The 68,049-nt window shown below is 60.6% G+C and overlaps 2 protein-coding genes across 2 annotated transcripts; one reads left to right on the forward strand and one right to left on the reverse strand.

Moving 5' to 3' along the window:
• Positions 1 to 995: 995 nt before the first annotated feature.
• On the forward strand, positions 996 to 35,852 carry DOK7 (docking protein 7). The gene is made up of 10 exons (XM_089911452.1): positions 996 to 1,706; positions 1,815 to 1,860; positions 11,887 to 12,117; positions 14,170 to 14,370; positions 24,465 to 24,584; positions 26,325 to 26,441; positions 27,264 to 27,961; positions 31,799 to 31,841; positions 32,858 to 32,866; positions 35,415 to 35,852. The coding sequence occupies exons 1-10, from the start codon at positions 1,653 to 1,655 to the stop codon at positions 35,819 to 35,821; spliced, it is 1,926 nt and encodes a 641-aa protein (XP_089767578.1). The 5' UTR covers positions 996 to 1,652; the 3' UTR covers positions 35,822 to 35,852.
• A 6,413-nt stretch (positions 35,853 to 42,265) lies between these two features.
• On the reverse strand, positions 42,266 to 55,769 carry LRPAP1 (LDL receptor related protein associated protein 1). The gene is made up of 8 exons (XM_022554850.3): positions 55,514 to 55,769; positions 51,060 to 51,204; positions 49,300 to 49,424; positions 48,870 to 48,990; positions 48,390 to 48,548; positions 47,036 to 47,118; positions 45,686 to 45,862; positions 42,266 to 42,733 (listed from the first exon to the last, which is right to left on the reverse strand). Exons 1-8 carry the CDS (start codon positions 55,721 to 55,723, stop codon positions 42,671 to 42,673), a joined length of 1,083 nt encoding a protein of 360 aa, XP_022410558.1. The 5' UTR covers positions 55,724 to 55,769; the 3' UTR covers positions 42,266 to 42,670.
• Positions 55,770 to 68,049: the final 12,280 nt, after the last annotated feature.

Genomic DNA, 68,049 nt, shown 5'->3' on the forward strand with positions numbered 1-68,049 from the left:
TTGGTGGCCACAGCCCCCAGCGCCACCGGACTCCACACCGGCTGTCCTGGGCCAGCTCCTGGGGGCCTGAGATGTGTGGGGAGCGTGAATGGGGCTCTGTAGTCGGGCAACTGCTCTGCAGAAGGCGGCTGGTGGCTGCACAGGTGCCGCTGGAGGTGGTGCTGGAGGAGGGGACACAGGAGACACAGAGCTGCTTCCTGGGCCTGGCGTGACGCTGCTCTGCATTACGCCCTGGCAGGACATCCCCAGGGCATCTGAATGAGGGTGGTGCCCACCAGGGACCTGCCTTCTCAGCTCCCCAGAGACAGTGAGAAGGGGGAGTGGGTGCCCAGAGAGGAAGGACATGGCCCTCTATGTGCCCAGCATGGTGGCTGCTGAGCTGGGACTCCAGCCCAGGGCTCTGCCTGCCCCCACGGATCCTGTGCCCCGCTTGGGGCTCAGCCAACGTGGGTCAGTCCTGGAGGCGCCCGCAGCTCTGAGCGTTAGTTCCTCCTCCGTGAGAGGCAAGACCTGGATGGGATGAAGATGCACACACTTGTTCCCACCCAGGCAGATTTCAGGGTAACAGGACACCACTGAGCCCTCCCCTCTCCTCCCGGCGGGATATCAGCTCCCTTAGGGTGGGACCTCGAGTAGGGTACATTGCTTCTCCTAGCTCTTCTAGGGAGCTGCCCCATCTCTGCCACTGGCCCCTCGCCTTGTTGGTTGCTCCTGAAGGGGTGAATGTCAGAGGTTGTCTTAGCGATAGATGGGGGCTGAAGTCTGAGATGTCGACCTGCCAGGTCCCTCAACCACCTGGGTTCCCAAAGAACAGCAGGCAGCTGGACTGGAGCTACAGGGTGGAGGAGGGGAAATCCGGAAGGTCAGAGTTCCCCCACTGCAAAGGGGACTCTCGGGGGCCTTCATAGAGCAGCAGAGAACCTCTGTGCCATCCTTGCCCGGAGGGATAGCTCTCAACCCCAGGGCGGGGGCGGGGGAAGGGGGAACCAGACATGGAGACCGCGGCACTGTGGTCCCACTCACTACTGGGCAGCAACCTGCCCTGGGATTCCTGCTGCCAGGGGACGTGAATGAACCCCCCTCCATCACCCTGCCTGGGGAGTGGGGGTGGTCTGGGGGGAGCAGAGAGGGGGCTTGGAGGGCTGGGGGGCAGGGCAATGTCTCGGCCAGGGTCGACCCACGGTCATTCTGTGGTCAGCGGTGTCTGGTGACAGCTCGGGGTGGTGGGAGGGACAGGTGCCAGAGGGCGAAGCCAGCTCCGTTGAGGCGCACTTTAAAATTGGGCCAAGCGCTTGGACGCGCGGACGCCCCCTTCCCGTCGGGCGTTTCCTTTGCTTTTGGAGGGGAGCCCGCTCCCCCCGCCCCCCGCCCCGGGGTGAGCAGTGCCGGAGCGCCAGCGGCCGAGCCCCGCAATGTGCCTGGCTCCGGAGGGCGCTCAGGTGGCCTCAGGTGCCGCGGGGCGCAGCGCCGGGGCGGGGCGCGGGTAGGGCAGGGCCGGCTGGGCGCGCACCTCGCCCCGCCCGCGCGCCGCCCCGCCCGCCCCGCCGGCCGGCGCAGGGCCCTCCCGGAGCTATTTTGAAAGTGACCCTGGGCTGGGCGGCCGCGGGGCGGCGGGCAGAGGCGCGGCGGGCGCGCGGGAACCATGACAGAAGATGACCGAGGCGGCGCTGGTGGAGGGCCACGTCAAGCTGCGGGACGGCAAGAAGGTCGGGGCGCGCGGCGGGCGCGGGGCGCGGGGCGCGGGGCGCGGGGCTCGGGGCGGGCGGCGGGCGCGGGGCGCGGGGCTGGCGCTCACGCTCCCTCTGTCCCCGCAGTGGAAGAGTAGGTGGCTGGTGCTGCGCAAGCCGTCGCCGGTGGCAGGTGAGCGGGCGCGGGGCGCGGGCACGGGGCGCGGGGCGCGGGGCGCGGGGCGGGCGGCGGCGGCCTCCTGCGCCCGGCTGGCCCGGAGCGCGGCCAGCTCGCCCGAAATAGCCGGCGGCGCCGGGGCCGAGGACTGTAACCGGAGAGCGCTCCGGCCTCGCCTCGGCCTGCGCCTGCCGTGGACGCCGGGACGCGGGACCCTTCCGCGACCGCACCGGGCCCGGGAGCCGTCATCTCAGACTCCAGGCCCGGGGCGGGGACCCCCTTGGCAGAAGGGCGGATTGAGGCTCGGAGGGGCCTGCGGGAGCCGGTGGAGGCCCGAGGGGCGAAAGGGCAGGAGCCTGTCCGGGCCCCCTCCCCCATCACGCGGCAGGGAGCATCCCAGAAAGTTCTGCCTCAGTTGGGGATTGAGTCGTGTCTTTGAATCCAAACGCGAATGGGTGTTCCGGGCAGCGCTGACCCCAGGTGGCCCTTCCACCCTCCCCAGGTGGAGCCGAGGCTGGGCCGCCAGGTAGGAACGGAGAAGAGTGAAATCTACCTTGTGTGTGGGATCCGTCCCGGGATGAGAGGACGGCCCCCTCCCAGCCCCCTGAGCGGAGCCGGCACCCCAGCCGGGAGGAGCCGGCTGGGAGCCCTGGAGCCGGGCATCTCCAGCTCAGCGGCCGGAGGCTCTGAGCTGTGCAGCTGCAGCTGTTTCCGGAGACAGGTGCCTTGGAGCCGGCCCAGGCTCCCGGGGGTCTGTGTGGGATGCTGGGGGTGTGAGCGCACGCTGCCTCACACGTGCCAGGCTGCCCGAGAGTCTTCCGGGATGCCTGGGGTGTCTGCCATTTCCCAGGCAGGGTGTGGAGGGCCCCCTCCCTGTGCCCCTCCCGGGTCCCTTCCTCCATCCCTTCTGCTGAGCTGGCTCTGGGAGCCTCGTGGTTGCGGTAGAAGGGTCTGCTTTCGGCCGCGGACACACTCACCTCCTGCCTGGGCCTCAGCTTCCCCTCCAAGGGGGCCTGGGCGCCGTGCACCCTTCGTTCAGCCGATCAGTCTTTCATGCCCAGCCCCTGCATCTGGAGCTGTGGGATCCTAGTCCTGGGGAGCTCAGGGACGCCTGGTAGGGGTGGGGGAGGGTCAGAGCTGGGGAGAGGGGGGCCCCAGCCGGCAGGGAATGGAGGCACCGGCCCCTGAGGGTGGCAGAGGCGGGGGTGAAGGCCCTGCTGATCCAGGAGGCTATGGCCCGAGGCAGGGGCTGGCTGCTGGTTGGGGGTTGCTTGCCGGGACGGTGGTGAGCCAGGGCCTGTGCGGCCTCTGGGACAGGTGGCCCACCCGAAGAGCAGTCCCGGGGTGGGCCTTGTCCCTCTTGGTAGGGGGCATAGTGATCTGCAGCCCCTGGTGGTGGATTTTATGCCAGTATCCGAGAGCGCTAGTTGAGAGGTGAGCTCTGGCCGGCCCTGGAGGACACCTGTGGAGGGGGCCCTCGTGCACTGTAGGGGAGTCTGCAGTGGGTCCTCAACACCGTAGACTCTGAGCCTGTAAGTGGGCTTGTGGTCATCGGGCCTTTCCTGGGTCTCACCACGTGCAGCCCAGCGGTAGAGAGCGGGGGCGTCGGGGAAGAGCCTCCTCTGCTGAGGCGCCAGGGCTGGACTGGAGGGGAGTCGCGGAGAAGAGGGGGAAGGCGCTCGGGCAGGACTCGGCCGGGGACTGGGGGCGGGGAGGGGATTAGGGGTGGTGGAAGGTACACGCGGCCCCTCTGGGCTGCTGTCCACTCTGAGCCCTGCATCTCACGTCCTGGTCCCCAGGGTCTCAGAACCCCCGCTGTCGATGCCGGTTATCTTAGCAGCGCCCCCTTTATCCTCACACTGCACGAGGGCTGCGGTCATCCTCTTGCGGGTGCTTGGCCTGAGGCGGAGTTGCCAAGCAGACCCCGCAGGGCCACTGCCCGGCTCTCGCCAGCCCTTCGCCTCTCTCCCTCCCGATCAGTGCCAGTGGCCATGGTTCCCCACGGGTCAGAGGCTCCGGACCCTCCTCGCTCTCCCCTCCCTGGCCCCTAGCTGATGAGCTGGCCCCTCTCTAGTGTGTTGGGGGGCCTGGCTGTGAGGGGTGCAGCCGCCTGGCCCCCCTTATCCTGAAGACCAGCTCCCTCAGGTGGCCTTGGGTGTTGGGGGCAGGTCCTCGTACTTGGGGTCCCCACAGCTAAGACTCCCCAGATCCTGGCTGCAGCCAAGGGGGAGCCTGGGAAGGAGAGAGGAGGGGCCGCCCTGCCTTCTCGTCATGGAAACCCAGGGCTCTTGTTTTTGAAAAGTATTTCCTTCCTAGGAGGGCCCACGAGGAGAGGTTAGGAGGGAATCAAGGGCTGCAGGCGGGCGGGGGTAGGAGGGCCCCTCTCCGCTTTGGGTCTTTTCTCCTGTTTTTGCTTTTCTTAACCAGGACCACTTGTTCTTCTTACAATAAAGTTTAGTTAGTGGAAGGAAGGAAAAGCTCTGATTTTTTTTTTTTTTGCAGTACGCGGGTCTGTCACCGCTGTGGCCTCTCCCGTTGCGGAGCACAGGCTCCAGACGCGCAGGCTCAGCGGCCATGGCTCACGGGCCCAGCCGCTCCGCGGCATGTGGGATCCTCCCGGACCGGGGCACGAACCCGCGTCCCCTGCATCGGCAGGCGGACTCCCAACCACTGCGCCACCAGGGAAGCCCTGATTTTTTTTTTTTTAATAGATTTTTATTGGAGTGTAATTGCTTCACAATACTGGGTTAGTTTCTGCTGTACAGCAAAGTGAATCAGCTATACCTATACGTATATCCCCATATCCCCTCCCTCTTGCGTCTCCCTCCCCCCCTCCCTATCCCACCCCTCTAGGTGGTCACAGAGCACCGAGCTGGTCTCCCTGTGCTGTGGGGCTGCGTCCCACTAGCTGTCTGTTTTACATTCGGTAGTGTATATATGTCCACGCCACTCTCTCACTTCGTCCCAGCGTCCCCCTGCCCCCGCCCCCGTGTCCTCACTTAAAGTGATGAAAGGGAAAACCTCTTATTGACAGAAGTAACAATCGTTATAAAAGGCAGTAATACTTCAGCGGGATTGTGCTCCTCGGGGTCTCGACCTCTGTCCTGGCCAGAGAATTCATGCCTGGATCCTTTCCCTTGAGAGGAGGGTGGTCTGGGCGCCCCCCGGTGGCCCTGGGCAGCCCCTCTCTTCCCCCCCGGGTTGAGGCTTAGGATGGCGGGAGGGGTGTCTCTCGTGTGGCTGCCCTGTGGAGGGGGCGGCCCACCCACGGGTGCGGCACCCAGAGGGTTCCTGAGCAGCCAGGGCAGCTCCCCTGCCCTCCGCTCCGAGGGCCCTCAGAGCTCCGAGGGCTTCACCAATTCCTGTGCAAGCTGCTGGGGCTTTATTCAGCCCAGAAAAGCCCCCGGGAGGGACCCTGACTCCTGGAGTTGGCAGGGCCTTTGGGGGGTCATTATAGGCACAGGGGCTGAGACTTGCTGACCCAAGGGGTCTGGCCCACAAATGACTGGGTGCCGCCTCCTGCCCGCAGCCCCTTGGCCGGCTGGGAGGTCAGCACCTGCTCCTGCCACTGAAGGTGAGGTATTAGTTCAGTACCCCCTTCCTATCCCTGCCCTGAGACAGGTGCTGAGTTCCCGGAGGGCAGGGTCCCTGACTCAGCGTCACCCCTCACAGGCAGCCTGGCGGGGGCTGGGGCCTGCCAGGTGAGGTGCCGTGAGCCCAGCCACTCTCGGCAACATCTGGCCCTGCAAACTTGCCCAGGAACCGCGGCCTCGGGACACCTGCCCCTTAAGCCGCCTGAGCTGTCCCACTGGCCTGTACCCGTGCCTCTCCTGTGCAGTGGCAGCTCTGCTAACTGAGCTGGGCGCATTCCGAGAGGTTGGGCGTCCCAGGTGGTGATGGTGGGGAGGGTCCCTTCTCCGGTCCCACCTTCTGGCCTTGGATCTGCCGTGTCCCCCAGGAATGGGCGTGACTCCTCAGTCCTGGGCTGGGCAGGCACTCAAGGACAGGGTGTGGGTGGTGGCCAGCCATTCCGTCCCCACGGAGACCTCGAGAAGGGGGCCAGGGCTTCCTGCAGCCCCTGGTTCCGGACCGGGAATCGGAGCACCTGGGCTCAGGTCTCGCCTCTGCTCGGACCAACTGTGTGCCCTGGACGAGTCCTAGCCGGTCCCTGCGGAGGGTGGACGGGTGGTGGGCGTGCATTGGGCCTGGGGCACCGTCCGTTCCCGCTGCTGCCGGCGAGGTCGGGGTAGCCTGCCTGTGGGAGCCCGTGAAGCCCCCTTGCGCCCTGCGTACACGGTGAACGTGCTTCCCCCGGAACTGGATCGGGAACAGGCCTGGACCAGTGGGTCAGAGGGAGCCCTCTGGGCTTCAGCCTCAGGCTCCGGCTGGCGGCCCAGTCAGCAGCCCCCATCCCCAGTGCTCGGCTGCCCCTAGCCCGCTGCCCAGCTGCTCTGCTGAAGGCGCTGCCCAAGGTCACTGTGACCTCTGAGGGCTAAAGCCAACAGCCGCTCCTCCGGCTGTGTCCCGTGGGTGGGCGTCAACCTCTGTCTCCTCTCCCAGCTCCCCCTGCCCCCCACAAGGCCCGGAGGTTTGCGTCTTCCCGGCCACCCGCCCTCCCCAGGCTCTCGGCCCCGGGCTGTAAACGCCTCTGTGTGCCCATGACTGACTCCATGGTTATTTTTACATCTTCAGACGCGTGTGTCCAGCTGCCTGTGTGCACGCCGCCTGGCGTCTGATGGGCCTCTCAGGCTCACGTGTCCGGGACTGAACCTCAACCCCGCCCCCTGCCCCCGGCCCCGCACCCCCTCCCCAGGTGCCCCCCTCCCCAATCCAGCATCGCCCTCCTCTTCCTTCCCCTCACCCCATCATCCACCCACCAAGAGGTCCCATGAGTTAGCGCTGCCTCCGCAGAGGGAAGGCCCCTCCCGCTGTCACCATGGTTACTGCAGAGCCTAGCTTTGGGCCCCCTTTCCTCTGCTCGGCCTAGGCCAGCAGCTTCTCTGGCCTGGACAGCTGCAGGGGCCTGGAGCTTTGCTGTCACCCTGTGTCCCTTCGCCACACGCAGCCAGGCTGGGCCCTCTTTGCTCACAGCTCTCGGGGCCCCTGGTGTGCTGGGATGTGGCCTTGGCCTGGCTCAGCAGGCCCACCTGGCTGGAGCCCGCCTACACCTTGGACCACTCTTCCCCTCCCTTCATGCCAGCCCTGCCCATGGGGTCCCTGCCTCTGGGCTTCTGCACTGGCTGTTCCCTCTAGCACAGTGCTGTTCCCTGAGGTGCTGCCGGGCTGGCGCCTTATATCCCTTGGGAATCCGTTGTCCCTTTGGGAGAGGCTCTGACCCCCGTGCTCAGGCCCCATGACGGCCGCTGCCATCAAATGCCGTCCACCCCCACATGCCGTCCACCCCTGCCATCACATGCCGGTCCCCTGAACAGCTCTTCCTCAGAGTTTTCTTCTTTATCGACCTTTTTCAGCGTTTGACCGTCTCCCCTCTTGGGTTTCAGCTCCGCAGAAGCCGGGCTGTGTTCCCTGGGTCCCCGGGCTGCTCGTGAGCAGAATGAACTGTGCTGAGGGCTATGGGGGAGGCTGCCCTGCTGAGGGACGGAAAAGGAGGTGGGGTGGGCTCCGAGGGGCCCCACTGGGGGTCTTTCAGTGGCCCTTGTGGTTAGCAGGGCCCACTATGGGCAGAAGAGGGCAGGGGTGGGCTGACCCCAGAGGCTGGCACGCTCCCCTGGGTGTCATGGTGATGGGGAAGGTCCCAGGCCCCAGGCTGAGGCCCCTGCTCATCCCGCTCTGTGCTTGCTGGCGTGTGGCATTCACCGAGGGCCTCTGTGTGCCAGGCTGGGGCTGTGCTGGTGCCTTGGCTCCGCAGGGTGAGTGGCGTCCGTTGCTCAGATGGAAAATAGAGGCTCTAAGAGCTGAGGGACGGGTTCCCAAACACGGATGTGGGACGTGAACTGGGTCAGCTGGTCCCCACTGTGGCGCCCATGCACAGTGGTGGAGTGTGTGCGTGTGTATGTGCAAGCGTGCAGGTATGCATGTGTAAGCACATGTGTGTGAGCACGCAATGACCCCAGCCCCCTCCACCCCTGGCCGAGAGCTGCCCCGGCAGCGAGCCGCCCAGGCCCTGTGGCGGCTTCATCTCCTGCCCCTGGAGTCCGGGCGCCCAGGGCTAGGTTGCAGCCTGGTTGTGCCCCTGCAGCTCCGCGCTTCAGCTGGTTGGGTGCTGCCGTGAGCGGGGTCCTCAGGCCCTCGCGGCCCGGCGTGGAGAGAAAGCGGCCACGTGAGTGGGTGGCCCGGAGCGCGGGGTGGGAAGGCCAGTGAGCTTCCTCGGCAGCTGACCGGGACACCTCGCCGAGTGACCAGCCTCACTGGGCTTCTTGCGAGGGGCGCAGCCCTGGGTGCTCCCAGCGAGGGTCCCCTGTGGAGCTGGCCAGTCGGTGCAGGCTCCCGTGTCCCTTCGTGTGGCGCGTCTGCGGGAAGGGCTGGTGGTATCACTGCTCCCTGGGGGCACTGGTGCTGTGTCTCCTGGACACGAGCTGCTTTGTCTCAGGCCCAGACCCGAGAATTTCTGTTTCTCCGGTGCCTGGTACTGAAAAGCTTTCCACTAAACAGCGCTCCTCACAGAATAGGTTTTAAAAATAGGATCAATTCGCGGCCCGAAGTGATGGGGAGGGAAGGGGGTGGAGCAGCTGCCCATCAAAGGGCCCCACCCACGCCCCTCCCAGGAGCGGAGCTCCGCCTCAGCTAAAGGAGCCCAGTGCGGGGGTGCTGGAGGGTGCCGGCTGAGGGGCTGGATGGCAGCTGTGCCAGCCGTGGCCCGGCTGTGATTCTGGGCAGCTTCCACCAGGCAGAAGGTGGGGCTGTCACACAGCCCTGACCCTCACCCTGTTCTGTTCATATGTAAAATGAAATCAGTGACGCTGACGGTGTGTTAACTTCCTGGGGCTGCAGTAATGAATTGCCACAAACTGGGGGGCTTAAAACAACAGAAATGTGCTGTGGAGGCTGGAAGCCCAAAATCCAGTAGCGTTCTCCCGCTGAAGGCGCTGGGGAGCGCGCTTCCCACCTCCTCCGGCTCGGGCGACTCCAGGCCTCCTGGGCTTGTGGGCACGTCACTCTGTGACTTGGTTTCTCGTGGCCTCGCCTCTGTGCATCCATGTTTCCTTTTTTGGCTCTTATAAAGACACTCGTCTTTGTTTTTTTAAAATATATTTATTTATTTTTGGCTGCGTTGGGTCTTCGTTGCTGCGTGTGGGCTTCTCTCTAGTGGCGGCAAGCGGGGGCTACTCTTCGTTGTGGTTGGCGGGCTTCTCACTGCGGTGGCTTCTCTTGTTGCGGAGCATGGGCTCTAGATGCGCGGGCTTCAGTAGTTGTGGCACGCGGGCACAGTAGTTGTGGCTCGCGGGCTCAGTAGCTGTGGCTCACGGGCTCTAGAGCGCAGGCTCAGTAGTTGTGGCACACGGGCTTCGTTGCTCCGCGGCATGTGGGATCCTCCCGAACCAGGGCTCAAACCCGTGTCCCCTGCATTGGCAGGCGGATTCTTAACCACTGCGCCACCAGGGAAGTCCCAAGACACTCGTCTTTAGATTTAGGGCCACGCGGATAATCCTGGGTGACTCATTTTGAGATCCTTACCTTATTCACATCTGCAAAGACCCTTTCTCCAAATAAGGTCATGTTTGCAGATTTGGGGGGGTCAGGATGTGGAAATGTCTTTTGGGGGCCCCCACTCACCCCAGTGCAGGCGGGCGAGGGTACGCATTGATTCTCAGATCTCTGTAAGGAGTAGGATGTGAGCTGCATTTCAGTTAGAGCCAGGATCCAGAAAGATTGCACCGGCCCAGGGAAAAGGGTCTCGGGGACACACGCTGGCTCTTGCATGTAGGTCCCCAAGCCAGCCTCGCAAGTGCAGGCGTCCAGGACGGCAAGACCTGCTTGGCAGCAGGAGGCGTCTGAGGAGCGTGACGTATGGGGCGACACAGGGGCTCGTAGCAAACGAGGCTCTAGACCACGAGTCGGCAAACCAGGGCCCTGAGCCAAATCCGGCCCGCTGCTTGTTTCTGTTATAAAGTTTTATTGGAACACAGCCATTCACTTATGTGTGGTCTGTGGCTACTCTCGCAGTTCAGTAGTTGTGACAGAGACTGCGTGGTCCACGTAGCCGAAAACAGTTACTGTGTGACTCTTCACAGAAAGGGTTATGGACTTTGCTCTTGGCTATATCACTGGGAGCATAACTCCTAGAACAAAGGGGTGACAGTCTGGCCCTGCCTTGCTGTGAAGGCCACAACTAAAGTGAATGGTGTTTCCTGTGACAGAAGGCCCTCACCCTCACCTGTGCCAGGTGATGGGGCTGTCACTGCTCCAGCAGAAGAGGGCCTGCCTTCGAGAGCTCACCTTCCAGGGTGGGGAGTGGGGAGACTGGAAATAGGGGACAGACAGCTACCTAGAAAAGCCACCGAGAGAGATGCCGGCCTTCCCTGGGGAGAGGAGTGGCAGGAGGGGTCGGCGTGTCTGGGGATGGGGCAGCCCGTGTGGCTGGCAGGGCTGTCCTCATGCCCGTGGTCCCTTCCCTAGCTGCCTCGGTGGCTTCCCTTTGTCCACACACATTTTTACTGGGAGTCTTTCTGTGCTCACCGCCTCCCCAAGCTTTTACCTCTTGGGCCTCTTGTGACACATCAGGGAACACTTCCATAACAACACATGCCCTTCATGCCACGTGTGTGACTAATTTCTCTCCGGGCCGGGCCACGAGTTTCCTAAGGGAGCCATGCTCGGGAGAGAACACGCTGGAACCCTTGGGTGGGCAGATGGGTTTTTGTGGGTTCTGGGGTTTTGTTTGTTTCCCTCAAAATGAGAACATCTTTGCTTTTTTCTGACATAAGCATTTCAAACACTACAAACAGGGTGTCAGATAGGAAGTGGAGCTCCCCCATCACAATCCCCGGATTTTGAAATACAGGCGTGTTGGAGCCCAGTCACCCAGGCTGGTCTATGTACTGCCTGGGGCTGCTTTCACACCCGGCGGCAGAGATGGACGGCCGGGACAGACTGTCCACCCTCTGCCTTCATAAGGAAGGGGCTGTGACTGTGGTTTGATGGCAAACAGGCAGGAAGCACCACCCTTGTTCTCCGCTGGTGGCAAAGATGAGTCTTGAGTCAAGCTCATCGGGATCTGGTTGTCACTTGGGTCTGTGGGGCTGCTTTTCCAGGGTTCGGGGGTTGGGCTGGGGGAAGCAGTTCATCGCTTCATCCCGCGCCCGCCCCTCCATCCCCTCCTGCCCGGACGAGGGGGCTTGATCGTCGAGCGTGCGGGGCTCAGGGCTGTCCTGCACTTCAGTGTTCAGGTGTTCACATTAGGCCCCGGACCCCTCACCTTCATCAGAGACCGGGCGGCGGCCGCGCTGGGCGCGCTTAGGAGGGTCACTCGTGCTCTGATCTAGGGCGGTTCTCCAGGGCCACACAGGCGGCCAGGAGTGGCGGGGATACTAGCACAGCGATTAGGGTGTTGAGGGAGATGGGAACTTGAGACAGACTCCGGCGCGTCTCCTGCAGGCTCTCGGGGGCGGCTCGTGCCGCGTCTGGCAGAGGGACCCAAGCCCAGTGGCCCTCCTGCCCTCCCCGGCGCTGGAGTCCGGCTCACACCCTGGAAACGGAAAAATCCAGGAGGTGAAGTGGCTCTGGGTATGGCAGGAAGCCACCCTTGCAGGGCAGAGGCGGGAGGCCTGAGTCCCCGGGCAGGTTCCGGGCAGGCTCCGTGCTGTCCTGCCAGCAGCCTGAGTGTGGCCCCCGTGGCCCCAGGGTCTGGGGCAGGCTGGAGGCCCTGGCTGGGGGCCAGGGTCAGGTGGGCAGGCCAGCCAGGGGGTGTTCTGAACCCACTTCCGCTGTGTGGCCGGGGCCGTGTGGGTGGGGTCACCCACTTGCACACGAGGTGGAGGTGCAGGGTGGCCGGGGCCCAGACTCTCGGGCGAGCGGGTGCCGGGGCCGGGGCGGTAGCTGCACTGGGCCTGCGTGCCTGACGGCCCCCCGCGCCCTCCGCAGACTGCCTACTGATGCTGGCCTACAAGGACAGGTCAGAGCGAGCCCGAGGGATGCGGGAGCGCAGCAGCCTCGCGCTGGAGGACATCTGCGGCCTAGAGCCCGGCCTGCCCTACGAGGGCCTGGCCCACACGCTGGCCATCGTCTGCCTGTCGCAGGCCGTCATGCTGGGCTTCGACAGCCGGGAGGCCATGTGCGCCTGGGACGCCCGGATCCGCCACGCGCTGGGTGAGGGTGAGTGACACCGGTGCGGGGCTCCGGGGGCCCAGCCTCTGTCCTGAAGCGTCCCGCGGGCCCCGCCGACGGGCTGCAGAGGCCAGGACGCGACTCCAGGCCACGGAGCCCAGTGCTTGCTGAGCGCCCTCCGCTCGGCCGCAATTGGGGCGGGGGGCTGGGGGGCTGGCCCCTCTTGAGCTCCCTAACTTTTGACCCCATTCATCTGAACTAGAGCTTTTAGCCCCAGCGGGCGGCTGGCTGAGCAGAGTGATCCGCAAGTGCTACCCTTGGCTTCTAACGGGGCCGCCTGAGCCCAGAGCCGGGGCGGCAGGAGCCGCGCGGTGTCGGGAGCGCCGTCCCCCGCGTGTCCCTCAAGGGGAGTAGCGGGGTGCGGGGAGTGCTCTCGGGAGATGGGGGGACCCAGCCCACCTCTCAGCCCCGCTGCCCACCCGGCTGTGTGAGCAGAGGCGGGCGGGCCCCCAGCTGAGCCATCAGAACCCATGATATTTTTTTAAAAATTAAAAAAAATTGAAGTAGACTTAATTTACAATGTTGTGTTAGTTTCAGGTGTCCAGCAAAGTGGTCCATTTATACACATATACGTATATTCTTTTTCATGTTCTTTTCCATGATAATTTCTTACAAATAAAGAGTAGAGTTCCCTGTGCTATACAGTAGGTCCTTCTTGTTTACCCGTTCTATATATAGCAGTGTGTATATTTTAATCCCCACGTCCTAATTTATCTCGAAACCCGTGATATTTTAACACCATATTTTAAAAATTCAAAATTAAAGCCTAAAGCCCGTGACGAACAAAGTGTCAGAATTTAGAGTGAAGCTGGGCTCCGAGCCACCCTCAGACATTCCCGTCCTCAGCTGCCCCAGCGCCACAGCCAGCCTGGTCTCGATTCACACATTTGCTGTTTCGCTCACCGTGGGCATTTTGCATTAATTTTTGTTGTTTGAATAATCACTAAAATGTCAGTGATCTTGGCCACTGTTTTGTGCCCAGGTAAGGCCATTGCTCACCTCACACCAGCCCAGCCCGGCTAGCGGGCTGCGGCCCCTCCCACCTCCGGGCGCCCCCAGAGCAGTCCCCTAGTCTGGGGACGTGTGGATGGCTCAGTGAGGGGATGCAGTGGCAGAAGGGAAGAGCGCGCCTTTCCAGAAAGTTCTGCGGTTGGGGGTTCCCGCCAGTTCAGCCTGGCTCAGGGCACGGCTCCTTTTCTGCTACGGGGCAGGCAGGGTCCTTGCACAGAGGCAGCTGGCGCCCTGTCTCGGCACCTTGCCAGAAATCACCAGGACACTGATGGGGTCGCTGACCCCCAGCTTCCTTGGGCCGGGCACTGCAGGCCCTCAGGGCTTCCTGCAGGGGCTTGGGTGGGGCTCAGGGAGGAGGAGGTGGGGCTGGGACTGGGCCCCTCTGGGTTGGAGATGAGGCTGGTGGGCACGGGTGGGTAGGCCGCCGTCCACTCCTGGGCCCGGCTACTCCGGGGTGCACCCTCTTCTGAGGTGGGAGCCATCTGGGGAGAGAAGACCATCCTTCTGAGGGGCTTCAGGGCAGAGCGCTGAGCCGAGGTAGTGGATGAGATCTCGGGGAGCAAGTTGTCCTGCTCGGCGCCAGGGAGAACCCCTAACTGGAGAGGGAAGGGGGTCCACGGTTTCCTGAGCGTCCCTGCGGTCAGGCTGGGCTGTGAGGCAGACCTTAGACTCTCCACGGACCAATGGGAGGCTGGGCCTCCTGGGCCTCCGTTTCCCCATCTTTGAAATGGGACCACAGCAGCTACCCTTGGCGGGGGTTCTCAGAAGACGTGCTGTGAACAGGAGTCCTGAGGCCACGGACCTACCAGGAGTCACATGTGAGCTTTTACTGGAGCTCGCCGGGGCCAAGTTAGGATGGGGAGGGGGCCCCCTGCGGATGGGAGAGGTGAGTGTAGCCACCTCGGGGCTGGATGCTGCGCTGGGAGGCGGGGTGGGGCAGACCTGCCCTCTGAGCTGACCCTGGGATGCTGCGCCCCCCTCCCCCACCTCTGCCCCAGCGACGCCCTCTCGCCCCTGCCCCGCCCTTAGTGCACAGGTTCCACGTGACCGTGGCTCCAGGCACCAAGCTGGAGAGCGGACCCGCCACCCTGCACCTCTGCAATGACATCCTCGTCGTGGCCAGGGACGTCCCTCCGGCCGTCACGGGGCAGTGGAAGCTGTCGGACCTCCGGCGCTATGGGGCCGTGCCCAGCGGGTTCATCTTTGAAGGAGGGACCAGGTGTGGGTACTGTAAGTATGTGGGCCGTGGGGACCCTGGGCCGCGGGCAGCCCCAGACCTCCCGGCTTCCCGGCCCGACCGTGGTTCAGAGCCGACCCTCCTGCTTGCAGCTGGCCTCTCGGGGACACGGCAGGGTTATGTCTTTTAACGTCGAGCCCAGACCCTCAGCCGTCTCTGTTCTTGCTGTTGGAGGGTGGGTGCTTGGAGGCTGAGAGGAGGGCCCCTCCCGCAGGAAGCCCATGCAGGGGCCACCCGGAGGCAGCTCATGGGCCTACGTCCCAGGTCACAGAGCATCAGAGCGGCTCAGGTTGGCTTTAAAAAAAAAAGGGGGAAGAAGAAGAATAGATGCATTTACTGAGGATGTGCTGAGAAACTCCGTAGTGGACCCGCCAGCTCCCTTGGCCCTCCCAGGCTGGACGTCACAGGTGGGGGCCGAACGCGAGGGCCCAGCAGTGAGGCAGGGGTCCCGAGGGCTGAGGTGGTGTCCGAGCTCCAGCAAGCTGTCCTCGAGGCCGGGAGGGGCGTGGTGGGAGTGGGGGATGTTCCAGTGCCCCCAGCCTGCTGTTCTCCAAGTTGGGGGCCACTGTGGACTTGCTGTCACCGCGGGGAGCGAGAAGTCCCTTCCCTCCTCTCCAGCGGGGCCGAGCCTATCTGCGTGGCCTCCCCGGGCTTGCGGCTGGCCGAGGGCCTCCTGCTGACCAGCTGGGCGGCCTCGAGGGCCATGGTCAGTGTGCTGGGCTGTGCATCCCCACCTCCGTTCAGCCTGGGACCCTGGTCAGGGGGATCATCGGCCCCTCTCTCGTGTGCAGGGTGGATGGAGGCTCTAAGCTGGGGGCGACCTCTCTCCACCTCTCCACCCCTGTAAAGGGGCATTAACCGCCCCCCTCTCTGCCACCCGCAGCCTCATGAGAGCACGCAGATGGCCAGGGCCTACCGCAGGGTCTGGCACACGCTCGGTATGGCCAGGATGGGGGTCCACCTGGCTCTGGGGCCTTGGTCATGCCTGGATTTCTCTGGACAGAGGACACGGTTGTGCTGCGTGCTGGGCATCTGGCCCCCTCATTCCGCAAGGGGTGTGTGAGGTGGGACAGGCTGATCCGGCCCAGCCTGGCAGCCCGCAGGGCCCTGCCTTTGAGGGGACAAGATGTAGGCTTCAAAGGCGCTTAGCAAACAGGTGAACAAGCAGGTGAGGGCCAGGTTCCTGCTCAAGGCAGCAAGATGTCTGTAGCCACTGAATTGTATGATGCTCCCTGGTCCTGGGCTTGGGGGAGGTTAAAAGCTTGGAGACGCAGAGAGGCAGGGAGGGGCGATGTAGCGGAGGCGAAGGTGGACCTCTGGGGCGGGAAGTTTGGCGCAGTGGCCCTGGAGCTGGTGGGGCGGCCGCAGACGGCGGCCGAAGGGCCTTGACCGCGGCTGGGCCTGTGCATTTCCCACCTGGAGTTTTTGAGCATGAGTGAGGGGTGAGCGCAGCTGTCGGCCTGCCTGCCTGGGCTGTTGTGGAAGGGCGCACGGGACATTGGCCAGAGTCCTTTCTGCTGGACAAGCCGTGGGCCACCTCATCTTTGGTACATCAGAGGTGACAGCAGCGGGTGGTGCAGGGGACCCTGGCCCAGCTTTGTTTCCCTCCCTTGCGTGGCTGGCCGGGAGCCGCAGGTCACAGCGTACTTGGCACGTGGCGGCCCTTCCCTTCCGAGATCTCCTCCATGTGGGGCCCTGGAGCTGCTGGGGGCACCCCGGGCAGGGTCGGGGGGAGAGACCAGCGTCCTGGCTGGAACTGTGGAATCCCTGCGTGCTGAGTCTCAGACAGGATGGCTTGTGGCTGTTTTGAGGACTGGGGTTCAGACCTGGGGTTGGTGCTGGCGTGTGCCCTCGAGCGGGGGCAGGCCAGGAGGACCGGTTCCTTGGAGACCATTTTATTTGCCCGGACATAATGTAATAGAGCCCTCTAGATATTTCTCCCCTGAGGCCTCAGGGTTGAAAATTCCGACTCTTGGTGTGGGTGGGCTCCTTCTGTGATCGTCAACAATTCCAGGCACCGGAGCAGCTGAACCTCGAGCCGCTGTGCCTTCCCTGGATCCCCAGTGTGAACTGTGACAGGGCCACCTTGTTGCTTCCGCCTGAGGCCTCGAGTTAGCTCCGTCCACAAACCCGGGCTGGCCCAGCGGATCCGCCTTGACCTGCAGGCTGCAGGCCAGACATTCTCCCTCCCGCTGAGGGACCCTGGACCGAGAGAGAGTCCCTGTTGGGCATCCTCATCTCCCCTCCAGGCTGTCTGGAGGCCCCTGGCCAAACCCACCCGGTCAACGGTGGCCGAACACGGTGGTGGGTGGCTAGGCCAGCCTGTCCCGACCCTCTGCCCCCGGCAGGTCCCACTGGGCTCCGTTCTCTTCCAGGGACAAGCTTGCCGCTGCTCTGCTCGTGTAAGCCAGTTTTTAGGCTGTTACCGGACTCGATGCAGGGCTGGGTGGGAAGGGACGGTGCACCCCTGTGCGTGTGGTCAGAGCACCAGGCCGCTCAGGACCCGGGCCGTCCTGGGAGGAGGGTGGCTAGTTCAGGTCCAGGAAGGGTGTGAGTTAGGGTCCTGGGGCCACGCGGCAAATGACCACAAACCGGGGCCTTAGGACAACACAAATTTGTTCCTTCACCGTTTCGTTCAAAGTCAAAGTCGGGGAAGGGCCGGGCTCCCTCGGGGGTCCAGGGGAGGGTCTTCCCTGCCTGTTCCAGCTCCCGGGGGGGGGGGGCAGGTGTGCCCGGGCTTGTGGCTGCGTCACTCCCGTCTCTGCTCCGGCATCACGGGACGTCTCTGTAGGACACCAGTCGTTGGATTTAAGGCCACCCCACACTCGGGGATGATCTGTCTGAGAGCCTTCACTTGAGCACACCTGCAGAGACCCTTTTCCAAATAAGGCCACAGTCATCGGCTCCAGGATGTGAACCTATCGTTTGGGGCCACCGTTCATTCAGCCCATGACAGGGGTCACCTGAACTGTGACGGTGCCAGCATCCAGATCTCGATGAGTCTGTGGGCACCGGGACAGAGAGTGGGTTAGAGTCCCCAGAAGGCCCTGGAGGGTTTTGGATGTAAGGAATCAACATCTTCTCCCCTGGGGCAGGTCCCAGCCTGGACCCTGGGCCCCCCAGGCCACACCCCCTGGGCCCTCAGCCTCAGACCACTCCAGAGAGCAGTAACTCGACCCTGGCCCCCTTCACCCATCCTGAGGCGTGGGTGACAGGATGTCAGGAGAGGGCCCTGGAGCGTGTGGGGGAGGGGTCGGGCAGGTGTGCGGGGGGCTCCGTGTGGCTCCGGGTACCGCGTGGGTGGACGTGTCCTCTCTGTGGCCTCCACGTGGACGATAGCCTGTGCAGATGGTTCGGATGGGGGTTGGGCTTGGTGGCCGGGAGCTTGAGGTCCCGCAGCGTGGCCCGATTCTCTCTCTCTGGGGTGGTCACGGCCCGCTGTGTGTGTTTAGGGCTGCAGGGCAGGGGCAGGGCATGCTGGTGAGGGTGACACAGAGGTTTAGGGCCCCTTCCCCAGCAAGAGGCTCAGCAGGCAGGGAGAATGGTGGGCCCGGGAGAGTGGGGTCTGTCTGCGGTCTGGAGCCTGGGGAGGGCTTTGGAGAGGGCCAGGGGGCATTTGGACAGGGCCTAAGCAGGAACGGAAGTTTCTAGGAGGAGGGGCCCCAGAGGAAGTCCCCGTCCTTTACATTGGCAGGTCCTGTCAAGGGCACTTCAAGGGCATTTCCACATCCGTGTGAGCCGGCTGCGGACAGGATCGGGGTCCTCGGATGCTGAGGAATTCAGCGGGTGGTGGAGGGCGGGGGTCCCAGGCTGGCTCCTAAGTCTGTGCAGGCTGCTTCCCCTCTCCTTCTCCCTAGCTCCTCGGGGTCCAGGCCATCCTGTCAGCCCCTTGGGGTGCAGTGAGCATTTTAAAATGATTTTTATATGTGCGTAAAGGAGAAGCTCTGAACTAGGGAGAGACCGTCTTGCCACGCCTGTCCAGCTCTGAGAAGCCCTTAAGTGCCTCTTTTGTGGTCCAAATGCTGGTCTCGCTGGAACTGCTGGAGCCCTGGTCTTGAAGCCCAGGAATCTTGGGGAGGAGGGAATGCATTCAGGGGCTTCTCTGTGGCCTGCACTGGGTGAGGGGTTGGAGCTGGGAGCACACGGCTGGGGAGACTCAGCCTGTGTGGGAGGACACAAAGCGTTTAGAATCCTCGGGGGCACAAGGGGAGCCGGGGAGGGCCACAGGCCCCAGCCCGGGAGCGTTGGGGAGGCCCTCTGGAGGTGAACCTGAGTGGGGCCTCTGCGGGGTGAATAGGAGTTGGCCCAGCCGCCGAAGGTAGGGAGGGCTGGGGGGAAGAGAGAAGGTGCTCCAGCCATACATTAAGTGCGGCTGGGTGACGGGAACAGTGTGTGCGGGGTGGCAGAGGTGAGGTAAGAGGAGGAATCTGGACCAGAGCTTGCACTGTGTTCCCAGGGTAGCAGGGAGCCATCAAAGGTGCTAGAGCAGGACAGTGCCACCCACAGATCTGTGTTGAGGGCGATAACTGTGGCCCCAGGGTGTAGACGGGATGGAGGCAGGGGCCGTGAGTGGGCGTGAGATGTGGATCCGCTGAGGCAGGGTCCTGCTGTGGGCGGCAGCTGGGTGGGTGGGCAGGCCCTGTGGGTTCAGGAATGTTAAGGTGGTGAGTGAGAGGGGGAGGGAGGGAGGGAGGGCCAGCCTGGGGTGGGTGGGGAGGAGGGCGAGGCCAGGCGAGGGTCCCAGCAGGGTGGGCCTGGGCTGAGCGGAGCAGTGCTTTGCCGGGAGCGTTGGGGAGGCCCTCAGGAGGTGAACCTGAGTGGTGGGGCAGGCGTCCCAGGCTGGGTTGCAGCCTGTGCAGAGGCCCCGTCAAGAACCTGTTCGGGTTTATACTTGGAGCTTGAGTCTCCCCTTGGGGTCTAGGGCCCCTGTCACATTTCTGACAGGTTTGTGGTTGATTTCAGCCCTCTGCCCTGAAGTCTCTGCTCCGGGGGTGGGAGTTGGGCCCGGAACCTGTCACCCTTTTGTAGTCCACTATGGCATTTGCATACGGGGATGGTTCTGGGCGCTCTGCGTGTCCAGGGAGGTGACACCCTGGGTGTCCAGGGAGGCCTCAATTGCACAGGGCCAGGGAGAGATGGGGCTGGGGTGATAGTCACCCCAAGAGACCCCCCTGCAGGGCCCCATACTTCGTGGGGTTCTGGGTCCTCACACCAACCCTACGTGGTGTGTGCACATCCCCATTTTACAGGCAGGGAAACTGAGGCACGGAGCTGTCCGTGAGTTGCCCTGGCCTGTCCCTCTGAGCGTGCTGGAGCCAAGGTCTGGCCCTGGGGGGACCTGACCCCACACTGCGTGCCCTGCCGTGCTGCCAGCCACCCCAGCGCCCGCCTGGCCCTGGGGTTAAGTGGGGCAGGACCAGACACTTTTCAGCTCTCAGCAGACTCGGGGATTCCTTTTTGGGGTGTTTTGCTTCAGTCTGTTTCCCCCTAGGCAGAAAAGCAGGCCCCGTGTCCTCCTGTCCTTGGGGACCTGCAGGGTGGCCTCTTGGGACCATCTGGACGTGATGGCATGCGAGCCTCATCCCACATCTCCAAGTGGGAGATGCCCGCTGTGTGCAGGCGGTGTTGTCAGGGCAGGCGGCTGGCATTTAGCAGCGGCCGTGAGGATGTGAGGTGCCTGCACTGCGTGGCTGCCTCCTGCCCGGATGGGGATGGGATGGGCTGAAGAGGGTGGGGAGACGGCTCCCTCGAGGATGGGACAGAGCCTGCTTCCCGGAGGAGTTGTTTGTTTTTTTTGGTCTTGTTTGTTTTTGTTTTACTGTGGCAAAATACACATAACACAAAATGTACTCTTTAAACCACTTTTAGCATGTAGCTCAGTGGCGGTGAGCACATTCATGCACGTGATTCTGCCCCCATCACCACCCCCACCCCCAGAATCTTTCCGTCTTCCCGAACCCTGTCCCCAATAAACACTCTCTCCCCATCCCCTCTCCCCGCCCAGCCCTGCACCCTTTATTCTACTTTCCATCTCTGAGTTTGATGACTCTAGAGACCTCATATAAATGGCATCATGCAGGATTTGTCCTTTTGTGACGGGCTTGCTTCACTCAGCGCAGTGTCCTCGGGGTTCATCCACGTTGTAGCAGGTGTCACCATTCCCTTCCTTTTTAAGGCTGAATCAGATTCCACCGTATGGATGGACCACATTTTGTTTCTCCATCCATCTGTCGATGGACACTTGGATTGCTTCCGCATTTTAGCTATTGTGTGTGACGCTGCTATGAACGCGGGTATGCAAATATCTCATCGGGACCTTACTTCTAATTCTTTTGGGTGTGTGCCCAGAAGTAGAATTGCTGGATCAGATGGAGGTTCTCTGTTTAATTTTTTGAGGATCTGCCACCCTGTTTTCCACACGACTGCCCCGGTTTACATTCCCACCAACAGTGTACGAAGGGCCCAGTTTCTTGCACCCTCGCCAGCACTTGTTTTCGGTCTCATTTTAGTTTTCTTTTTCTTTGTTGTTTAAGTAGTAGTCCTCCTAGTGGGTATGAAATGATCAGGTGAAATTTAAAACTTCATTTCGAATGAACTTATTTCATTGAACTATGCTTCTTTCTCCCCAGATAAGGGCAGAGACAAACGAAACATTAATTACCAGATGTTTTACTCTATTAGGAAACTCTGTGCAAAATAATATCCCAAGGGGCTCAGTTAGCTGTGCCAACTTCCTGACTGATAATCCGTGCTGTCTGGACTTGAGCTTTCTAGAACCTTCTCGGCAGGAAAGTCCTCCAACGCCTTCAGACTCTGTCCTCGACTGGACTTCACCGTGGGGTCTTTGTCAGCAAAGGGTGGAATGCTTGTTCTCTGAGGAGCTGGGGACTGAGCTCTTAATGGGGTCCAGTGACCAAGGTCTGGAGGCCGCAGATTAAAGACTAGCTTCAGATGGGACTCGGCCGGGATCTACCTGGGCTCATTGAACGTTTGAAGGAAGGCCTTTCTTTCTCACGGCTGGACAGATTCATAACGCGGGCGAGTTTTGCTGCACCCGAGGATCCACAGCGTCTGTGTCCCGCTCCGCAGGACTCTCTCCTCCTTCTGTTAATTTCCCGTGTTATTTATTGCTGGGGGACAGACACCCCAAACTTAGTGCTGTTTCCTGGCTTGCGATTCTGTGGGTCAGTGGTCTGGGCAGGGCTCTCAGGGCTCTCTCTGCTCTGCATGGCGTACTGGGGTCACTCGGGCAGTGGCGTTTGGTGGGTGGCCTCAGGCACGGCCTGGGGCCCTGGTGCTGGCTGTTGGCCGGGACGCCTCAGTTCTCCTCCGGGGCCTCGCCCTCCAGCAGGACAGCCGGGTTTCTCACAGGGTGGCTGGTTCCAGGAGAGCAAACGTGGGGTTCTCCAGCCCCTAAGGCCTCGGCCCCAAACCCTAAGGAGCGTCCCTCGGTTACTTCCTGTGGCGCAGACCCCGGGAGAGAGCCCGCCTCGGGGTGGAGCCTTCACGGACGTGGTTGAGAGGAGGCACGGGGGGGGGGGCGTCGTGACAGTGACCACACCGGTACAACGTGGCAAAATGGGTCTAGGCCCTAGCTTGCCTCCCCTCCCCCAAAACAGATAAGCAAACAAGAAATGCGGAGAGCCCTTCCCTGGGGAGGGGAGGGGGCCCGGCTGCCTCCACGCCCCCCTTTCCATCTACACTGAGCACGGGGGTCTCCTGGGCGCCTGGCCCTGGGTTAGACACAGGGGACTGCGGACGACTCAGAAGTGGTCCTGCCTCAAGGTGCTGGGCCTGGCGGCCGGGACAGCGTCAGACCCGGGAGGTAAAAGGTCGGGGGCTCTGCCCCAGAGGAGGTGTCCCCTGAAAGCATTACCGGGTGAACCGTCAGGGGTCAGGAAAAGCCATGTCACCGGAGCAGAGTCTCAGCAGGCGAAGGGGTGTCACGGGTGGCTGCGGGGAGTCGTGGAGGGGGACGGCCGCGCCGGGGGAGGTGCGTCAGGTGGGCCGGGCACACCTGGGGAGCTTGTTGTCCCCAAAGCCTGGGGTGGGGAGGGGAGCCACGGGGCAGCGGTAGGTCGCTGCTGGGTCCGGGAGGCCTTGTCCCTTGGTTGTGAGGCTCAGGCTCGGGAGCTCACAGACTCCCGTGGAATGCCACCGGCTCCGCTCCCCCTGTAATGTGGTTTTTTATAGTCGGGGGACTGACTGTGCCGAGGCCTCTGCCAGCTGACTGTAAGCTCCGGATTAGAGGCCTGGCCCCGGGGAGCGGGGGTGGCCGGGACGGGGCCTCCTCCCCGCCCGCCCGCCGTCGGCCAAGGTCCCGGGCTCGAGTTCTAGATTGGGAGGGACCATCCCCCAACCCAGCCCCTCTGGGCAGTGAGCCTCGTGGGGGCCCCCGGGGGCCCCCCAGGATGGGCCTGGCTCTGCGTCTGCTCAGATGCTCCGTGGTGCCAGGACGTGGCCCCTCTCTGGGCGTCTGCTTTCTCACCTCTCGAGCAGGCGTGTCACCGGTTTGGGGCCTGGTGGCCGCCCAGGGGCATGGCGGCCTCACCACGTGTGGGACTGGCCCGGGTCCCTGGGATTCGGTGCCAGCGAGCGTGACCGGGACAGTTTTAGTGCGCCGCTTCCCCGTCTGCCCCGGGCACCCTCCTTCCAGAGGGAGCAGGCCTTTCTTTGGGCAGAGGGAGGAGGGCGAGGCACCGAGGGATTCCTGTGTGGTGACACCACGCCGGGCGTCCAGCCCCGGTGACCCGGTGTCCCCATTCACTCGGCCGCGGGACTTCATTCACGCTGGCGGGGCTCCGGCCCAGCGCAGGGCCCTGCGGCCGCTCTGCGCCCTGGCGTCTTGCAGGCCCACGTGCCCCCTCTAGCCGAGCCCCCTGGTCTGGGATCCCAGCCGGGCCTCCCCTCTGTCAACGAAAATAATCAATAAACCATCAATAATAAGAATAGAAAAGAGTTTTATTTGAGCCAAACTGAGGACAAGCCCGGAAACCTGCTTCCCAGATGACTCCAGAAAAGCAGGGTTTTCAGCACAGCTTTATATCTTGTCAGAACAAAGACCATCAAAGAAGTCAGGGTGACGTTTCTTCAAGGTTTCAAAAAATAATAAAAATAAAAAAACAGACCAGCGCGTACACAGAGAGTCAGCGTGGCCTTGGCACCTGGGAGGGAGGCTTAGCGTCGAAGGAGGAGGGGCATTTATTTAATCTTCATGTTTAACGTGGACGGTCTTCATTGCTGGTCGATGTGCCCTTTCCTCTAATAATTAAAGCAGATGTGCAATTCGATAGACCACAAATAGGCTCTTTTAGTTAGCATCAAACTCAAGTGAACTCGCGTATAAGCCACGATGACTTCCCCGTATCTCAGTATGTAAACGTGTCTTTTAAAATCACCTCTGTGGGTGGGAGCCCCGAGGCTGGATCTCAGCCCTGCAACTGCGCACCAGGGGCTCCAGTGCCCCCCACCCAGAAAACGAGCCCGGGAAGAGGGGAGGGGCTTTGAGGTGGGCCAGGCTGCTTCGTCTGCAGGGCAGGAGCCACCGCCTGTATTTTGCCAGCTTCCCCTCACCACAGCCCGGGTGAGGAAACCAGGTCTCGCAGCCGCCCTCCTGGATGTGCACCCGCCGCCCACCCCTCAAAGGAGCGCGGGCCAGAAGGAGGGGCTGCTGGGCTCTTCACGCAGCCGGGACGCCCTCCTCGGCCCACTCTGTGACCTCCATCCTCCAGAAGTCGCCCCAGCTCCTCTTACCAGCCTGGGAGACGAGAGATGGCTGACGGCTTGGGGCCAGCGGGCAGGACGCCCTCTCCCACCTTGCTGAGGCCGTGCAGCCTGGACTCAGGCCGGGATGGTGTCCTCAGGCCTGGGAGAGCCGGCGTGTGGCCTGAGCCGCCTGCATGGCTCACGTCACCACAGTGCCGTGGGGACATCGCCGCGGTGCTCGGGGGCGGGGGGGGGGTGTCTCACGGGTTGGCTCAGGCCTCTGTGGGCTGTCCCCGCGCAGCGGCCCTGAGCCCGCCCTGCAGGGGCCCCACCGACCCGAGCTCTGGCCAGGCTGACACCGGGGTCTGTCCTCCCTCTGCAGGGGCTGGGGTCTTCTTCCTGTCCTCGGCCGAGGGAGAGCAGATCAGTTTCCTGTTCGACTGCATTGTCCGCGGCATCTCCCCGACCAAGGGCCCCTTTGGGCTGCGGCCTGTTCTCCCAGGTGGGTGCCGGAGTTGGGGAGCCCGGCCTGGTGGGAGGGTCAGGTGGGCTGCTTGATCTCGGGTTCCACAGGGTCTGAGCTGCTGGGACGCTCAGAGGCTGAGGCTTTCGGTTGGGACAATTACTGCAGCTGCACCAGGTGGGCCAGCAAGAGGCCCAAGCCCGGGACCCTGAAGACCTTCCGAGCCAGCCCGTCTCCCAGACCTGGGCTGGGCCCTCGCCTGCGGTCGCTGGGGTCAGGGCTGGCTCCGTGGGAGCCAGGGTTCGGGCTGGAAGTCGCCTTGTGAGCTGGGGTCTCAGCGCATCGGGTTGGTAGGTGCCAGGGCTGCATGAGCTGGCCTGGCCTTCTCTCCCGCTTCCCTGGCTGTGGCTGGGACACTGCTCTTCAAGAGTCCTGGACCAGGGATGGCGCTGGCCCGCGGAGGGCCACGCTACCTGGGCATTTCTTCCCTCGGGGAGGCCGGGGAGGCCCAAGCCCATGGCAGGGACAAAGGCTGGTCCTTGTCATCGCAGCTTCCTTTGACCGAGGCCCTCCGGGTGGGTGGTACCCAGGGTCACCGATACTCCCCTCGCCCCAGTGAAGCAGCGCTTGTCCCCTTGTCCAGGTGGGAGACCAAGGCCTGTGGCCGGACAGCAGGTGGTCAGTGAGCTCACATCCGTGGCCTCCTTGCGTGGGCACCATAGCCAGGTCGGGGGCAGGTGGACCTCCTAGGGAGACAGGGGCTGGCGACGTGCCAGGTCCCCTTTCTCCCAGCGTGGGCCCCTCAGCCCCGCAACCCCCCCAAGCGGGCCCGGGGGGCGGGGTGGGGGGGCGGGATGGGGAGGAAGGAGGCAATTCCTGTGACCGGAGCCTCGCCGCCCGGGCTCTGCTGGGTGGTGCGGCGGCGCCCTCTGCTGGCGTCTTACCGCATTGCAGCCGCAGGTAGTGGTGTGGGTGGCCGGGATCAGAAGGGGGCTGGCGTGGATGGGGCAGGTGTGGACAGCTGGGGTGTGGACAGGGCTGGTGGGTCCCTGCTCGCTGAGCCTGGCCGGTGTCGTGTTGAAAGCCTGTGATCTTTGGGGACTCTTGAGATGTGGCCTCCATTGGGTCAGCAGCCTTAACACTGAGATTTGGGGGTGTCTTCTCAAGCTGACCGCTGCTCGGTCAGACGCACTTGGGCACCAAGGCCCAGAGGCAGGAGCTGCCTCACATACAGTGGGGAGGGGGAAGGGGAGAAGATAGAGTTCCGGGGTCCACCCTGCCCCAAGCAGGTCCTGTGCGTTCCCACCTTGGTCCCATTGCGCGTGGCGTGCGCTGTCTCTGCTCCCGCGTCTTGCAGTCATGGCTGCGAGGTTCAGGGAGGGCAAGTGGTGGGGCTGTGAGTCCGTCCAGTGCCAGCGTCCTGCTGCCTCACCATCAGCAGGAGGGTGTGCCAGCGTCCTGACCCACTGCAGGGACTGTCCACTTTGGGGCACGGGGCATCTGCTGGTGGTCGGGGGGCTGTCCTTGGGCCCGGGACACGGGATGATGGCCGGGGACCTGGACGGGGGTGGTTTGGGTACCCTGAACTTGGTGTCTGGCAGCTGGGGTGCTGGCGTGGGGAGGAGCTGGGGCTCCCAGGGGCTCTGTTGTGGTGCTGCGACTGGACCGAGGTCCACACGGCCCTGGCAGTGCTGGGGTAACTGTGATGTCCTGAGCAGTGGGTGGGCCGCGGGGACGGGACTGGGGCCGCCTCCTCGCTGACCGTCTCCTCTGCTGCAGACCTGAGCGCCGGGGGCCCGGCCGTGGAGGAGCGCGTGGCCCAGGAGGCCCTGGAAGCCCTGCGGCTGGAGAAGCGGCTCAGCCTTCTCTCCCACTCCGGCTGGCCGGGCAGCGCAGGTAGGGCCATGGCCTGGGCCGTGAGGGGTGGCCAGTGGCCCTGGGGCCGCAGCTGTCCCTTTAAGGCAACCTCCCAGCTCCTGTTCATTCATTCATGCCCCTCCCTCTGTTGGTCCATTCGTGATGCCACACTCACTAAGCTCCGGCCTGGATGCTGACCATAAGCACGGTGCCCCGTGGGTGCTGGCTGGGGGGTTGGGTTCGAATTCCTTCCCAGCCACCGGGGTGTGGCCTGGTGAGGCTGTGGCTTCACCGTCTGTGCCCACACAGAAGGCTCAGGGGTGCTGGCTGCCGGGAGCGAGGCCCCTCAGCTGCTGTGCTCCGCGGGGAGACGGACAGAAAGGGCCGGCAGGCCCTCGAGGGGACGCTGCAGCTCCCGGGGGTGGTGGGTGGGGGGCTGCACCGGGGTCTCCTGGGCCAGAGGCGGGGGAGCTCTGCGGGCCCTTTGTCCTGTGTGATTGTCGCCAGTCCCACGGGTGCAGAGTGGGGACGGCGGCCTCTCCGTCCAGGCCCCTAGAGCCGGGGACTCAGGTGCGCAAGGGCCGCCACCTTCCCGGAGGAAGGGCTCACGTCTGGTTCCCAGGGGGACGGCAGGGCGGGGACTGGTGTGGGCGAAGGGGCCATCCTGGGTGACGCTGGGCGTGGAGGTCCAGGCAGGGTGTGGATCAGCCGTCCCAGGGTGGCGACTGGAGACCGGAGAGCGCAGGCCTTCAGCAGGGCGGGGGCGTGGGGGGGCTAGACGTCAGCTCCCACCTAGGCTCCCCAGCCCACCCCGGGCAGCCCAAGCCCCACAGGAGTCTCAGCCCCCGACTCTCTGTTCAGGGGACGACCGCAGCCTGTCCAGCTCGTCGTCAGAGGCCAGCCACTCAGACGTCAGCGCCAGCAGCCGGCTCGTGCCGTGGCCAGAGCCGTCCCCGTCCTCGGCGGGTGCGTCGCCGGAGGGTCTCGGGCTGGCGGCCGCCCAGGCCCCCGGGGAGGCCACAGCAGGTGCCTCAAGGCCACCCCCCAGGCCGCTGCGGCCACGGCAGCTACAGGAGGTCGGCCGCCAGAGCTCCTCGGACAGCGGCATCGCCACGGGCAGCCACTCCTCCTACTCGGGCAGCTTCTCGTCCTTCGCAGGCAGCAGCCTGGACGTGTGGCGCGGGGCCGAGGAGCTGGGCTCTCTGCTCAGTCTGCCGGGAGGCGTGGTGCCCGAGCCCGGCCTGTGCGCCTGCGCCCCCGGGGCGGCCGAGTACCAGGTGCCCACCGCGCCGCGGCCCCACTACGACACGCCCCGCAGCCTGCGCCAGGCGGCCCGGGACCAGCCCCCTGCCACACAGGGCAGCGCCAGCGACGGAGCTGCCGGGGACTCGGGCGGCCGGCTGGCGGCGGGGTGTCCCTCCGGCTGGCTGGGCGAGCGACGGCGGGGACAGGCGACAGAGGCCCCGTCGGGGCCGGGCGAGCCCTGGGAAGCGGGCGCCCCCCACGCGGGGCCCCCTCCGGCTCTCTTTTCCGCGTGTCCCGTCTGCGGAGGACTGAAGGTAAATGCGCCTCCCTGAGGGCGGCGGCTGCGGGGTGGGCGGTGCCCTCGTGGGGCTGCCCTCGTGCCGTGGGGCGGCCTGGGGGCCTGGGGGTCCAGCCTGCAGGGAGGGCCGCGGACGCAGCTGGAAGTGCGTTCTGGAAGGTGGGAGGCTGGTGGGGGGCCGGGTCCGGGGCAGAGCCCAAGGACCAGGTGCCCAAATCAAACAGGAGCCTGAGACTAACCTCCCTGCGCGTTGCGTTGTGTCCAAGGGGCTTCACCTGCTTGCGCGCACAGGTGGTCTGTCCTTTGGGGGGTTTGCTGAGGCCCAGGAGGCCCCGGGGACTGTTGGGGGTCTGGCTCTCGGGACCCCGGGACCCCGACGGCTCACTCACAGCCGCCATTTTCTGAACCTGCGCGCTCCAGGGGGAGGGGCGGGCGGGGAAGGGCAGGGTCGGGGTCACTTGCCGGGAGCCCCGGGACAGCGCGGGCCGCGGGCGCCCCCCTCCGCCCTGTTGGCTGAGCCAGGGGCTGGTGGTCAGGACCAGAGGACGCAGGGCTCGGGCTGGCGTTCGCATTCAGGGGCCCCAGGCACTGCCGGTGGGCCGCCTGCGGGCGTCGCGCTTCCTACACGCCCTCCGCCGTCGGCTCGGCCTGCTCTCCTGCATGGATTTTGGCTGCGTGGCCTGGTTTGTCCATTCGCGCTACGATTCCAGATGCCCGCGTGGAAGGCGAGGCCCGTGTCCGTCCGATCTGGGCTCCGGCCGGCTGCGTCCCGCACACAGCTCAGCTGTAACTGTTTCGCTTTGTACCTTCACTGCTGGCTGAAGCCGTTTGTTGCTCTTCACACCTGACACTGTTTGTAATACATTCTTAGACTGGAAATAAAATTGTTTTTTCTTATCGTCTTGTCCTTTTCCATGTGGCCAGCTGTGTCCACCTCCCCCCCGGCCCTCCCAGTGGGGCCTTTAACTGTCCCTGAAATCCAGGGGCTCGGCCTCCCTTGCCCCGTGGGTCACAGAGCAGGGAGAGGCCTCGCCTGTCTGTTCAGCCTTAAGCCTGAACACGCCGGAGGCGTGAACGAGGAGAGCAGCCTCAGACAGCACACAGGCCTCGTGCACGTGTGCATGTGTGTGTGGTGTGTGTGCCAGCGTGTGATGTGTGCATGTGAGTGCTTTCATTTGCATGCATGTGTACTGTGCGTGAGACGTGCACACACGTGTGACATGCAACGTGCATGTGTGTGTCATGGCGTGCATTGCGTGCGTGCATTTGCACGCACTTGTGTGTGGCATGTGCACATCCTGTGTGCACGTGTGTTACATGTGTGGTGTGATCTGTGCTTGGGTGCCAGGTGTATGTGTGTGCCCACGCACGTGTGTGGCCTGTGTGATGTGTGTGCACACGTTCACTGGAGACCACAATGTGGTCCTCAGTGGTCCCTTAGGCTCAGGCAGGTGGCTCCCTGTGTCCAGTGAGGGTGGACACCCTACCTCCTGGGCCAGTGAGGGTCCTGGCTCTGAGCCTGGAGCACCCTCGCCACCCCTAGTCTCCCCTACGTGGGCAGCAGAGCTCCAGGGACCCCATCAGGGTTCCCCTGCACATCCCGGGAAGCCACATCCCACCGTCACACCCACTTCACCCTGTTCACCGCCCTGTTAGAGAGCCGGGGGGCCCAGGTCCCTGTGGACGCTGAGGACCGGGGTGCTGGCCCGGTTCCTGCAACACTGCAGTGCAGGGAAGGGCAAGCTGGGGCCCTGTCCGCCGGCTGGGCAGCCGCCAGCAACTCATTGCCCCTGTCTGGGCCTCCTCCGTAGATAGGACAGCAGTCCCGCCTGCCTGGGCCCCGAGGGGCCTGCTGAGATATTGTATGGAAGTGCTCGGTGGCTGCCTGTCAAAGGGGCTCGACTCACTGCTACTGTCGCCTCCCCAGAGGGACCCACCAGCCTTGTTGCAAAAGAAAGAGGCTGGGAGGTGCTGGTGCTGCGGGCTGTGGGGAGCGGCCCTGGAGGCCTGGGCAGCCCGCTCCCGCCAGAGCCCTCATCTTCCAGGCCCAGCCCCGCTGCGCTCCCACGTGCCCTGCCCGCAGATGGCCCGCCCTCCACCAGAGCAGGTGGTGGCCCCGGCGGCCGAGGGACTTGCCCTCCACGTGAAGCCAGGGAGGGCTGGAGCTGGGCTTTCGGCCTTCCCCTGGCCCGTGCGGGCACCCTGGCTGTGACCTCTGGTCTCCTGGACCGAGGTCGTTGGCCGGGACTTCAGGGAAGAGCCATCTGAGGGGCGCAGCGGGAGGGGTGGACCGAGGGCCGCCAGGTGAGGGCTCGGGCGCGGTCGGAGCAAGTTTCCGGAGGGGAGGGGACGGGCTCTGGGCTGGAGGGGCGTGGCCAGGGCCTGGGCCCAGAGGAGGGAGGGGCCCTCCATGGGAGTGGCCACTGACCACCCTGGCCCTTTGGGGAGGCGATGGGGCGGCTCAGGAGGAGGGCCTAGCCCCCAGGAGGGTGTGCCTCAGTTTCCCCTGCAGCCCAGGGCAGCCCAGAGGCATGGAGCCTCTCATCGGGTGCGGCCAGGTGCGCCGGCAGGGTAGCCCCGTGGGAAGCTTTTGGCCTCGTCCCCTATCTTTCCGGAGCTCACGGGGTGGGCCTCACGCCCCTGGCTGGGAACACCTGCTTCTGCACTCCTGGGGCCACCAGCTTCACTCACCCTCCCTGGGGTGGGGTGGGCTTCTCAGGTGCCAGGAATGGCAGGACTGGGGGCAACCAGAGAGTCGTCCTCGCCTCCCCAGGCTCCGTGCACCCACCTGCCCCCACCTGGCCCTGGCGCCCAGGGGGAGGGGACAGGAGGCGCCGCGTTTGCTCATCTCCCACGGCACGTGGTTTCGTCCTTTGGGTCTGACGCTGTGCCCGCAGGGCTTGCCGCCGGCACAGCAGGTGCCGTCTGTGGGTGGGGCTCTGAGCAGCTAGCGATGGGGCTCCTGAGGGCGGTCGGCTCTTGTCCCAGGTGTTGGAGGTCAGACACACCCTCCCCAAATCCCCAAGCCTGCCCGGGCGCCTTTACACAAGGTGATGGGTTAGGCCAGCCCAGGTGCCCAGCAGCCTGGCCGGGACCAGGGTCGAGGTGCTGTGTCCTGAGTTTGGGCAGCCCCTTTGACCTCCCAGAGAGCGGGTCAGGCTTCTGCACCCCTATGCCAGCCCGCAGCCCCCCATGAGACCCCACTGCCGGGCTGTCCTCCTCAGAAGCGCTGGGGATGCCAGACCCTTTCCTGTCAGGTGCCCCTGGCCCTGGCTGGCCCATCTCCTACTGGTTTGGGGGATGGAGGCTCAGGCAGCAGTGAACGTGCCGGCAGTGGGCCACCGTCCCTCCCTCCCAATCTGCCGGCAGACACTGTCCCCAGCTCTGAAGCCCCCGAACCCCTTTCCTTCTCGGAGTCTTTCTGCACCTCCAATCAGGCACCTCAAAGTGGCCACCCTGCGGTCTGGGGGCCTTGACCCATCTCACGGGGCCCCCAGGAGTGGCTCAGCCGGGGTGCCCTGCTTAGAGCAGGCCGGCAGTGCCCGGGGCCAGGGGTGACGTGACAGCCCTCGTGCATCTCATGGCTACAAACCGTGCCGCACAGCTGGCCGCCAACACTGCCGAGAGCAGCCAGGCCAGATGTGTTCTGGAGGCCCGAGCTGCCGACGCCTCACCCCAAATGGGTTTGTGGGTGTCAGGGTGGGCAGGGACCCCTGGAGAGGAGTCGGGCCCCTGGCTGGTCTCCCTGGCGGGTGGCCCTTTGTGACTCTTGGGTAGCATCCTGGCTCTTGGGCTGGGTGCCGGGTGAGCGGGAGCCGGATGGACAGACTGACATGTGTTCTCCTTGGTCTAGGGAGCTGCTGCCTCACCCCCTGGGCTCCCGGTGATGCACTCAGGTAGGCCTTGGCTTTGGCACAGCCTCGGGACAAGGGACGTGGGGTCACAGTGGCCGCAGTCACAGCCCAAGCCAGAAAGTCTGTACCAGACAAGACAGCGGGGGGTCAGTGGGAGGAGGGTGCAGCGGGGAGGGGGTGACAGTGGACAGCAGGGCGGCAGTGTGCAGCCGGGGTGAGCCCTGGCTGGGGTGCGATGGTGCCAGGCAGCGAGTTGAGGACAAGGTGGCCGGGCGTGGCCAGCCTGCCCGGGACGGTGCCTGGTCAGAGCGGGCAGCTCTGGCCTGGAGCTGCAGCCTTTAAGAGGGAGGCTTGTCCTCCAGGTGACAGAGAACAGAGATGACGATGCTCCGGGGACCCAGGAGTGGGCAGGGGCATTGGCGACCTTGGTGGGAGGAAGCCCAGGCAGGGAGCCAGGGGGAGACGCGGGGTCCCCTTGGAGAAGCCCCGTTAAGAGGTGACGGCTGGGCAGATGCTGGCTCTGACCCAGGGGAAGGCCTGGGAATCTGGGAGAGGCTGCAAGTCGGGGGAGGTTGGCCTCGGGTGGCGTGGCTGGAGGTCGGGGGTGTGCTCTGTGCCTTATTTTCTCAGTGGAGTAGAGGCCACCTCCAGCCTGGGGCGGGATCTTTTTATTTCCTCTTCAGAGGCGCATGGTGCCTGTTTGGGGCTAGACCCTGTGGGCCAAGCAAGGCCCAGGCCCGTCCAGAGTGGAGGGCGCAGGAGGGGAAGGGCAAGGCCACGGGCATGCAGGGTCAGACAGTGGCCACAGGAAAGCCCCATGCCGGCCAGCCTAGGGTTCCCTGGGTCAGGATGGGGCCCTGAGGACCACTCCCTGATGACACTGGGCAGTGGGCAGCCTTCCCACATGGTCCTGGATGCCTCCTGCCTGCTGTCTACCCCCCCACTCCCCCTTTTACCCAGACAGAGTGCGTGTTCCAGGGAACAGGCAGGGGACAGGCGTCAGGATCTACTGGAGGACAAGGAACCTTTCCTCTGGGGTGGGGGGCCTGGGGGAGGAGGGGCCCTGGGTCTGGTGGAAGCAGAGATGAATCAGACCCAAGACAGCGTGGCCAGAGAGCGGTGATGGGTGAGACACCCAGTGTGGTCGGGCCGGGTCTGCTGTGTGGCCAGGGAGAGGTCAGGACAGACCCACCCGATCTCCGCTTGGCCCAGAGAGTATTCGAGACAGCTCCCGAGATGCTGGCAGGAGGCTCAGTCTGAAGGATCAGGGAGGGAGATTGGAGGTAAAGGGGAGCCTGGGGGAGCCAGGGCTGGGGAGCAGCCACCAGAGGGGCGCCCCTGCCCCCGCAGACGCTGCTAGAGGCCAAGGCGGGACGGAGCAGCCTCCCTGTGCTGCCTGGTGTGGCCCTGGAGATGCGGGGCTGCCCCAAGCCCTCCACCCACTCTCCAGCTTGCACTGTGGAAAATGCGGATCCAGCCCTAAAACCAGCTGCTGAGCCACGGGGAGCTTGTCCACGTGACCTCAGGTCAAGCCACGGCTCTCCTTTCAGCTTTCAGGAGGCTGGGCCTCCTTCCTAGTCTCCCCTCAGACCCCGTCTCAGCCCGATGGGCTCTCCCAGCTTCAATCAGGCCTTCCCGCTCCCTGCTCCCCAGCTTCACCCCTCAGCGTGTGCCCCCTTCTCCAGGCAGCCTGCCCAGATTTCCCCTGGACCCCCGGTCTAGGTGCCTCCCTGGGCACCTCTGCCTGTCATCTCGGGTTACACGGGAGAGGGTCTGTGTCCAACAGAAGCCTTCCTCCTTCCCTCCCTGTCCCCGCAGGTCAGCCCCGGGTACAGCCCGCTCTGGCTGCCGTCCCCACCCCCAGCTTTGGCCGTTCCCACCAGGCTGGCTGACTTGGGAACACAGGGTCTCTCTGGCCTCAGTCTCCCTGCTGAGCAAGTAGGACCCCCTCTGGCCTTGCTGGGGCGGTAAAGGGATGAGGTGACAGGCTTCTGTGCGGGTGCGGGCCTCCAGAAGGTGGTGCCCTGTGCCAGTACATGGCAGCGAGTGGGGTAGGGTCTGCCCACTGAAGCCCCTTGGGCTGGTTGGCTCTCCAGTGCCCGGTGCCGGCAGAGCCAGGACCCTCCCGGGCTCAGGTCCCCCGGACCTGTGGGCAGGTGGCCAGAGACAGGCTGTCAGCTTCAACCCCCCACCTGATCCCACCCCCCTCCTGACTCCTCCCTCCCGGAATCCCACTCCCCCCAGATCCCACCCCCACCAGAATCCCAGCCCCTGAATCCCTTGGGGCCAGGAGCTGGCCAGGTGGATTTGTGCGAGTCCCTAGGCCTGGCTGTGTCGCGAGATGGGGCCCTCAGGGAGGAGGGAGGACCTGGGCTCCTGCCCTCTGGTATGGCTCTGGCTCACCACCCCCTGTGGTTCGGCTGCCGGTGAGTGGCCAGGCAGGGTCGTGAGCCTGGTCTCCTGCAGCCGGGGTCCTTCCCTGTGGGATACCAGGGCCCAACAGGCAGAGTTCTTGGGCAGGTGGGGGAAAGGTGGATCGGGTGCGCATCCAGGCACTCTGGGTCCCCCCCCCGCACTCCTGTTGCACCTGCCCGGAGCCCCGTTGGCAGGTGGGGGGGAAGGTGGATCGGGTGTGCAGCCAGATGACAGAGAACAGAGATGACGATGCTCCGGGGACCCAGGAGTGGGCAGGGGCATTGGCGACCTTGGTGGGAGGAAGCCCAGGCAGGGAGCCAGGGGGAGACGCGGGGTCCCCTTGGAGAAGCCCCGTTAAGAGGTGACGGCTGGGCAGATGCTGGCTCTGACCCAGGGGAAGGCCTAGGAATCTGGGAGAGGCTGCAAGTTGGGGGAGGTTGGCCTCGGGTGGCGTGGCTGGAGGTTGGGGGTGTGCTCTGTGCCTCATTTTCTGTCGCACACGGAGTCTTTCTGCACACATTTAAGAAAGGCACACATTTTCTGTGCCTTTAAGGCACAGAAAGGCTTCTTTAAGGCACGCATTTTCTGTCGCACTCCTGTCGCACCTGCCCGGAGCCCCGTTGGCGTTTGCTGAGTGAAACCATCGACTTCTAGGAAATGGGGGAGGCAGGGGGCAGTTTCTTGGATGGGGGAGGGGACTTGAAGTGCCTGGGGCCACCCTGGAGGAGGTGTCACAGTGGATGGAAGTGTGGGCCTGCGCTCAGGGAACGATGCTCTGTGGGGACTCACCGGTCCAAAGAGGGTCCCTGAAGCAGATGGGGTGAGCCGGGAGGACAGCCGAGGGGGAGGGGCATCCTGCCTGGGAGGGTCAGGGCACCTGGAAGCCAAGGAGGAAGTGGCCGGGAGGGATGTTTGAGGGTGGGCGGCCAGGGGCTGAAGATGGACGTGTGTCCAGCGGGCCATAGGGGGCATCCCTGGTCAGCCCGTTGTGGGGGGCAGGGGCACCCCGGTCAGGGAGGGACGCGGGTGGGGTGGGAAAAGATGGCCAGGAAAACTGGGGAGTCGGGGAGGCTCCCCAGGCCCTGGAGAGAAGAGCGGGACACTTGAGGGGTGGGCAGTGGGGAGCTCTTTCCCGAACAGTCTAGGGGGTCAGCTCAGCCTCGGCCACCGCCTGGGGACTCACAGCCCCTCTCCCCGCAGGACCCGAGAGGCCGTGCAGTGAGGCGCCCACATATGTGAACGTCCCCGCCAGCCCTTCCCCCCCAAGGCAGCTGCACTACTTGGGCCTGCAGCTCCAGGAGGGCGGCGCGGGCATCCGAGGTGGGTCCGCAGGGGCCTTGAGCCCCGGGCGCATCGGCCCTGGGCCAGCGGCTCGCGGGCACCCCCTCACAGCCCCGAAGCCGGCGCTCAGGCCCTGGCCGGAGCGCGGGGTGGGTGTGCCCCCGCCGGCTCACCTGGGGCTGCTCGCAGGGGCCGGTGCTTCCCGCTACGCGCAGATCGACATCTTGGCCACAGAGGCGGCGCACAGGGCGGGGGCCCGGCACGCGCAGGCCCGGGAGGAGCGGCTGCCGGCGCTGGAGCAGAGGCGGAAGGGGACCCCGCGGTGAGGCGGCCGGACTGCGACGCGACCCGTCGGCTTGAGGGAGCGGCCCCGCGGCACCTCTGCTGCGTCCCGGCGCTCAGGCTCCGAGCCGAGGGTGGGCGCGCTGCCCGGGCCTGGGGCGGGGGTGGGGGCGGGTGGACGGCTCCGGGGCGCTCCTCTGACGCCTGCTCTGGTCCCCAGGCCGGCGGGAGGTGCCGCCTGGACAGGTGTCGGGCGGCTCCGGGTGGACCTGAGGCGGCGTCTGGCGAGCAGTCTCCGGTCCTGGGATGCGACCTGCCCGCGCCTTTCCTGGAGGCGGCGACCCGGTGACGACGATGTGTCCCAGCCAAACGCATGTCCGCAACCACGGGGGACCCGGCCAGGCCCCACCACGTGGCGCCCTCTGCAGGGCCCCCGCTGTCCCCTCTGGGTCACTGCTGCCCTGTGCCTGGATGGCATGGCCCTCGCGCGCTCAGCTGACTGCCCGCTTCTTGGGACCCATTTAGTTAGTTCTGTAAATGGTTTAAAATCACTCGTGTTCCACTGTCGACCCGGCCAGTTATTTCCTGAGGGTGAGGGCTCGTGCCACGTGCCTCTGGACACACGGAGGGACTCCTGGTGGCTGGGTGGGGCTCTCCCTGTGGCCTTGGTGGGTCGTAGGGCATTTCCAGGGCTCAGCGGGCCGGTGGGCTGGTTCCCCCTCCACTGGCCAATGGGAGTCCGGATGGTGGGAAGTTCCTGGAGTTGGCGGTGGGCATCCTGTCCTCCTCGCCAAGCCGGGCTGTCCCACCCGGGCCTCAGAGATGAGATGGGGCCGTGCTCTGCCTGGTGGGGATCCCGACCAGGGCCCACGCAGACCCATCCCTCCCTGCCGTAACCCAGCGAGCCGTGGTTAGCCTGTCCGTGGGGAGCCCAAGCGGCTGCACCCCACACCTCCTCCTCCTGGCGGCGGGTCCCTCAGGCCGGTGGGGCTAGAACTTCAGTCCCCCTCCCCTGCCGAGCCTGTGGCGTCGAAGTGCCTAGTGGGATGCAAAGGCCCCGGGGCTGCTCAACAAACAGGTCCGGTTTTCACACACCCTGGATGGGACTCCAGGGTAGCAGGCTTCCCTTTTAAGGCACAAGTGGGGGCAAAGCGTGGCCAGCGCACCCCAGTCCGGGGCTTCAGCTGTGTCAGGGTTCCCTCGGGTGGGAGAGGGGCCGACCTCCATGCCCTGGGCAGGCTGCATGCACCTGCTCGGGGACAGGCAACTGGGGGTCCCGGGCCTTACCAGTGACCTTGAGTGGCTGGCGTCTGGGGTCTCCCGTTTTCCAAATAAGATGAGCCTGCTGAGCTTCCGTGAGGCTAACACAGGGCCATGGATGTGTGGGGCATCGAGGAAGGGTCTCCGCACCCCCCTCCGGCGCTGTGGGTGGCCGAGGGGTCTCCTGGGCAGCATGCACCTGCAGCAACATGGTCATGGGAAGCAGAGCAGTTCCCTGCGGGGTCAGCCAGGCCTGGCCAAGGGCGCCACGAGAGGGGCGGTCGGGGAGCCGGGAGTCTGTGGAGGGGCCACGGAGCACAAATGCCAAGGGCAGGGGTGTGTCCTGACGTACGATGGCTGCCCTCCGGCCAGCGAGGCTCAGGGGTGCTAGGGCTAAGCCAGCTAGGGCGGCCACACAGGGTCAAGTGGGGACCAGACAACTGCCTGCCCTTCCTCCAGAGCTGCGAGGGGCGGCTAGCCAGCACTTGGTGGCCAAGTCCACCAGGGTCACCTCGGCAAAGCTGTTGCAGCCACCAGGGGTGAGGCCCATGGACCACTGTGTGGTCGTGGAAGGAGGTCTCAGGGACCCTGGACCCCAACTCAAGTCTGGGAAGGGCTCCCCACCTTTGCTGAGAGGGAAGGGGCATCCCTGGCCCAGCACCCCTGCAGTGACACCCCCATCACTGCCCTTCCCACTCCCCTCATGTCCTGTCATGCCCTGTGCCCTCAGGTCCCCAGGCTGGACCCTCCTCAGGCCTGAGCTGGCCTAAGGGAGACTGTGCAGGGTGCTGGACACAGATCCGGCAGAGAGGTGCCCTGGAGGCTGGGGGGCCTCCAGTGCTGTGCTGGGTTTAGCATCTTAATTCTGGAATATCAGTGTCAGACACAACACCTTATTATTGTTTTGTTGAGGTTTAATTGACAAATTATATTAGTTTTAGGTGGACAGCGTAACGATTCTATATTTGTATATATTGTGAAATGATCGCCACGGTAAGTCTACGTAACATCCAGCACCTCACAGAGTTATGGAATGTGATGAGAACCCTGAAGACCAACTTTCCATCAGCTGTCAATACACACTACAGTATTGTTAACTACAGTTGCCGTGTTGTACATTACATCCTGTGACTTAGTTTATAATCGGAAGTCTGTGCCTTTTGACCCCCTTCGTCGCATCATCCACTCCCTACCTTCCGCCTCTGGCAACCACACATCTGTTCTCCGTATCAGTTCAGTTTTCTTTTTTTTTAAGATTCCACATACATGTGAGATCATATAGTCATCTTTCTGTCTGTCTTACTTCACTTAGCACCATGCCCTCTAGGTGCATCCATGTTGTCACAAATGGCAGGGTTCCATTTTTTTAATGGCTGAGTAACATTCCATTGTATGTATGTACCACATCTTCTATCCATTCATCCATGGATGGGCGCTTCAGTTGCTTCTATATCTTGGCAGTTGTAGATAATGCTGGGATGAACACAGGGGTGCAGATATCTTTTTGAGTTAGTGTTTTCATTTCCTTCAGAGAAATACCCAGAAGTGGAACTGCTGGATCATATGGTAGTTCTATTTTTAATTTTTTGAGGAATCTCCACAGTTTCCCACAGAGGCTGCACCCATTTACATTCCCACCAACAGTGCACAAGGGTTCCCTTTCTCGACATCCTAGTCAACATTCGTTATCTGTTGTCTTTTTGATAATAGTCATTCTAATATGTGTGAGGTGATGTTTCTCTGTGATCTTGATTTGCGTTTCCCTAATGATTAGTGACGATGGAATTCCCTGGTGGTCCAGTGGTTAGGACTCTGTGCTTCCACTGCAGGGGGCACGGGTTCAATCCCTGGTCAGCGAACTAAGATCCCGCATGCCTCAAGGCATGACCAAAAATAGGAAAACCAACAAAAAACAAAACTTAATGATTAGTGATGTTGAGCACCTTTTCATGTATCTGTGGGCCATTTGTATGTCTTTTTTGGGAAAATGTCTATTCAGGTCCTCTGCCCACTTGTAACTGGATTGTTTGCTTTTTTGCTACTGAGTTATATGCGTTCTTTATATATTTTAGATATTAACTCCTTATCGGATATGTGGTTCACAAATATTTTCTCCCATTCCGTAGGTTCCCTTTTCATTTTGTTGATGGTCTCCTTTGCTGTGCAGAAGCTTTTTAGTTTGATGTAGTTCCACTTATTTATTTTTGCTTTTGTTGCCTTTGCTTTTGGTGTCAGATCCAAAAAATCATCGCCAAGACCAATGTCAGGGAGCTTACTGTTTTCTTTTAGGAGTTTTATGGTTTCAAGTCTTAACGTTTTTTAATCCATTTTGAGTTAAATTTTGTACATGGTGTAAGATAGTGGTCCAGTTTTCCCAACACCATTTATTGAAGAGACTGTCCTTTCCCCATTGTATATTCTTGGCTCCTCTGTTGTAAATTAACTGACCACATAAGTGTGGGTTTATTTCTGGTCTATTCTGTTCCATTGATCTATGTGTCTGTTTTATGCCAATACCATATTGTTTTGATTACTATAGGCTCGTAATATAGTTTGAAATCACAGAGCATGAAGCCTTCAGCTTTGTCTTTCTCAAGATTGACTTGGCAATTCGGGGTCTTTTGTGGTTCCATAAAGAGTTTAGGATTGTTTGTTCTGTTTCTGTGAAAAATGTCATTGGAATTTTTAGAGGACTGCACTGAATCTATAGATTGCTTTGGGTAGTATGGGCATTTAAACAATATTAATTCTTCCAATCCATGAGCATGGAATATCTTTCCATTTATTTGTGTGTTCCTCAGTTTCTTTCATCAATGTCTTACAGTTTTCAGTGTACAGGACTTTCACCTCCTTGGTTAAACTTATTCCTAGGTATTTTATTCTCTTTGATACAATTATAAATGGGACCGTTTTCTTCATTTCTCTTTCTGGTAGTTTACTTTCACTGTATATAGAAACACAACAGATTTCTGTATATTAATTTTGTACCCTGCAACTTTACTGAATTCGTTTATCAGTTCTAACAGTTTCTGGATGTAGTCTTTAGTTTTTTCTATGTATAATTTCATGTCATCTGCAAGAAGTGAGTTTTACTTCTTCCTTTCCAATTTGGATGCCTTTTATTTCTTTTTGTTGCCGAATTGCTGTGGCTAGGACTGCCAATACTATGTTGCATAGAAGTGGTGAGAGCGGGTATCCTTGTCTTGTTCCTGATTTTAGAGCAAAAGCTTTCAGCTTTTCACTGCTGAGTATGTTAGCTGTGGGCTTTATTATGTTGAGGACACCTTATCTTGAAAAAACGCATTAGAAATAACTGCCCATCAACAGGGACCTCGTTAAAGCACCTGAGAGAAATCCAGGGGAGGAAAGTGAGGTGCTTGGGAGGCAGCAGCTCCACCCCCCCACGAATGTTCACCACAGTCATTTCTAACTGATGTTACGTACAAAACTGAAAACAACTCAAGTGTTCAACAGCAGAATGGAGTAAAATCGAAGTGTGATACGCCCCCATAACGGAATACTACGTAGCAACGAAAAGGAACAAATTGCTGCTAGACATTGTTGAATCTCACCAGCACATCTACTGGAAGCCAGACAACACACACACAGACACAGACACATCCCCGCACTATAACTGCATGTTTATGAAGTTTGAACAGGGAAATCCAACCTTACCAAGAGTGGTTTCGTAGTTCACTGGACCACTGTAACAGAAAACCATAGCCTGGGCGTAAACAGCATCCGTTTACTTTCAGTTCTGGAGTTCAGAAGCCCAGGATCATGCTGTGGAGGCTTCGTGTCTGGTAGGGCCAGCTTCTTGATTCTCTGTGTCCTCACAGTGGAAGGGGGCGAGGGAGCTCTGGGGTCTCTCTTATAAGGGCACTGATCCTGTTCACGAGGACCCCAATCTCATGACCTAATCACCTCCCAAAGGTCCCACCTCCTGGTACCATCACCTTGTGGATTAGGTTCCAATATACAGATTTGGGAACATGCGCAAGTGGTTAGCTCTAGGAAAGAGGAGTGCTGGGGAAGGGGGTCCTGGGGAGCCCGGGGCCCTGCACTTCTTGAGCAGGGGTGCGGCCCCAGCACTTGTGGGAGAGCTCACTGAGCCACAGGCATATGTCTGTGCCCTCACACGAACACCCCTTTACTTCAAAGTGATCGTTTAGAAGCTACGATTGAACAGTGCAGCCACTGCCCCTGAATCGGGGGGCTTCCGCCTCACCCATCTCCTCCAGGGCCAGAGCAACGACAAACCACAGTAAAGGCCCCTCCGTTTCCCTTGCACACGTCTGAAGCCAGGAGTTGCCTCTAGGCTGTCAGCTCCACGAGGGTAAACCGAGTCAAGGGTCACCCCATTCGACTCCATGTCCTGGGCCAACTTTGCACTGCCCCCCAGCGTGAGCCTGGCTGGGCCATGTGTGCACATGGGAGACCCAGTGCCCGAGCGCGTGGCTGTGAGCTCTGAGCTCCCAGGAGCAGCCTGGAAGCCCGGCACCGAGTCCTCCCTTGGGCCCAACAGGTGTCTCAGTGCATTTGCCCCAGCCCTGCCCGAAGCCTGGCCAGGGCTGAGGGACACAACAGCCGGTTGGGCCGGTGGCAGACATGACATGAAGGCCCAGGTTAGGGTTACCTCCTGTGCTGGACAGGCCTGGCGCCGGGCCAGGCGACCCATGGAGGAATGAGGCTGCACCCAAGCTGCCTGTCACGGGGCCACCTCCCCACTCGTGTTCGTGGTGCCCTGACATAGGCCTGGCGTGCTACCCTTGGCTTTTCTTCTAAGCACAGCTAACGGGTATCTGCACTTGGCAGGTCCCAGTGCTGAAGCTGAGATCAGACGTGGCCAAGATGGGAACACAGCACCCGGTGGATCCTCTTGGAACCATGCGTGCTGTGGACCTGACCCTGAGCTGGTCCCTCTCGCCGCACATGGAGCCCCGTGGGCTGTCGGGCTCTTGCCAACCCTGACCTGCAGGGCCAGGAGCTCAGGTCAGAGGCCAGGGCACCATCCCCTCTGCCCTGCCGTCTCTACCCCATAACTTCAGCGCCAGACCAGGGAGAGCCCAGCCAAGCCCACCAGCTCCTCCTCTATCTCATGCCACAGAGGTTGGGGGGGAAGGGGTGGAAGAAGGGCCTTGGAGCTGGCACGGTGGCCTGGAGCCGCTCAGCTCACCTGAGACTTAAGTCCCCTGACCCAGCAGACACAGTGAGATGGGACCCAGTGACGCCTCAGTGACCTCAAAGTTTAATTAAATACTGCAATGTATTTGTAAGGACTTCTGTACATAGTATTTCCAGTGGCAGATTTTTAAGATTTTGATGCAAACTGTGACCGTGTAGCATAGGGGACCACCACTCCACGGGCAGCTGGGAACTGCATTCTCAACAGAGGTGACGGCTGGCTGTGCTGAGGGCACAGGGCCACCAGCCAGGGGTGGGCGGGGCGGGATCATGGGGTTCCTCTTCCCGGCCGGCGGCATTATCCCTCCTTCTCAGGCCCCTCGTGGCCCGTGCCCCTCGCGCCCGCCCTGAGGTTCTGCTGGTGACAAGCCACCCGAGCACCCAGGCCCGTCTTCAGGAGCCCCAGGCAGCTGGCACCTCCTCTGTGCCGCCGGCCAGGCTCTGGGGCCTCAGAGCTCGTTGTGGCGAGCCCTGTAGATGCGGCTGGACAGGTCCTGCAAATGCTTCTTTACCTGCGGGGACAGCACAGGTGAACCAGTCAGCAGATCTGCTCATGACCCGAGACACGCAGCCTGTCGCCGAAAACTTTCAGCTGGGTGATCCTGCTGTCCAAGTACCCACCCATCTAGAGCTGATCATAAATAAATCATAAAGGCAGCTCGTTAGCCACAAACAGCCCCCAAGGCACATCAGGAACAGCGAGGAGCGAGGAACAGCGCTGCTCCCGCCCTCCACCCCCTCGTCCTCGTTTCCGCTTTCGTTGATTTGGGCCCATTCTCGTTTGCTTCTTGATGAGTCCAGATAAAGGTTTATCAGTTTTGTTTATCTTTCCAAAGAACCAGCTCCTAATTTCATTGATCTTTTCTATTTTTTTTTTTGTCTTTATTTCTGTTCTGATCCTCCTGATTCCTTTCCTTCTACTAACTTTGGGTTTTGTCTGTTCTTTTTCTAATTCAACTGTAAGGTTAGGTTGTTTATTCGAGATTCTTACTTCCTGACGTAGATCCGCATTGCAATAAACTTCCCTCTTTTTTTGCTCTGTCCTCTAGGTTGGGGAAAGTTGTCTTTTTGCTTGTCTTCAGGTATTTTAAAATTTCTTTCATTTCTTCAGCGACCCACTGATTGTTGAGTAGCATACTGTTTAGCCTCTATGTGCTTGTGTTTTCTGGAGTTTCTTTTTTCTTGTAGTTTATTTCTAGTCTCAATCTCTTGTGTTGGAAAAAATGCTTCATATGATTTTCTTATATTTACTGAGGCTTGTTCTGTGGCCCAGCATGTGATCTGTCCTGGAGAATGTCCTGTATGCACTTGAGAAGGACGTGTATTCTGCTTTTCGATGGAATGCTCTATAGGTATCTACAGCGTTCATCTGGTCTAATGCGTCGCTTAAGGCCTGTGTTTCCTTACTGACCTTCTGTCCGGATGACCTGTCCACTGATGTAAGGGGGGGTGGCAAAGTCCCCCACTATTATTGTTACTGTCAATGTCTCCCTTTATGCCTGGTCATAGTTGCTCCTATGTTGGGTGCATTTAAACAATTGTTACGTCATCTTCTTGGATTGATCCCATTATGTAATGTCTACCTGTGTCTCCTGTTAGTCTTTGTTTTCAAGTCTGTTCTGTCTGGTGTGAGTGCTGCTGTCCTGGCTTTGATTCCCATTTGTGTGGAATACCTTTCTCCACCCGCTCACTTTCAGTCTGCACACCTCTAGGTCTGAGGCGAGGCTCCTGCCGGCAGCACACGTACGGGGCTCACGTAGGAGATGTCCTACAGTGCCCAGCACCACGGTCCCCTCCGGTCACCAGAGCTTCACGCTCTGGGGGTGACCCCGTGGGCTGAGGGGCCTGTCGTGGCGGGCTGCCTACGGTACGTCATTTCAAAAGCAGCAAATGAAGACCCTGACTCGTCCGCGGCTCCTGCCAGCTTGTCCTTGTCACATGATGGTGGGTGCCGCCGCGGCAGCCCGAGGGCCTGGGCTCTGCTCTTTCTGTTCCTAGTTCACAGAGCCCCGTGGGCTGGTGCTGCCGGCCTCCCGCGCAGGAGCCCGGGCCGGGCGGGGACCTGGGGAGGTCTCCTCCAGCAGCCCCGGTGCTCACAGCGCGTCAGAGCCCCTTCTCCACGGTCGGGGAAGCCAGGAACCCCAGTTCCCTCTTCATCCCCGCTGTGCAGTCCGCCACGGTGTGATCTGCAGGTGGACGCCCCACGAGGGGTGCCTGGCTTCGCCCTGCTCGGCTCTGCCAAACACAGGAAAGAATCCACATGCTCCCTTCCTTCTCGGTACTTTGGTCTTCTTTCACTTTTTGTTTCGTTTATTTTATTTATTTATTTTTTGTGGTATGCGGGCCTCTCAGTGTTGTGGCCTCTCCCGTTGCAGAGCACAGGCTCTGGACGCGCAGGCTCAGCCGCTCCACGGCATGTGGGATCTTCCCGGACTGGGGCACTAACCCATGTCCCCTGCATTGGCAGGCGGACTCTCAACCACTGTGCCACCAGGGAAGCCCAGTTTCACTTATTTTTGAATAGATAACACATCCCTGCGCAAAAGGCACAAAGGAGGTTCCCTCCAGGGCCCAGCTCCTCTGTTTTGAATTTCCTGGGCGTCTGTGGCGATGTACCACGCTCGTGCTGCTGGCTCTGCAGAGGGTCCACACCACCCGCCCCTCCTTTTCTCTTAACCTGAACCAGAGGCTCTGCTGCAGACAGGCCCTCACGTCTTAATGGCTGGAAAGTGCCTGGATTTGTGGGTTCACCACGAATGACCAGGGGAGGGCGGGCAGCGGCCCTGCTGGTGCTTCAGTCTCGATGTCCTGCACACCTGAGCATTGTCTGGCGTTCACACGTCACCCCATAACGGAGCCAGTGCCCCCATTTAGGGTACTTGCAAGCCCCACTGAGCCGCACGTGAGTGCCCTGCATGGGACCCCTGCCGCTACTCTGGAGCCAAGTATGGTCTCCTTGCGCCCCAGGCCGAACGCTTGGGAAACCGCTGGCTCCCGCGTCCGCTCAGGAGCCTCCAAAGCCACGTGGGCAGCTCGCAGGAGCGCAGGACCTTCAGAGCCAGTGTCAGGCCACATGTTTGGGGGCCAGGATGCCAGTGGTGCGGCTGGAAAGGCCCGGCTCCAGCCCTGGCTGCCCGCCCACCCGCCTCGCGCGTGTGCGCCTCTTCCCTGCTCACCTGGTTCAGAGCCCGGCCCTAAACAGACCCAGAGGCAGGTGGGGGTGGGGAGGCCTGGGCAGTCCCTGTCCCCCCACCCCCGGCAGCTGAACCCCTTCAGGGCTGCGCAGTCCCCCAGCAGGAGCAGCTGTGTGGTTGCTCCCACCAAGCTCCGCGAGGGTGAGACAATCCCGTCCCCTCTGCAGAGGGGGGGGCTGAGGCCCAGGGAGGGGCGGCCGGGGGGCCGGCGCTGACGGAACTGTCACGTGCCCGCTCCCGCGGAGGCCTGGCCGGCGGCCGCACACGCACCTTGTAGCCCAGCTCCTTGGTCTTCTCCTCCAGCGCGGCGTACCGTTCCCTGTTCCGGCTGGCGTGCCCCCGGTCTCCTAAGCTCTCCACGTGTTTCAGTTTCTGATGAGAAAGTTCCAGCTGCTTCTGGTAGTGGTTATGCTTTTCAATTTTGGCTTCAAAGTGCTTAAGCTCTTCCTAGAATCGTGTTGAAACAACTGAATTACCCCAACACGCTCTTACTACCACCCTAGGGTCCCTGATGGAATTTCACGGCTGCTTCAGGAGACCACCCAGGGCAGGTGGCTGCACGCTTAAGTTTCGTTTATTTTTGAATAGATAACACATCCCTGTGCAAAAGGCACAAAGGAGGCAGGCCAGGGCCGGGGCTCCCCCGCTCTGAAGGCTGCACACCCTGCGCCCATTCCCCGTGCAGCCCGCCCAGGGTAGCTCTGGGGGCCGAGCGGGACGGCAGGCTCCACCCTCCTGGCTGCCGTGCCATCATGAAGCAGCACACATGGAAATCAGGTGAGCAGCCCTTCTCTCTAAAGGGACCCACCAAAACCTGATGGCCTTCAGGGGCCAAGGGTCGCAACCCTATGCGCTCCCTCCCCACTCCCAGGGACCCCTCACCCTCTAGGTAAATGGCACCTGCCAAGCATCTGGTCCCCTCTGGCCCTGACCCCATATCCAGCCTGACATGTGGCACCTGAGCCCTGCACTGTCCCCCGTCCTCTCCACCCTCCAGGCCTCCAGGCTCCCCCCACCCCAGCGCAGGTGGGCCTCCAGGCCCGACCCCTACACTCCCCCAGCGTCCCCCAGGGGTGCCTCCAGGCCCACATCAAGATGCCTGCTGAATGTGTCAGCGATCCTAACTCCCCAGGCCCCGGGCAGCCTCCCCTCTCCCTGCACTCCTGTCCAAGGAGACGGAAGCTTCACGCCCATGGGCCTGTGCCCTTCCTTGATCCCTGACCCCCTGCCCTGTGGCAGCTTTGCCACAGCAGAACCCACCTGGAGGCCCAGGTGACCCAAAGACCCTTCCTCCCTCCGGGCCGAGCACTGCGGCCCTGCAGGGTCCTACTGGCTCCCCCTCCAAACCCCTGTCAATCCGCTCATTCCACAAGCCCCAGCTCGTGCCCAGTGCACCCAAAGCTAAGCAGATGCCCTGAAGCCACTCTGTTCACTGGAGGCCAGCTTCGCCCCACATGGGCCGCCAACCGGGGCAGCGGAGGGACGCAGACAGCAAGGAGAGAGAACGTTCCCGTGAAAACGCTGATCTGCTAGGACTAAAGAAGAGGGCCTTCCCCACATTATCAGAAAGTCCGCTGGGAGAGACGCCGCCACACCCCGTGGCCGAGAGGCCGTCCCTACCCGGAAGGCCTCCAGCTCCTTCTCGGTGAAGTTGGCTGACTGGGCCATGTCCCACAGGTCCAGCACCCGAGGCTCCTCGAACCCTGTGAAGGAGCAAAGGCAGGCTCGGTGACCTGCACGGCGGCAGCCCGGGATGCGCAGGGCCACGCAGGCCACCTGCACAGTGCACGGTGCTTGTGCACAGTGCAAGCGTCCTCTGGAAGCCGACCGAGCGCACCTTCCACACACGTTCAGTCTGCGGTTCCCGGGACCCGCTGGGTGGGGCCTCGGCGATGCCCTCACCAGCCCCTGGTCAAGCCGCTGCTGCCCGGGTGCAGAAGCCCTTGCGCGAGCAAGCAGGAGTGCTCGGGGGGTGGGGGGTGAGGTTCAGACTGTGGGTCCCCCTACCCACATTTCCGGGCTGAGGCTCAGGTGCTGCCTGTCCCTGTAGCTCTGAAGCGAAGTAAACCCAATGGAAGGAACCCTGTGACTTCAGCCACCACTCCCGAGAGCACGTGGCAACGGTGCAGGCTTGTCACCCACCTCCCTCCCACGGCTGGAGGCGGCTGGGAGCAAGTGGCCACGGCGGCCCGCCCGGCAGTCATCTCACCAGCTGTCTCACCTCCCCACCGGCGGACCCTCCCTGCTGCCCGGGGCCCTGGAGCGCTGCTGGCAGGACTCGGCAGGCCAGCAGCAGGGTCCGGCTGGATGCAGCCCCAGGAGCGGAGGGGCCGAGGCACAGCCTCAGTTGCCCCACTCCTCTGCACGGCCAGGCCCTTGGGGTCCCTGCTCCATGGCAGTTGAGCAGATCAGCACAGCGGGTCCACACGGTGGTCTGGTCCCCTCTCCATGGCAGACGGGCGAGCCCAGCAGGGCAGAGTCGTGCCCCGGGGCACCCGGGCCACGCAGAGGAGCAGGGAGCCCACCTCGCGTCCCCACTGCACGCACCCCGTGTCGACAGCAGCACCCGCCATGTGGCCAGTGCTCAGGGAACAGGCCGGAGAAGGAACGGACAGGTGACAGAAGACGGTACAAAGAGCACCTGGCCGACTTCTGGCAAGCCCGCACCACGCATGAGCCGCGGGCTCCCGCGGGAGACGCGCGCAGAGGCCCAGGCCATCCTCCAGGGGGCGGCACCCAGCGAGGAGCTCTGGCCTCGGCCCGAGCAGCGAGCTGTCTGCACACCCATCCCAATAGGCGGGGCAGGGGGCCACCGTGAGGGTTAAAGGACGCCGTGAGGCTAGAAATAAAGGTGCGTGCACCTTCCAGGAGAGAGAAAGGAGCCCAGGTGTGGCCCTGGGAGCGGAGGGGCTGGAGGGGCTCTGCTGCCGTCTCCCGGGCCGCCGGGCAGCGGGGCACAGGGCGCAGGGCTCACCGGCCTGGTCGCCGTAGCCCTGGTGGCTGACTCTCCGCAGGCGGTCGAAGCCCTGGCTGATGTCCCGCAGCTTGTCCTTCAGCTCGGCGTGGCCCACCTGCAGCGCGTCCTCCTTGACGCGGCTCACGTCAATGGGGCTGATGACATTTTCGTGGATTTCTGTGGAAGCCAGAGACAGGAGGTCTAGATGTCATGAAGCCACCGCAGCCCCACCCCCGCTGACTCTCTCACGGCGCGTCCCGAGCCCCCTACAAGTCCCCCTGAAGTCAGGCCGGCGGTGACAGGAGAGGTGGCCCGTGTCACCGCAGAACGGGTTCATCTGAACCCACGCTCACAGACGTGCATGGGCATCCCGACGGGCTCCTAAACGCCGAGATTCCTGCTCGGAAAGCAGGGAGGCCTGACAGCACGGCACTGCCCCCAACCCCCCAGCAGCTCTGTTCTGGAACGTTCTGGAGCCAGGGCCGCCTGCGGGGGCACCTTCGGTCCTGCTCAGGGTCTCCAGCAGGACGTTGTACTCGTGGACCTTCTCTTTGTGATGCTGGAGCTCCCGCCACAGCTTGTCCAGTTCTTCACTGGAGAACTTCCCAGAGGTCTTCGCCTGGAAGGAAAGCCACCTCCAGTGAACATCCCCATGGGCTGTGCTCACCTGTCCACGCCTCGGGGTCCCCCCATAGGCCGAGCCCACCTGTCCACACCTCGGGGTGCACCCTGCCCGCCATGCCCACCTGGGGTTAGTTACACGGGTGCCCCTGTGGATCACTCCCGCAGGCCAGGCAGGACCCTTGCTCCCAGGTGGAGTACTCAGGCCCAGCTCTCGGCCTTCACCCCCCTTCGCTAGGGGACGCAGGGGCAGAAAACCAAAAGCCAAGGCCTGACGCCTCCAGGGCGGACGGCAGTGCGAGGGTACCTTGTGCCACAGCTTCTCCAGCCGGGGGTCCTCCAGGCTGTGGTCGGTGGGGCCGTGGCTGATGGAGTTGCTGCTCACGGCCCGGGCGTCCTTCCTCCCGTCCAGACCGTACTTGGCCAGGATGACTAGGAGGGCACGGGAGGGAGGGGCTCGAGGCTGTGGTCTGGGGGTCGCCCCTCCACCGCCCGCCCAGCTCTCCTGCCCACTTGGGACCCAGCGGAAGGAGCGTGAACAAACCCGGGGATCCTCCTCCAGCAACGCCTCCGCGCACACTGGCGGCCTTGGGGCCGCGCGCTTCCGGCCGATCCCTCTGTCCTGACCCGCGGGGGAGAGCGTGGCGGCAGGACGGGCTCAGCATCCCCGGGACTGCCTTTAGGACCAGCTTCACAGGTTTGCAAAACCAAAACCTGCAGCCCGTTTGTGTCGTGGGGTGAACTCCAGCGAGGGTGGGAGAGGACGACGGTCCACAGAATGGACGGGGCGGTGGCCAGGGGAAGCTCTGCCACGGCCTAAGTCATATTTTTATTTGCAGAAAAGATTTTCTACAAGGAGAAACCTCAGAGTCGGCAGCTTCCGGTGAAAAGTTAACAGCGGTAGCCGGGAGGGGACACTGGCTCCAGCTTGCTGCTGGCCAGTCACCGTGGGACAGCGACCAGGTGTCGTCTGTCAGTAGCGCCCAGGACACAGTGCCGCCCATAGCCTCTGCGCCAGACGGGGGCCTGCGTCTCAGCACCATCGTCACCAACGTGATGCGGCGGATGCCTAGTGGACCCGGAAGGAGCGCTCCTCAGCGGGGCCGGGCTGCTGGGTCTGCCCTGGAGGACGCCCCTCCCAGCATCTCCTCGCGCCCCACACCTACCTCCTGAGTTGGGAGTGGGCCTGCCCCACCCTCCCTGCTCTGAAGGACCGGGCGTCCTTCCTCCCATCTGCAGACAGTCCCCATTGTCCCTTCCAGGCCTCACCCGGGCCTCTCTGGATCCGGGCTTCCCTTTCCCCTGTGATCCATCCCTGAGGTCCTCATCCAAGCAGTGGCCCACCTGACCCCTGACCCCCAGCACCTCCTCTGACAAGCGCTGGACACAAGTGGTCCCCACGGGGGCCCACCCTCAGCTGAGCCAGCCCAGGGAGCACCCCGCTCAGCCTGACCACACCTCCTGGGGCTTCACTTCCCTGTCTACACTGGCTGTGCCTCAGAACTCACCCTGCCCAGAAGCTCAACCCACTGGAAGCCTTGAGAGTAAGCTGTGAAGAGTGTGTGTTCCTGGTGTCCAGCCTGCGGTGCGGGCATCAGGGGCAGGGGGCTGACCACCGGCTGCCTCTCCCTGCCCCCCACCCTCCTCCATCTCCCAGCCCCGGGCCACCTGGATGCACTGGGAGCCCTAGATGCAGGGTGGGCCACAGGGGCCACAAGGCTCCGACTGGCGGGGGCAGTGCTCTTCACACGGCCAGACCCTGGGAACATCCCTGCTTCCTCGTGCAGGTGACCGTGGGCATCTGGCCATCCCAGCCGCCTCCCTGGACCAAGCAGCCCTGGTTGCTCGTGCGCTAACGCGGCCAGACGTCCTCGCCCTGGCCCTCCCTCCCACGTGCCAAGAGCCTGCACAGGACAGCCCGGCAGCTGTGCCTGCCCACGGCTGAGGGTCACCTTGCCAGGGCCAGGCTCACGAGGACAGCCCTGACTCTTACTCAAACCAAGTCAGAGTAAGAAGCTGGGGCCCGAGCCTGGGCGACCGCTGCCCCTGGGCTGAGAAGAGACGTACCACTGAGCCCGCGGGCGAGCTTCGCCTCTTTCTCTCCGTCTTCATCCAGGCCTTCAGCCTTCAATTTCTTCCACTTGAACTCGTCCCGTTCTTGTATCTTCAGGTCAGCATGGAGCTCGGACAACTTTAAAGGAGGTAGATCAAGCTACGGGGGGAGAAGAGAGGACATGTGACCCCCAAGTGCACAAGGACCAGCGACAGCCTGGGAGACGCTGACCTCGGAGAGCAGGCGCCAGCGACGGGGAGACCGTGCCGGGGTCCCAGGCGGCCAAAATCCCGCACGTGCCCCCGCACGAGAGCCTCAAAGGGACCTCTGCCCGCAGCCTGAAAACCACCGGCCCTTCCACCCCGAGGCCGCTCTCCAGCCTGTCAGATCCCAGGTCCCCGGGGAGACGCCCGCCACTAGCAGCCTGAGTGTGCAGGAGCTGGTGGCCCAGGGGCTCCTGTCGCAGGACGCCTCACGTTCCCAGCCGGGGCCCTGGGGAGGCTGCGAGTGCGGGGCTCCCCCCAGGTAGCCCTTGGGCGCATCGGCTCCCCGGATGGCTGTGCCACCCCAGGCAGGCGCTCCCCACAGATGACAGGACAGTGGGCGAGGGCGCTGGGACCTGACCCCTGCACGCCTTCCTGGCTGTCCACCTCCCCGGGCGCCAATGTCCGGGCCGGAGCCCCGAGCTGCAGACTGGTGCCCAGCAGCGTCCGAGGCTCTGCGTCTCACAAGGGTGAGTCGTGATCTGGTGCCAGCCTTCCTCTGAAACGTGGAGGCCCGCAGGCTCAGGGCTGGAGATGCCCCGGGTGACAGTGGTGCCCCCAACAGCAGGCACGGAGCCCAGGCAAAAAAGGCCACTCTCCAGACCCTTCTAACCTCCTTAACTTGAAGTTAAATGTTAATGGCTCACATGAAAACAACTGGTTAATAGACTCCAAATGCAAAGCAGCCTCTGTCAAATATTACAGCGGAGTAAATCACCTACAGCCACGAGACAAGCAGCTGGGCGGGAGGAAGCCGCTCATCGCCGCTGGGCCCGCATCCCGGACACCCTCGGCCCAAGGCTCAGGGTGCGCACAGCGCCCTCCACGGAGCTGCTCTCAGCCAGGGGCCTCACGAGCCCGGCACCTTCTCCACTGCCTCTGCAACTTTCACAAACACCCTGCAGGCTGCTCGGGTAAACTGAGGCCCAGGGAGGTTAAGAACTGGCCCAGGACACATGGCGAAATGTCACTGGGTACTTTATCATTTCTGCTGCTACTGTAAATGGGACTGTTTCGTTAATTTCCTTTTCAGAGAGTTTGACGTTGGTGTACAGAAATGCAACCCAGGCTTGTATGTTGATTCCGTATCCTGTAGCCGCGGTGACTTTGTTAACTAGATCTAAGTTATCTCGTGAAGTCTTTAGGGTTTTCTGCATAAGATCACATCACCTGCAAACAGACACTTTTACCTCCTCCTTTCTGATTTGGATGATTTTTATTTCTTTTTTCTTCCCTAGCTGTTCTGACTAGAACTTCCACAACTACGTTGAATAGAAGTAATGACCTGATTTTTTAAAACACAGGTGAAGACCTTGAATAAATACTGCTCCAAACACAACATACAAATGGCTGACAGGCACATGGAAAGATGCTCCACATCTCCACTCATCGGGGAAACGCAAATCCAACCCCAGTGACGTACCGCCTCACACCCATGAGGACGGTTACTATGGGAAACAAACAGAAAGCAACAACTGTTGGTGAGGATGAGAAAAGGGAACCCTCGTGCACTGCTGGTGGGAATGCAAAATCGGCACGGCCACTGTGGAGAACAGCACAGGGGTTCCTCAAAAATGAAGACGAGAACCATCAATATACACTGTGATCCAGCAAAGCCCACTCTGGGTATTTATCTGAAGGAACTGAAATCAGGACCTTGAAGAAAGATCTGGGGTCCCATGCTCACTGCAGCACTAGTCACAACAGCCAAGAGGGGCTGCAAGGTGCGGGTCAAAGGGCACAAAGGCAGTTATGCAAGTCCCGAGGCTCACTGCACGGCGCAACACCCTCCACTATTTACACTGCATACTTATTATTTAAAAATTCGCTAAGAGGGTAGATCTACCTTAAGTTCTTATCACTCACACACACACACACACACACACACACACACGCATGCACGCGCGTGCGCGGCAACCCCGGGAGGGAGACGCCAACCAGACATCTCCACAGGGGCACCCCTCGGGACGACTTCCCACGGCTTCACCCACCCCCCAAAGCTCCAAGGATGGCTCCGGCCCCTCCCTGCTCAGGAGCCTTGCAACACCCCGGGAGAGGTCACAAGACCCACAGGGCTCTGGAAGTAACCCTGTACCTGCCATCTGGCCCACAGCTCTTCTAAAGCGCCTGGATCTAAAGGCACTGCAGTTTCACAGCAAGTCAAGACTGAAGGTGCTGGGCTGTGATGAAGCAACACCAGCAGTTCCCTGGTCTGGCCTCACGGCGGGGAGGCCCCTACCACGGCGGGACTTGCCCCCACCCCCGTAGAAGGTGGGCTGGAAAGAGAGGGCGAGCCTTCATCAGGCTCCTCTCCCTCACCCCGGGTGCACACTAGGCACGACATGCTATGAGATCGTTTCACGTTTAGAAAACAAAGAAACACTTGATGTTTCCAGAGAGCAAATTATCCAAGGCTGAGAACCCTGGCACAGGTGTGCCGGGTGCCCCACACCGCCCTGGGCACCGGCTCTGAGCAGCGGCAGTGCCCACCCCAGCCCGGCACCGGGAGGACTGCACAGCTCGCCACCCGGGACCAGCTCCGCCGCTGCCCTTGAAGCTTCTCAGCGTCGAGAGCCCGGGACAGGCCAGCTTGTATTCTGTGGGTCTGCCTACCCACGTGAGGCGTCCGGATGTGAGGAGGGACCCGGAAAATGCCAACAGGCATGGACCCCACCCTGGAAGGTCTGCACATTTCGTTCAGCAGAAGAGACTTGTACGTGCAATTGTAGAATTCAGGGCCAAGGGGCCCGGAAAGGTCATCCAGTCCAAGGCCCATCCGTCCAAGGCTGGGCCAGGGTTGGGGTTCCTGCAGAACCGATTCAGACTCTCTCGGACAGATGTGACCTGAGGCTGCCCAGGTCAGCAGTGAACTGAGCACGGGGGCGGGGGGGCGGTTCAGGCAGGTGCAGCTCGAGAGCAGGTGACAGCCAGGTGTGAAGAGGCTGCCCAGGCTGGGCAGATGCAAAGCAGCATCTGGACGGACAAGGCGGGGCTGACCAGGACAGCCCTGCAAGCAGAAGGGCTCAGGGTAGGTTCCTGGACACAAGGTCCCCTTCCTCCAGGAAGCCCCCCCTGCTTCTCCAGCCCAGAGTGCTCTCTCTTACCTGGGAAGGCTGCACACACACAGTGGGCCCTGACAGCTGGGCCCCCAGCAGGATCCTCAGGGCCACTGGTCTGGGAACAGCGCTGGGCCTGGGGGCATCCACCCGCCCCTGCCTGCCCTGCAGTCCCCCTGCCACATCCCTTCCCCAGCCCTTACCCCTCCCTCCGCCCTTCCTTCCCGCCGTTTTCCCCTCTCTTCCAAAACTCAGTCCTTACTTCGTTTTACTCTCCTCAAGGACTCAGGAATGCTTAAAAGTGGAAGCCTGGATCTCATGAAGACGCTGTGGCCCAGAGGGTTGGGGGAAGTTTGTAAATACCCATTTCACTAAAAACAAACCCCACCCAACAAAGGAGGGGCCGCTATGCTAAGGAGGAGGCCACGGGGTCCAGGTCACACCCCAAGCAGCAAGCTGTAGTCCCAATTCTACCCCCAGGCGGAGTGACCTTGGAGGCGCCCTTTGCCCTCTGGGCTTTCTTGCTTTCTTCTCTAAAATGAGGACAGGTGGATTTAGATTTAGTTCACCAGCGTCTTAAGTTTCGGGTGTTCTCCTCTCACCTCACCATATCCCCTCACCCGATTTAACAAGAACTGGCTTTTGCTTCTAGGATTTCCGCTGTCCTTGGGCTTGTCTCCGTGCTCAGCGTCACCTGTTTTTCTTGTTTCTCCATGCAGAGAAATACAACGTAGGAGAAAAGGCAAAAACGTGCAAGGCAGGAGACCTGGGTCTGCCTGCAGGGAGGGATCTCGGCCTCAGCTGCAAAGCTGCCAGTTCAAACTGGCGGGGCGGCCCTTCTGCCCAGGCACCAAGGCCTCCCAAGTCTTCGCCTGTCATCACCAGGCCAGGGTCCCTCTTTCCGGAGGCGCAAGGCAAGCGGTACCCACACCTACCTCTGCGGGCGGGTGTGAGGCTGTCAAAGGCTCAAGGAAGGCTCCCAAAGTTAGAGGAGACCCGGGCCCCGGGGACCCCAGGATTAGAAGAGACCCCGGCCCGGGCTCCGCCAATCCCAGGATTAAAGGAAGCCCCTGCCCCACGGACCCCCGAAACTAGAGAAAGCCCCGGCCCCGCGGACCCCCGAGGTAGAGGGGCCCGGCCGCCGCTCACCCGCTGGGCCTTCTCCCACAGCTGGTTCAGCTTCTCCATGCGGAACTCCCCCCCGGGCTCGCGCTTCGAAGAAGGCTCGGGCTCATTCTTCTCCCGCGAGTACTTGCCGCCGTGGCCCGCCGCCTGCCACGGCCCAAGGAGCAGCAGCAACAGTAGCAGCGGCGGCGGCCGGAGCTCCCGCAAGCAGGTTCGAGCCCTCCCAGACGCCATCTTCCTCCTCCAGGCGCGGAGACCCTAAGGGCTGCGAGAGGGAAAAGGCCCTAGGCCGGACCCGCCCACCAGGACCCGACCCGCCCCCAGGACCCGCCGCGCTGCCTCCTGGGAGTTGTAGTCTCTCCCCTTGTGGCCGGTCCAAGAGAGGCGGCCGGCGGACTACAAGGCCCGGGGAGCCCTGCGGAGGCACGCGGGCGTTTCCTAGGCAACCACGCCGCGGCCTCGTGACAACGGGAGCCGCCAACTGCGGCTAGGGCTGCCCTAGCTGGGATTGCGGGGTTGCTAGGGGCTTGGTGGAGAAAAGAGCCCCGACCCCGCAGCCCGGATTGACCGGAGCGCCCTTTCCCTTCGACTCCGTAGAAAGAGTAAACAGTTCAGAAATCGGGAGCGTGTCTGCCGCACCTTAGATTGTTTCTGTGTCATCTGCCTTGGTCTTGAGCCTTCCTTGTCATTATGGTGGCCTCTGCTCGGCACTCCAGCGTCAGTGTCTGTGTCAGGAACCCTAGACCCACCCAGCCCACTCCTTCACTTGTCAGAGGAAAACAGCCTTCTCGCTCCCGTCCCCCCGAAGCTTTCCCCGTGACCCAGGGAGCGCTGGCACCCCAACACTTGTCCTTGAACTGCATCCCGCTTATCTTCCATGCACTTGTTTTGTATTAGAGATACTTGTGTACCTGTTTCCTTTCTTCCCACCTGCTGTTTCGTAAATCGAGCAAAACTGAACGCGGCCAATTTGATGGGGCCAGTGAGCCGGTCAGTCCCCTGGGGGAAGAGCAGGAAACGGGGAAAGAGTGAGAAGCAGATTGCGGCCCTCAAGTAGCTTATAGGGTCGGGTAGAGGCACCCCCTAGGTGCTTGGATGGTTTGAGAAGGGACAGGGTGAATCCATCTGGTAAGGACGCTGGACTGTGCCTGGGAGGGAGTGCAGGCAGATGGGGGACAAGGGAGACCCCAAAGAAAGAGAACCAGGCATGGCTTCTTGACATAAGAGAAGCCACTTTAGGTGTAGGCCATGTTGTAATCTAAGCCTGGCCACAATGCTCGCCTTTGCGGAAGAACACGTCTCAGGAGTTAATGATTTTAAGGAAACAAAAGAATGTAAGAGCAAACAGCTATTTCCAGGCCAGGAAAATCATTTAACCGTATCGGAGATACTAAATCAGTCATAAAGACTCCCAGTTCTGTTTCAAAGGTAAAGATTATTCTGATACATATTCTCGAGCTGTTTTTACAGGGTCCGAACCTCCTCGTACAATTGGCCACCAGACTAACTGGAGCCAGAGAATGGACGATATTGATCTTTGCTGGCTTCAATCAACTAAGAACTGGACTGTCAACCCAGGATGACTCTTGCCCCAGTTCTATGCTAAATTCCTCCTGCACAAGCCCCCTCATGAATATGCATGTTCCCTTAGCTTAAAGCTTCCCCAGTTTTGCTGTTCAGGGCGACACTGCTTTGGGAAGTAGCCTCGATGTTCTCCTTACTTACTGCAAGTAATAAATCCTCCTTCTGCTACTTGACTTGATTGTGTGTTTTGGCTTGACACCCACTAAGAGGCAAACCCAGTTTTCAGGTAACAGGAGAGCATTCCAAGTGGAGGGTCGATGAGGACGCCGGCTTGCGGGATCTTAGATCTTAGTTTCCTGACCCAGGATTGAACCTGTACCCGCTACGGTGGAAGTGTGGAGTCTTAACCGTTGGACAGCCAGGGAAGTCCCAGGAATTGATATTTAGTTACTTTTTTTTAATTGAAGTATAGTTGATTTATAACGTTGTGTTAGTTTCAGGTGTACAGCAAAGTGTTTTAGTTTTATATACATATATATATATTATTTTTCAGATTCTTTTCCATGATAGGTTATTACAAGATATTGATTATAGTTCCCTGTGCTATACAGTAGGTCTTTGTTGTTTATGTATGTTATATATAGTAGTGTATAACTGTTAATCCCAAACTCCCAGTTTATCCCTCCCCCCTCTTTCCCCTTCGGTAACCATAAGTTCATTTTCCATGTCTGTGAGTCTATTTCTGTTTTGTAAATAAGTTCATTTGTATCATTAAAATTTTTATTTTTTAAAATTATTTATTTATTTGGTTGCGCCGGGTCTTAGTTGCAGCAGGCAGGCTCCTTAGTTGTGGCATGCAAACTCTTAGTTGCCCCGTGGCATGTGGGATCTAGTTCCCTGACCAGGGATTGAACCCGGGCCCCGTGCATTGGGAGCTTGGAGTCTTAACCACTGCGCCACCAGGGAAGTCCCTGTATCATTTTTTTTTAGATTCCACATATAAGTAATATCATACGATAGTTGTCTTTCTCTGTCTTATTTCATTTAGTTTGCTAATCTCTAGGCCCACCCATGTTGCTGCAAATGGCATTATTTCAGTCTTTTTCTCAGCTGATAGCCTGTGTTATTCCAGAAAAGGGTTTAAGGTGCCTGGAATTAAGGTGATCTGCTGTCCTTCCTGCCTCATGTCCAGTATCTCGAGAACCATTGTTTCCTATATTTTATCCAGTTGTTTAGTTGTTTCAGGCAAAAGGGCAAATTCAGTGCCTGTTACTCCCTCTTAGGCAGAAGCACCAGTTCCCAGCTGCTTGGCTATGAACAGTTAATGCACTTATCCTGTTCATTAGTTGCATTAGGCTAGCTACTATAACAAAATACGTATAGCAAAGTGCATAAAGGCCCCCAGAGGAGAGATGTTTCTTCCTCCTCCTGTTCAAATCTGAAAGGCAGATGCTCCTGATCGGTAGGCAGTGGTCCAGGTGGTGATGCAGGGACCCAGCCTGCCCCATCCGCGGTGCAGGACTTCCAAGATGGCTTCCCTCTGCAGAAGCGGGCAGAGCACAGGGGTGTGTCTTGTCTCCGTTCTTCCAGTCGGGTGCCCACATTTTAAACACTCCTCGGTGTGCATTCTACATGTCAGAATAGGAAGTCTTCCTTTCAGTGAGTGAATTGCACTCAGAGCAGGCCTGGCACCGAGCAGGCCCTCCGGGTGAGGCCCGGCTCTGCCCCTCGGCTTATCTCCCAAGGTCGGACGTTGGTTTTCAGCAGTTGCCGACTCGACTTCTTCTGCCTCGGTTCAGGGCACCCGCCCTGCCCGGCCCGGGGTTGGGTGCTGAGGACTCCACACGGAGCAGAAGCCCCTCCCTGACTGCTGTGAGGGCGAAGGTGTGTCCATCCGCAGACAGACGCAGTGCTGGGGGAGCCCTCGACCTGTGTCGCAGGAGTTGGCTGCATCCATTGCCTACTGAGGCAAAGGGAGGCTGTGCTTGGGGGACGCCTCCCTGAGCAAAGCAAAGCGCTCACCTTGGGGGCTGTGGCGTCCGGGCTGGGTCAGCTTCCAGGAGCAAGTGTGTTTAAGGGCCGGCTGACTTAGCTGTTGGAGACGTGCCTCGTTCTGCTGCTTCTCCCTCTGTATGTCATGTTCAAGTCTTCCAGGCCATACTTGCCTGTTCGGCTCTGTACATCCCTCCTCTGACCCTTCCCCCATGGCCCCCTGACCCCCCAAACGCTCCAGCTGTGCCCTTCTGAGCCATGACACCGCCATATCCTAGACCTTTTGTCTGAACCTTGACCTTGCTCTAACTGAAAATGGGGCTCCCCTGTCCTTCAAAGACAGCATCCCTCTTTAACCCTCTCCCCTTATCATCCTCAGTGATTTCAATTTCCAGGTGGGTGATCCATCCACCTGCTCTCCTCTGATGAATTTGACCTCCAACCTACCCCAGCCACCTACTCCTATGGTCAGACCACTTTGTGACCCATTACGTGAACTCTACCTGCCTCCTGAACACAGTTCCAAGCACCCATGCAGCAATCACACCACCCGTCTTTCCAGTAGACCCTCCAGGGCCCTGCCCCAAGAATCCTTCAGCTGCTGGGATTTATACTCTGCTGACCTGGTAACATTTTTACTGCTCATCACCGTCTCTTGTTCTCCTTCTCCTCTGCCAGCTATTGCGGTGGGTACCCAACAGGTTGCCAATTCCCTCACATCTTCTCTTCATAACGCCAGTAACTCCAGTTGTCCCCACGGGACGTGGAGCACGAGCCACAGCCTTGCTTCTGTGTCTTTGTCTTGTGCTTCTGTCCATGTCTTCTTCCCTCCTGGACCATATGTCCTCTGAGAGCAGTGACTGTGTTTCCTGCATCCTTGTCTCCAGCACAGGGCTGGGCTCAGAGTTGGTGCTCAATGAAGGTGTGTGGAATGGATGGATAGATGGATAGATGATGGATGTATGAATAGATGGATGGGTAGATGTGTAAGTGGATGGAGGGATGGGTGGATGGATGGATGGATGGAGGGATGGGTGGGTGGATGGATGGATGGATGGGTGGATGGAGGGATGGGTGGAGGGATGGGTGGGTGGATGGATGGATGGATGGGTGGATGGATGAATGGAGGGATGGGTGGATGGATGGATGGATGGATAGATGGATGGAGGGATGGGTGGGTGGATGGATGGATGGATGGATAGATAGATGGAGGGATGGGTGGATGGATGGAAGGATGGAAGGATGGAGGGAGGCATGATGAATTCTTCCCTTGTTCCCAGACTGGTCCTAGAATATGCTGCCTTCTCTTCAAAGCAAGGTGTCACAAAGCCCTTGGTGCTGATAGGCAAAGGAATAGATGGTGAAGATCTCGTACCCACTTCAGATCCAGAACGTTCCTGGGGGAGACCTCAGCCATCAGGATCTGCGGGCTGATGAAGGGGGCTGGGGCTGGGGGTTGGGGGAGAGAAGGCAGCTCAAAGCTCTTTCCAGGCTCCAGACAGCTCCCCACTCCCCTCTGCCCCCCAGTGTTCCTTTTTTAAAATTTCTTAATTTTTAATTTATTTTTATTTTGGGGCTGTGTTGGGTCTTTGTTGCTGTGTGCGGGCTTTCTCTAGTTGCGACGAGAGGAGGGGCTACTCTTCCTTGCGGTGCGCGGGCTTCTCATCGTGGTGGCTTCTCTTGTTGCAGAGCACGGGCTCTAGCACGCGGGCTTCAGCACTTGCAGTGCACGGGCACAGTAGTTGCGCCCCCCTGGCTCTAGGGCACACGGGCTTCAGTAGTTGTGGCTCATGGGCTTAGTTGCTCCGCGGCATGTAGGATCTTCCCGGACCAGGGCTCGAACACGTGTCCCCTGCATTGGCAGGCGGATTCTTAACCACTGCGCCACCAGGGAAGTCCCCCCACCCCCAGTGTTTCTGTAGACTCTGGCATCCTGGTCCCAAGGGGATGGGGGCTGGTCTGAAGCCTCTCCCACCCAGGTGTGCACTGTGGTGGGGACATGGGGACCCCTCCCCTGCTTTCTCCCACCCCCTGCTCCCGTGCCCTTTGCCCTCCCTGGGGTCTCCCGCGCTGGCAGCCCCTGGAAGCAGCTCGCCTGGGTGCCTGGACCATCGCTCCGCACCGCACCCCTGCATGAGGGTGATTAACCTGCCCGCTACCAACTCCTACTTAGTGGTTCCGACACGAAACTCCCACCAGGCTGAAACCTGGCAAAGAAAAGCATTTTAAAAAGTTGACGTTTTTGTAAGAGTTCATCCTCCCCCGTGCTCCAGCCTCCCCCAAAGAGACGTGCACTCAGGTACTTTCTGTGTGAATCCAACTTTGCAGCACCCGCTGAGGTGCAGTTAAATTGGCTCTGGGCCCAGCGCCTCGCCGTGGCCACGACTCCGCCTCGAGACTCCTGCTTAGTGCCCCTGGCACTGCCCCCCCCACCGCCTCCCCCCGGCCACCTGAGCGCTTCCCTAAGTGGCCCAGTTCCCAGGGTCCCATCTCAATGGGTGGTTGCACTTGGAGGGGGGGAAAGGACACCTTTTCTGATGACAAGAGTGACAGGTGCGTGACTCGAGAAGGTCACACGCGTCTGGGACCGCAGCAGCCATCTGATGGGGACAGCACAGCTGGGCTTCCTGCTCTCAAGAGAGGGAGTGAGGACCTCTATGCCTAATGAGTGTTGTGTGGGTGTCTGGCTTTCTGCTAGGAGGTGTCCCGTAAACACCCCCATTTACAGAGGAGAAAATTACGGTTTGGAGTGGTGAGGTTACTTGTCCAAGGTCAGACAGCTAGAAAGTGGCAGAGCCAGGATTCGAACTCATGGCGGCTGATCTAGCCCAGGACACGATGATTCCCCTTCCTCTCATCCTGCCCTCTGACCCCTAAGGTCAATTGCTATGGTATTTGTCATAAAGCCAGAGGTTCATTCGTCCACTAAGCAAGTACTGCCGAGCCCTCACCGTGGGTCAGGGGCTGTTTTGGGGGCCGGGGACACAGTGGCAAACAAACAACTAGAATCTCTGCCTTTGGGAGGTGTGAGGGCATGCCCCTTCTAAGGCAGGTGCGTGCAGTACTGTGCTGAGTTGTCACCAGGCGGTTCTGACAATGAGCTGTCCCATCACTGAGTGACCCGGCCTCCCTAAGCATGCATCCTAGACCAGGCGTTAGGAGAGTGCGTTTTCCACTCACGGCTTGCTTCCTGCCTCCCAGGAGGCACTGTGTGGCATGTGGGACCTCAGCTCTCCACCAGGGATGGAACCCATGCCCCAGGCAGGGGAAGCGCGGCAGCGCCAGGGAAGTCCCACGAAACCGCCGTGGTGACGTGCCCTGGAGCCCTTCCTGCCCAGGCAGGTGCGATGCTGGCTCCGGCCAGGTTAAGCCACCCAGCAGAAGTGAGCCCGGGGACCCCTCCCTCCCCAGACCTCCTCCTCCTCGGCGGTAAGGTAATTGCTGTCCTATGTTTACTGTCATCAGTCCCTTGCATTTCTTTACAACATTGATTGCGTCCCTAAACAATAGGGCTTGGTTTGCACTTTGCATGCGTGGACTCACACTGCATGTATTCCTCGCACCTTTTCCCCTCCACCGATGTCACGATGTATCACGTTGGCGAGACGCGTCCCTGCCCCGAGGAGCTCTGGTTCCTGCATGCTTAGGACTGCACGGCAGACGTCTCAGGAGTATGCCTCATCTCCTTCATCCAGTCTAGTGATGACGGCCACCCAGCTGGTTCCTGGTGTCTGGCGACTGTCAACAAGGCCGCTAAGAGCAGGTGCGCAAGCTTGCATTTCGTGGAGTATTTGCCCAGGAGTGGAATTGCTGGGTCCCCTGGCTTGCATGTCCACAGCTTGAACAGCCAAGCCCACCCTGTTCTCTCCGTGGCCACAGGCACCTGTGTGCCCACGGGCAGTGCGTAGCTGTGACAGGCTCCCTGCCTGGGTTCTCTAACAGCATTTTCCTGAGTGTTAAGGCACTTCTCCGTCTGTATCAGGCATTCCGAGTTCCTCCTTTGTGAAGCCCCCGAAGCTCTTTATATAACCTAGACACTCGCGCTTCGTCATTTTGTGTGTTGCAAATGCCTTCTCCCATCCTGCGGCTCGGTTTTATTCTTTTACAGGCGTCTTTTGATGTACAGACAGTTTAATATACCTGAAATTATCAACATCTTCCTTTGATTGTGACTGCTTTTTGTGTCTTTCTTAAGGGAGCTCTTCCAACTTCAAGGTCATGAATACATTCCGTATTATCTTCCAAAGGCTTTGTAGCTTCGCCTTTCACCTTGGAGTCTTTACTCCACCTGGGATTGATTTCTGAGTGTGGCTTTAGGTAGGAGCACACCGCTCCCCAACCCCTACCGGCTTTGTCTTAAATCAAATGTCCGCATAGACAAGGGTCTGTTTTGGGGGTCTTTATTCTGTCCCACTTGTTTCTGAGTCTCCCCTGTGCCAACCCCACACCATCTTGATGATGAAGGTCCATCGTGTGCCCTGACGTCTGGTACAGGAAGACCCCACCTCTTATCACTTGGTGTTTCAGCCATGCTTGTGTCTTGCAAACATCACCTTCGGCCACCATCTGCTGGCTGCCCTCCCCGCCTCCCGCCCGCCCACAGCATCCTAACCTGCTCTGCTCTTCGTGTCCCCAAAGCAAACATCTACTATCTGGTCACACCGGGAAATTCGCTGACATGCTGTGTTGAATGACAGTTCCGTTGGAACGCAAGCTGCATGAGGCTGGATCTTTGTTGATTTGATTCTGTTGTGTCCCAAGTGGCAGGAGCAGTAAGTACTTGTTGAATTGAATCTGTGTTTCCATGTTAATCTTGGAATCAGTATTTTAAGTTCCGCAAAAACTTGGTTGGGATTTGGATACAAATTTCTTTGATTCTATAAATCAATATGGTAAGAATGAATGAATTTGGGGAGGATCTATATCGAGCCGTCCAATCCATGAACACGCTCATCTCCATTTATTTAGACCTTTTTTTTTTTTTTTTTTTTTGCGGTACGCGGGCCTCTCACTGCTGTGCCCTCTCCCGTTGCGGAGCACAGGCTCCGGAAGCACAGGCTCAGCGGCCATGGCTCAAGGGCCCAGCCGCTCCGCGGCATGTGGGATCTTCCCGGACCGGGGCACGAACCCGCGTCCCCTGCATCGGCAGGCGGACTCTCAACCACTGCGCCACCAGGGAAGCCCTAGACCTTTTTTTTAATGTGTCTGACAGTGCCTTTAAAGTGACCCGCTACCTTATTCCTAGACTTTAGATATTTTTGATGCTGTTATAAATAATGTCTAATTATGAAATTTTATTTTTCCAACATTGTTGCTAGTATATACAGAAGTAAAGTTGCATATGGCACATAGATTTTGGGTCCAACAACTTTGCTGAACTCTCTATTCATTATCCTAATTCCTCTGAAGATTTTTCAGATTCTCTCGCACATGCGACCGTGTCACCTGTGAATAAAGACAGCTTTGTTTCTTTCTTTACAAACCTGACCTGACTCACCGTGCTGCCCACCACGTCCAGGCTGACCTTGAACAGCGGTACCAATGGGAACCTTTGTTTCTTTGCTGATCTGAAAGGGACAGCTTTCCACATTTCCCCATTAACTCGAGGTTTTAGGTAGACAGCCTTTATCAGATTAACAGGGTTCCCTTCTCTGAAGCAGCTAACATGCTTTCTTAAGGACAGAAATGGAATTTTATCGAATTCTTCTGCATCTGTTGAGATGCTCACCTGCATTGTGTCTTTAGCGTGTTGACGTGTGAACCGTCTTCGGGGGCCTGAGAGTACCTGTGGTTTTGGGAAGAGGAGTGCAGTTTATTCAGAGGAAGTGGGGCAGCCAGAGGAATAAGCACCCCCAGATCACCCTCCTCCCACTGTCGGTCCCCCTGCCAGCTCCTCCCTTTCTTAAAAATTTATTTATTTATTTATTTATTTTTGGCTGCGTTGGGTCTTTGTTGCTGTGCGCAGGATTTCTCTGGTTGCGGCGAGCGGGGTTTACTCTTCGTTGCGGTGCATGGGCTTCTCATTGCGGTGGCTTCTCTTGTTGCAGAGCACGGGCTCTAGGCGTGCGGGCTTCAGTAGTTGTGGCACACGGGCTCAGTAGTTGCAGCATGCAGGCTCTAGAGCACAGGCTCAGTAGTTGTGGTGCACGGGCTCAGTAGTTGTGGCTCGCGGGCTCTAGAGTGCAGGCTCAGTAGTTGTGGCTCACGGGCTAAGTAGTTGTGGCTTGCGGACTCTAGAGCACAGGCTCAGTAGCTGTGGCGCACGGGCTCAGCAGCTGTGGCTCGCGGGTTCTAGAGTGCAGGCTCAGTAGTTGTGGCGCACGGGCTTAGTTGCTCCGCAGCACGTGGGATCTTCCCGGACCAGGGCTTGAACCGTGTCCTCTGCACTGGCAGGCGGATTCTTAACCACCGTGCCACCAGGGAAATCCTAGCTCCTCCCCTGATTGGTGTTTTCCTAGCATCTGTGTTTATCTGCTTGGCATCCATTAGCCATAAGGACAGACTAACAGATAAAGTTGTTTGCATCTCTCCTGTGACCTGGAGCCCATTCTCAGCACCACCTCTTTCCTTATCTCTCACTCACCAAGCAAGTGTTCCCCTGCCCTGATCACCCAGGTCCCTAGGGCCAGGTACCAGACGACTAGGAACAGCCCCTGTGCCCCAGAGCCTGCTGGAATTACTTAAACTAACCAGTCCCAAGCGGTTCCCCTGTACTGCCTTGCCTTTCCTGCGAGAATCCCAGTTAGGGCTGTGGTCCAGGCCTTCCCCCTGCTCCTCCTGGGTCCCTGCCAGGTGTGCCGGCCCTCTCATTTCTATGAGTAACATCAAATTTTTGTTTCAGGGTCTTTACCTCTGTATGTCATCACTCAGCCTCTTGTATAACTTAAGACCCGGGCACAAAACATCCCTTTGGCAGGGTGACAGGAAGGTGCAGGGCAAGGGCTATATGGGATGTGAACGCGTCCTGAGCGTCCAGCGCTGCAAGCACGCGGGTGGCGGAGGGGACACGACACGAGGGGTACAGACCGGAGGCAGCTGTGGGCCCTGCTAGTCGTCCAGACGCACACCACTGTACAGATGTTGCTAATGCTCATCAATGCCTCGCCAGAACGGAAATGCGGTCTACCGTCCGTTGTATGCAGCGATAAACGTGCACCATGCATTGTTTCCTTTTTAAAAACGGGAATCTTAGGAAATGGAATTGACCAGAACTGTGGTTTAGGGCACAAGAAACTAGGCTGTCCTGCCAACAGTGCATGTGTGGGCGGGGGCCACATTCTACGCGTCCTAACTCTGAATAAGGCAAAATGAATTTCAATCAGCCCTGCTGGAAGAAAGACAACTATATTCCTATTCCTTCTTTCAAACGTGACGTCGCATTGTCATACGCTGAGATGACTGAAAAGGATGCGGCCAAAATGTGCCAGGAAGAGTATCATGGAGATGGATCAGGCAGCTAATGAATAAACATACGTTGTTGTTTTTCCAGATTTTGTACGTTTTGTCAGAATTTAAATTTGTCTTCGTTTTTTTCTCACTCTAAATAAATGTTCCCTTTCATACTTAATTTTGTGTCTGTAAGTTTGTATTCTTTTCTGTAAAGAGAGCCCCAAACGGTATGAGCTTCAGGGCCCACAAAACCTGCATCCATGGGCTTCCCTGGTGGCGCAGTGGTTGAGAGTCCGCCTGCCGATGCAGGGGACACGGGTTCGTGCTCCGGTCCGGGAGGATCCCACATGCCGCGGAACGGCTGGGCCCGTGAGCCATGGCCACTGAGCCTGCGCGTCCGGAGCCTGTGCTCCGCAATGGGAGAGGCCACAACAGTGAGAGGCCTGTGTACCGCAAAACAAACAAACAAACAAAAAAAACCTGGATCCGACTTGCTCCCACCTCCTGTCTGCTCAGCGGGGGTGGAGGGAGGACCCGGAAGAGGTGGAGGGGGGTGATGGGGCGCAGCACCGGCTCTCAGAGGGCCTCGGGTCACTCATGCTCACATCTCTCCCTCCATCCCTCTCCCCACCCCTGCCCTCCCCGCCTTCCTTCCCTCCCAAATGTGGCACCCCATGATGTGGGCTTGCTTTATAAAGACCTGAGCAGGGCGAGGGCTGGGCCTGAGCTGTCCCAGTCTGGGGAAGGAGTCAGAGAGGGGAAAAAGGACAGTCTGGGCTCCTGATCGCTGGTTCTCAACTGGGGGCAGTTTGCCCCCCGGGGACAGCTGGCAAGGCCTGGGTGGAAGCTGGTTGTCACAACTGGGTGGAGGCATTGCTACCAACCTCTAGGGAATAGAGGCCAGGGATGTTGTTGAGGGCAGCCCCGCCTCACAGACCCAGTGCGGGGTGGGGGGAGGGGGGCCCTGGTACCGAGCAGAGACGCTGGCTATGGCTGGGTGCGGTCCGGCCGTCAGAGAAGCAGTCAGGAGGTGGTGGCGGCTGGTGGGGCGGGTGGCAGTGCCATAGCAGAACAAGGATTCTCGTTCCCATTTCGTACAAGGACAGAGTCCTGGAAGGTTGTGTTCCCCCTGGCAGCCGAGCCAAAGCCACAGCTCTGGACTTGAATCCCAGTTACTTTGCCAAAGAATGCTTTTCTTTTTTAAAAGTATTTATTTATTTGGTTGTACCGGGTCTCAGTTGCGGCTTGCCGGCTCCTTAGTTGTGGCATGCGAACTCTTAGTTGCAGCATGTGGGATCTAGTTCCCTGACCAGGGATCGAACCCCGGACCCCTGCACTGGGAGCGCAGAGTCTAAACCACTGGACCACCAGGGACGTTCCCGCCAAAGAATACTTTCTGTGTGCAGAGAAATTCGACCTTCCCAAATCACGTTCTTACTTTGTCCTCCCAGCGTTTCCAAGAATTAAGAGGGAAAGGTCCTTTCTCCCCATTTTGTAGATAAAGACAATGAGGCCGGGACAGGAACAAAGCCCAGAACCACCGCCCCCCGCCCAGTGCTTGGCACTCGAGAGCCCCCCACCTCCTGCCACCTCCTACCACAGGACCTGTACCTCCAGACCCGGGGCCCACCTGAACTTACCTGGAGGCTGTAATT

This window comes from Delphinapterus leucas, chromosome 5 (assembly GCF_059928025.1).
Source record: "Delphinapterus leucas isolate spDelLeu-1000000601 "Yukka" chromosome 5, BTC_Dleu_Yukka2, whole genome shotgun sequence".
In the NCBI taxonomy this organism is placed as follows: domain Eukaryota; kingdom Metazoa; phylum Chordata; class Mammalia; order Artiodactyla; family Monodontidae; genus Delphinapterus; species Delphinapterus leucas.

What these genes read in the sequence shown, in the direction of transcription:
- DOK7 (XM_089911452.1), top strand. Translation starts at nt 1,653, where the DNA reads ATGACCGAGGCGGCGCTGGTGGAGGGCCACGTCAAGCTGCGGGACGGC. An exon ending in AGGGACCAGGTGTGGGTACT is followed by an intron (nt 14,371 to 24,464) that starts GTAAGTATGTGG and finishes CTCCCTCTGCAG; the next exon opens with GGGCTGGGGTCTTCTTCCTG. An exon ending in CCGTCTGCGGAGGACTGAAG is followed by an intron (nt 27,962 to 31,798) that starts GTAAATGCGCCT and finishes TCCTTGGTCTAG; the next exon opens with GGAGCTGCTGCCTCACCCCC.
- LRPAP1 (XM_022554850.3), bottom strand. Translation starts at nt 55,723, where the DNA reads ATGGCGTCTGGGAGGGCTCGAACCTGCTTGCGGGAGCTCCGGCCGCCG. An exon ending in GACCCTGAGCAGGACCGAAG is followed by an intron (nt 48,549 to 48,869) that starts GTGCCCCCGCAG and finishes TGGCTTCCACAG; the next exon opens with AAATCCACGAAAATGTCATC. An exon ending in GGGCTACGGCGACCAGGCCG is followed by an intron (nt 47,119 to 48,389) that starts GTGAGCCCTGCG and finishes GCTCCTTCACAG; the next exon opens with GGTTCGAGGAGCCTCGGGTG.